The sequence below is a fragment of the Halichoerus grypus genome, chromosome 6, assembly GCF_964656455.1.
Source record: "Halichoerus grypus chromosome 6, mHalGry1.hap1.1, whole genome shotgun sequence".
NCBI classification, from domain to species: Eukaryota; Metazoa; Chordata; class Mammalia; order Carnivora; family Phocidae; genus Halichoerus; species Halichoerus grypus.
Genome location: NC_135717.1, coordinates 42,706,066 through 42,778,154, shown reverse-complemented (window position 1 = coordinate 42,778,154; position 72,089 = coordinate 42,706,066). Strand labels below are relative to the sequence as shown.

Below are 72,089 nucleotides of genomic sequence, written 5' to 3'. Positions count from 1 at the left end.
ACATCAATCATCAGGGAAATGCAAATGAGAACCACAATATTCACCTCATACCAGTGAGAATGCTTAATATCAAGAACATAATGAGTGTTAAAGATATGGAGAAAAAGGACCCCTCGTGTACTGTTGGTGGGAATATAAAGTGGTGCAGCCACTGTGGAAACCAGCGGAAGTTTCTTTCAAAGACAGAATTACCATGTGATTCAGTTATCCCACTACTATTTACGAAAAGGAAACAAACTAGTTCAAGAAAACACATGCACCCCTATGTTTATAGCAGCATTATTTACAGTAGCCAAGATACAGAAACAGCCCAAGTACCCATCAACTGATGAATGATTTATGCATACAATGCAGTATTACTCAGCTTTAAGGAGAGCTTGCCATTTATAACAAAATGGATGGGCCTAGAGAGTATTATGCTAAGTGCAAAGACAAATACCATAATCTCATTTATGTACAATCTAGAAAACAATGAACAAAAACATTCATACAGAGAACTGATGGTTGCCAAAGGGGAGGGGAGTTGCAGAATGGGTGAAATAAGGGGATTAAGAGTATAAACTTCCTGTTATTAAGTCACAGGGATGGGAAGTACAGCATAGGGAATATAGTCAGTAATGCTATACTATACTTTGGTGAGCATTTTGTAAAGTTTACAGTCATTGAATCACTGTTGTATACCTAGAACTAATTACAGATCAGCTACAATTACAAAAAGGGCAGGTAGTATTATACAGACTGTCCTTTCTCTAATACATAGATCAATATATTTCCATGAAAATCAAGGAATCTGTCAGAATCAGACTAGTGCCTGTTAAGTAGGTTTAATGTTCGTTACCAGCAAGGCATTTCCCATGAGAAAGCATGAGAACTTCTAATCCATAAGACATACAGACAGCCAAACACATCAGTATCACTAGTCAGGGAAATGCAAATTAAAACCACAATGAGTTATCTTACAGCTATAAGAATGGCTAGAATAAAAAGGAAACAGCAAGTGTTGGCAAGGATAGAGAAAAGGGAACCCTTGTGCACCCTGGTGGAAATGTAGACTGGTGAGGCCACTGTGGAAAACAGCAGGGAGTTTCCTTGAAAAAGTAAATCTAGAATTACCATAGGATCCAGTTATTCCACTACTGGGCATTTACCCAAAAGGAAGGAAAACATTAATTTGGAAAGGCATACATACCTCTATGTTAACCGCAATGTTTACAATAGCAAAGATATGGAAACACAAGTGTCCACCCATAAGTTAATGGACATTGAAGAAATCCATTCTATGTGGATACATGTGATACATATATTTCAATGGAATATTAGCCATAAGAAAGAATGCCATCTTGGGGCACCTGGGTGGCTCAGTCATTAAGCGTCTGCCTTCGGCTCAGGTCATGATCCCAGGGTCCTGGGATCGAGTCCTGCATCAGGCTCCCTGCTTGGCAGGGAGCCTGCTTCTCCCTCTCCCACTCCCCCTGCTTGTGTTCCTGCTCTCGCTGTCAAATAAAATCTTTAAAAAAAAAAAAAAAAATGCCATCTTACCATTTACAACATGGATAGACCTAGAAGGGATAATGCTAAGTTAAATAAGTTAGAGACAAATACCATATGATTCCATGCATTTGTGGAATTTAAGAAAAAAAAAGGGGGGGGGGGAACAAAAAGACCAGATGCACATACACAGAACTGGTGGTTGCCAGAGGGGAAGTACATGCGAAATGGGGGAAATAACAGGGTTTGAAAGTATACTTAACTTGATGAGCACGGAGAAATGCAGAAAATTGAACACTATGTTAATTATAATTGAATTAGAAGAAAATACAAATGCTCCAGAAAACTGAAAAACCAAAACTAGCCATGACAATGGTCAGCATAGAAAAACTGAAGAATGAAACTGAATAGCTCAGAAACTCCTACATGAGGCCTTAATGTATGCCAAGGGTGTGGAGCTTCATTAGTGAAGGCTGAACGATCATGCTATTGGGATAGGACATTATCTACATGAAAACATTAAAATGAGTGTCAGTTTCCAACCACTGTTATACGCAATGAACCATGGAACACTACATCAAAAACTAATGTACTGTATGGTGACTAAAAAAAATATATATAAAATGGCTGTCAGGTAAATTAAAGACTTATATGAAAGGGAAGTTTTAAATTAAAAAAAAAAGATTTTAACCCATCTTGATACTGTGAAGATCCTCCATTCCCCCAAAGAAACAGGAGAGTGAAACATGAGGTACTAAACCAGGGAAACGATTTTCACTTTTAAACAAATCATACTAACCTGAAGATAGCACATAGATCAGTACAGAAAAAAAGACCAAAAACAGAAGGCAAAAATACCCACTTAAAACACATGAAGGAGCAACAAACAGGAGGCTGTTTAACCTCCTATAATGGCCAGTCCAAAATAAACAGTAATATGCATTTTTAACTCTTTATTTGGCAAAAATAGAAAGCCAATTTATGTTCTTAAAAACTATTGAATGAAATTTTGGGCAGAAGTCTCGAGCACTTGTAATCATCTCAAACTCAAACATGCACACACGGTGTGCCCCAGTAACGTCCCTCCCAGAGAGAAGGTCCCACATGAGCAGAGAAAACGCTCAAGAATGTTCATGGCCACATGACTGGTAACCTTCCAAGACTGTACACAGGGAAAACCTCCATTGACAGAAAACTGATAAAATATGATGTGTTCAAACAGTATTAGCCCTGGAAGTAAATGGAGTACAGCTATATAAGAAAGGAGGATAAATCTTAGAATGTTGTGGAGCAGAAAATAAAATTCAGACTACGCATAGCCTGTCCTTTACATAAGATCAAAGGTGGAAGAACTAAATAGGATGTTTACACCTTGATAAAACTGAGAACAAAGGAAAGAAACAGAATCTGGGAAAGTGACTTCCCCTCCACATCAGACAGAATGGGTTTTGGAAGAAGCACACAGGTATCTTAATGGTCTTGCTATCTTAATTTAGATGTTGAGTTTGTACGTATTTTTTGTTTTGGTTTTTCTTATTTCTGGTTTTATTCTTCCTTCAAATCTTTAGATTCCAGTTAACATAGAGCATAACATTAGTTTTAGGTGTAGAATTTTGTTATTCACTTTGTTAATTTTATGTTTCAGAACTTATATAATGTACATTCTCATAAATGCATTCGTACATATTAGATACATCAAGATTCTGTAAATTTATCAGTAATAATGCTATTACTTAGTTTTACCTTTTACTATTGGAGTAAAAACTAATTAGAGAAGTTGCTAAAAGTACATTTTAGAGTATAAATAGGTGATTGAAAGTAATCCCAACTGTATGTTCATTAAGACAGAGTTCGGATATATTAGTCTTGTTATAAATGATTTAGAAAGATCAAGATGCTAAGAAACACTCTCATGAAAAGAGGTGAACTAATCAAGGCTTCTCAATGACAGGGATTGAAACCTTGACACAAATATGTTTTGACAGTAGTCGAGGGATTCAGAGTAAGTCTATAATTTAATCACGTAATTTCAAAAAAGGAGTCACACCAGAAATACTCTTGCACAACACTGACAAGGTGGCCAGTAAAAATAAGGGGATGAAAATAGCACTGCAAGTGATCTAAGTTTGATTCTGGGAAAGGAAATCAGCCTAACAAATTAAGATAACCCCAAGAAGTGCAGGAAATTCCTTATGTGCTTATGTACATTTTTAATCTTATAATCCCACAGCCCCCTGCAGCAGCTTAACCACCAGATGTTCGTCTGCAGCACACTAAAGCAAAGTACCTAAAATGCTTACCCAAGAACACCACACAATTCCTTTCTAACAATGCAAAACCACAATCTCAGAGGGCATGAGATTGCTGCTACGATCAGGCTACAACCATGGTTTCATTTATCAAAATACCTTATAGATTTGCTTAGGTGAAATTAGAGACTACACTAGGTATTTAAGACAACTGAAATAATTCATATAATTGAAGGACTTTAGTACGTCTGGAATTTTCCAATTCTAGTTGAAAAAATACAGTTTAACATTCCTTAGGATTTTTAAAATTTGTAAGTATTCAAACACCTTTTTCTTACGGCATTTTACCTCTTCAGCCTTACGAGGCAAAGACTAAGAATACCTACAAAGGAATGTTATCCCATTTTACACACAAATGTATTAATATTCATACATGTGGGTACACGTAATTCTTAAATTTGTGTTCATGGATGTAGGTACCTACTTAAAATTCTGTTAAACATCTAAGGTGCACACATAGCATAGTTACCACAACTTGAACACTTAGTACTTTAAACATTAAGTTGTTTATTCAAAGCACACTTTAGGGTTCAGACAGTGGAAAGAAGTGTACTGTAGGAGATCCTCTCCACAAATCTTCAGTACTAAAGACATTTTAAAAATATAAGCCCACAAAAATGGGAACAGGAGAGCAGAAAGCCATCAATATTAAATCTGGAAGATGGACAAATAGAAACTCAGCAGACCTAACAAGGCACCCATCAAACCTGTGATAAGGAAAGCAAACAAAACAAAAAAAATACAGATTTAAAGGCTCAGAACCTAGGGGCTCCATAACACTGGACTGAGGATGAAGGAGGGGGGCTAAATCAAAAGGTGGCTTCTAAAGTTAATTTTGTGTGTTGAACTTGACTGGGTATGGAGTTCCTAAACATTTGGTCCAACAGAATTCGATGTGTGGGAGGGCATTTCTGGATGAAGAAAGCACTTAAACTGTTGGTGGGAATGCAAGCTGGTATAGCCACTCTAGAAAACAGTATGGAGTTTCCTCAAGAAGTTAAAAATAGAGCTACCCTATGACCCAGCAATTGCACTAGGTATTTACCCCAAAGATACAGATGTAGTGAAAAGGGGCACCTGCACCCTAATGTTCATAGCAATGTCCACAATAGCCAAACTGTGGAAAGAGCCTATTCATCAACAGATGAATGGATAAAGATGTCACATGCTCACATACATACACACACGCAGGAATACTACTCAGCCATCAAAAGGATGAAATCTTACCATTTACATCAACATGAATGGAACTGGAGGGTATCAGAGGGTATTATGCTGAATGAAATAAGTCAGAGAAAGAATTATCTTATGGTTTCACTCATAGGTGGAATATAAGAAATAACACAGGATCACAGGGGAAGGGAGGGAAAACAATGGGAAGAAATCTGAGGGAGACAAACCATAAGAAACAAACAGCGTTGCTGGATGGGGAGGTGGGTAGCGGGAAGGGGTAACTGGGTGATGGGCAATAAGGAGGGCATGTGATGGGATGAGCACTGGGTGTTATGCATCTGATCAATTACTGAACTCTACACATCAGAAACTAATGATGTACTATATGTTGGCTAGTTGAATTAAAACAAAAAAAGGTGGCACTTAAAAGTCAGTAATGCTGACTGCATTCCACAGTGTGGGTGATACTCCAAGCATCTGAAGGCCTGAATAGAATAAAGACTGACCCACCCGCACCAAGTAAGAAAATTCCTTCCGCGTTCAAACTGGGACAGGAGGTTTACTTCAATGGGACTCAAACCCAGCTGCTCTTTTTGGGTGTTGAGCTTACCAGCCTTTAGACTGGAAGCCATTGGCTCTCCTGGGTCTGCAATTGATAATGGTAGATCTTGGGACTCTTCAGCCTCCATAATGGTCTGAGCCCATTCCTTAATAAATCCCAGCTTTTTAAATTATTTAAATTCAGTTAACATACTATATTAGTAGTTTCAAGAGAATTTAGTGATTCATCAGTTGTATACAACACCCAGTGCTCATTATGTCAAGTACCCTTAATGCCCATCACCCAATTACCCCTCCCGCCTCCAGCAATCCTCAGTTTGACCTAGAATAGTTCTAATGCACACGTATCTTATTGGTTCTTTCTCTGGAGAACCCTAATATAAGTCAGGGTTATTTCAAATCAAGGAAAACAATCTGAGAAACAAATCATCTCATTCCAGGCTTCTGGTGAACTGTAAGTTCACTGAAGTCTGCAAGTCTATTCCTTGTGAAGAGTAACAGTGTCTCAGGACTGGACAACAGTCAATTCTGTTCTGCCAACAGTAGATCCACCTTGCTCACTGGAGGCTGGTTCCCAGTTTTTCCAAACCTGGTTCACCAAATACTATTAGATGGATCCCTACCTTTCCAAAGATTAGAAAACCATTTTATGAAGAACCTGAGCTCCCCAAGAATATGTAATGATAGGACATTGTGTATTTCACAAAACCAGATGTTTTATCCACCAGATTACTTCATAGTCAAGGTCAAAATTGACAAATCCCATCTCCTGCTCATAACTCCCAATAGCAGGTTATTTCATTATTTTCGTCCACAAACAGTCATGAATGGCCCAATAGCCATAGAAAGTCTAGCACCTGAAATATAATGCTTTTAAAAAACTCAGGCAACTACTAAACTTAAAAGATAAAAAGCATACACAGGGAGGAAAAAAATTCACACACCATGTCATTTAGTTCTTAGAGTAATAATACAAGTAATTGTAGACCAGAGACAACAAGGCACTTCTCATAAAGACAGTTGACAACACTTAATTTATATTGAAACCTCAGTAGAGAAACAGAACATATAGGGACACCTGGGTGGCTCAGTCGGGTGGCATCTGCCTTCGGTTCAGGTCATGATCCCAAGGTCCTGGGATCGAGCCCCATGTCAGGCTCTCTGCTTGGTGGGGAGCCCGCTTCTCCCTCTCCTGCTCTACTTCTGCTGTCAAATAAAATACCTTAAAAAAAATGAATATCTAGATGAACTCTCTCAGAACAGCAGCAAGATAGCAGGAACAGAGGGAACTTGAAGGACTAATCCTACAAGTCTAACGTCTGAGGATCAGGACCTTCAGTGGGTGAGGGAAGTGAACTACATGTATAAGGGGAGCCTCAGAATGAAGAGTGGTTTCCTAGCCAAAAGGGCCCACTCAACAGATAAGACTATGCACTCCCACACTATGACACATCAGTGGTAAAATTTGGGAACACCAAGATCAAAACTTCCAGGGGGAAGAAAAAAATCTAGTCTTACTGAAAAGAACGAGAATTACAACATCTTTAGATTTCTCAGCAGCAACACTAAAATTTAGGAAACTGAAGAAATGATTTCATAACACTGAAGAGTTATTTCTTAGAATTCTATCTCCAAACTATCAGTCAAGTGACATAAGGGCACTACTATTTACGAATTTTGTAACAAAACCTCACTTCCCATAGGTTTCTTTTAGCCAAAATCTACCAGAAGATGGGCTTCACCAAAAAAAAGGGCAGAGACCAAGAAATATAAAAGGATCCCGGAAAATAGGAAGGAGATGGAGAAACCCAAAATGATATGGGAGTTCTGAGGACTAACATGGGCAAAATGTACAGAGCAACTATTCAAAATTGAAGTAAGATTGATAATCCTGAGCTGGGAACACTGCATGATTTGTATCCATAACAGTTTCCTTCCGGGATGCCTGGGTCGCTCAGTTGATTAAGCATCTGCCTTCAGCTCAGGTCATGATCCCAGGGTCCTGGGATTGAGTCCCAAATCAGGCTCCTTGCTCAGTAGAGAGCCTGCTTCTCCCTCTGCCTGATGCTCCCCATGCTTGTGTGCTGACAAAAATCTTAAAAAAAAAAAATACGGTTTCAACAACCGAGAATTAGAGTGAAAAGTAGGACTATTAATCTCATATCTTTGATTGGTATTGACAATTTCAGCTGTTACCATGAGGCTTGGTGTTCTTTTGTTAATCAGCTTCTTAGCTAGAGCATCCTGATCCCCATGGAATGTAGAAAATTCATAAATGCCCAAATAAGCTCCTATATATACATGATTTCTGAAAGGATAGAATAACCTAGTATCATGGGCTAGTCTCTAGAAATTGGGTGACTTCAGGAATAGGTTGAGACTTCTGTTCATGCTATTGTATTTCTTTTGAATTTATCATGACCATACCTCATTCAAATTGAATACATTTCCTAAAGACATTAGCTGCAAACACATACAATTTGAGCCAGAAATTTTACTTCTAGGATTAGGTCTTGTAGGTTTACGTATACCTTGATAAATGTAGAGGGAATGTCATGCAAGATTTTCATTGCAATATTGTGCTAGAAAAATACTGGAAGTGATCCAGATTATTGAAGAGACTAGGAAAAACACTGCAGTTACACAAAAGTAATTAGGTACTGATATAGAACATTTTCCAACATTCACTATAAAGTGAAAATATGTATAATATTCTGCCATTTGTGTGAGAAGTAAAGTTTTATGTATCTTATCAGATATGCATATGTGAAAGGATAAGAGATAATTGAAAATTTCAGTTTTACCCAGTGAAGAGATTTTGGTTAGGAGATATGAATGGTAAGGACTTTCACCCATTTTTTCTGGAGTCTTTTACATTCTGAACATGTGGGAATATAACCCATTCAAAACTTTTTCCTTTATAAGTATAATAAGTGAGAAATTGGAAGATCAAGTGAAGATGAGTGATATAAGAATGGATGGTATACAGAATTTTAAGTGTTCAAAGAAAGTGTTATTTATCTCAATGAAAGGGAGAAACTAGTCAAGATTCAAACTTACAGGCAGAAAAAATAGTTCAGTAAATACCTGGAGGAAAACCACAAAACATACTAACAGTGGATATTCCAGTATGACTGGAGTGCAGGAAGTAACAAAAAGACTGAACACTCATGTCACAGATGGTGTTGAATGCTTGGGATGGCCATCTGAATGGTCTATCCATAAATCAAAGCCTGAGACCAAAAGTAACCCTAATGATAATCTCAGAAATTGCCTTGTTTACAATCACGCATTATTCTCAAATGCAGTTTTAGTTTTTCTGAAAATGATATATTACTTTACTATTATATCTATTTTATCTTTTGTTTCTTCATGAGAGTATTTTGCTTAGTTAGCTAACTGCATGAATTGTCATGTGTGCCCATTTCTTGTATGGATATATTGAATATTTAGAACATGTTTGTCAAAACCTTTGAAATTTTGTTTTGGCAGTGATAGTGTATACAAATGTGTCCTGTGTCCCCACTAAATCCTCCATTTCCTTTGAAAAGTTAAGTTGTAGAACTATTTTTAATTATGACAAGTCTTTTGAAAATGTTAGATTGAATGGATATCTACAATGTTGAGGATGCTAAACCCGTAAGAGAAACACGTCTACAAATAAACCTGCATTAGGCATAGTAGATGATTTACGATGTATGCAGTCCCTAGCAGATTAGTTTCTAAGACAATCTAAATGATCACCATTTAGTGCATTTACCAACAACTATTTTGCAAGGTTATGGGCATAAGAATAAGTAGCTCCTGCCTTTAAAGAGAACAGAGACTGAAAGTGAAGGGTAGGAAAATATTCCATGCAAATGGAAAGCAAAAGCAAGCTGGGGTAGCTATATTTATATCAGAAAATAGACTTTAAAACAAAGACCATAGTAAGGGACAAAGAAGGGCATTATATAATAAAGGGGTTGATACAAGAACATAAGTTTTTATACACCCAACATAGAGGAACCTAAATCAATCAATTGAAGCAAAGGGAGAAATTGACAGTTATATAGTAATAGCAGGGGACTTTAACACCCAACATATGCCAACAGAAAAATCCAATTAACAAGGAAATATTGGCCCTGAATGGCACAGTAGACAAGCTGGACTTTTTGGATAGAATGTTCCATATATAAACAATGCACATTAAGTGCACATGGAACATTCTCCAGGACAGAGGTTAGGCCACAAAACAAGACTATACATAAGATTGAGGTCGTACCAGGAATATTTTCTGAGCACCAAAAAGGTATGAAAGTAGAAACCAATTATATGAAAATTAGAAAATCCACGAACTATGTGGATTAAATATGCTACTGAACCAATGGGTCAAAGAGATCAAGAGTCAAATACCTTAAGTAGAAATACACCAAAACTTATGGGATACGGCAAAAGCAGCTTTAAGAGGTGAAATTCATAGCCATAAGTACTGTTTCAAGGAACAGCAAAAAAAATCTCAACTGAACTTTACATCTCAAGGAACAAGAAAAAATGAAGCCGGTAGTTAGAAGTAAACATCCAAGCAGAAGTAAAACCAGGAATAGAAAAGACCAGTGAAACCAAGAGTATTTTCTTTCCAAAGAAAAGTGACACACCTTTAGCTAAACTCCAAAACCAAAAAGGGTTCAAAATGCGAAAATTTACAACCCACACAAAAATACAAAGGATCATAAGAGGCCACTATGAAAAGTTATACAGCAACAAACTGGACATTCTAGAAGAGAAGGATAAATTCCTAGAAACCTACCCACATTCTAAGACTGAATCAGAATTTGAGTAGGCCAATTACTAGGTAAGGGGATTGAAATCAGTAATCAAAAACCTTCTAACAAAAAATGTCCAGGATCAGAGGTCTTCATTGGTGAATTTTCCCAAACATTCAGAAAATTGATAATGTTTCTTAAACTCTTCCAAAAAAGAGGGGGAACATTTCTAAACTTCTAGGAGGCCAGAATTACCATGACAAAAACCAGACATGGACACAACTACAGTTCAGTATCCCTGATGATCATAGATGCCAAAATCCTCAATAAATTAGTGGCCAAGTCCAACAATGCATTAAAAGGATCATTACAGGGATGCAAGGAACCAGGGTTCTACATCCACAAGTCAGTCTGTGCTAGACCACCAACAAAATTAATAAAAAATTGTATCTCACTAGATGCAGAAAAAGCATTTCACAGAATTCAACATCCGTTTATAAGAACTCAACAAATTGGATATAAAGGGAAAATAAAGCCCATATAACACAAGCATAAAGCAGACCTACTCAGTGTGAAGAGCTGAAAGGGTTTCCTCCAAGAGATCACCAAGACAAGAATCCCATACTCCACTCTTACACAACATAAAATTTTAAGATCTAGCCAGAGCAATAAGAAAAAACATCCAGATTAGGAAGTAAAATTCACTATTTACAGACAATATGGTGTCTTACGTAGAAGACCCTAAGGACTCCGTCCAAAAAAAATGTTCAAGGAAACAAATTCAGTAAAGTTGCAGGATACAATAGCAATATGCAATAACCTGTTGCATTTCTATACACAATCTATCAGCAATTAATCCCACTTACAACTATATAGAAAAACCTAGGAATAAATATAACCAAGGAGATGGAAGACTTGTACACCAAAAGTTTTAAGACTGATGAAATTGGAGTAATGAAAGCTATTACATGCTCATGGGTTGTAAGAATATCATCAATGCTGTCCACCCTATCCAAAGCAGTCTAAGATTCCTAAGATTCAGTGCAATCCCTCTTACAGTGTCAATGGTATTTTTCACAAAATAGATCCTAAAATTTGTACGGAGGCACGAAAGATACTGAATAGTCAAAACAATCTTAAAGCTGGAGGCATCATGCGGACTTCAAACTAGATGACAGAACTATCATAATCAAGACAGTAGAGTATTGGCCTAAAACACACTGCTCAATGGAGGATAGGACCCAGAAATAAGCCCATGCATTTATAGATTAGTTTCCAACAAAGGAGACAAAGTACAATAGGGAAAGGACAGTCTCTTCAATGACTGGTGCTGGAAATACTGGACAGCCATATGCAAAAGAATGCAACTAGCTCACTATGTTAGATAATACACAAAATTAATACCAAGTGGATTAGAGCCCTAAAACCATACAACTCCCTGAAGAATACAGATGGGAAGCTCCTTGATGTTGGTTTGGCAAGGATTTTTTTCTCATTTGATGCCAAAGGGACTACATCAAACAAAAGCGGTTTGCACAAAAGAAACCATCACCATAAAAAGGTAAACCACTGAATGGAATATTTACCAGTCACATCTCCTAGGGGGTTAATAGCGAAAAGATATACAACTCCCAGTATATCAAAAAAATGATTAAAAATAGGCAGAATATCTGAATATTCCCCCCCAAGACTACACATAGATGGCGACAGGTACCCTGGGAAAGTGCTGTCACTAATCAAGAAAATGCAAATCAAAACCACAATGAGCTAGCACACATTTTAGAAAGACCAAAGGGGCAGGAAACGAGTGTTGGAGATTTGTAGAAAAGGGAACTTGTACACCGTTGGTGGAAATGTAAATTGGTGCAGCCACTAGGAAAAATAGTATGGAAGTTCCTCAAAAAAAAAAAAAAAAAATAGAATGACCGTCTCCAGCATTTTCACTTCTAGGTATCTGAAAATGAAAGCATGAATATGAAAAGTATGCACCTCCAAGTTCAGATTTCTAGTAACCAAGATCTAGAAACACCCCGAGTGTCCATTGATGGATAAATGGGTAAAAGTGTATTTGTATACACACAAAATTTTTCAATAAAGGAAAACTTCCCATTTGACACCGAGGGACCTTGAGGGCATTAAGTCAGAACAAGACGGATATAGAATCTAACTTAAAGACTTAACCTAAAAACAAGCTCCTAAATACAGAGCAGATTTGGTGGTCACCAGAAGTGGAAGGTGGGAGAAAGGTAGAGGGGGTCCAAAGGTCCAAACCTCCAGTTCTAGGTCATGGAGATGCAATGTACAGCAGGATTGAATATTTGTATACTGTATTGAATATTTGAAAGTTGCTGAGAATAGACCTTAAAAGCCCTGATCACCGGTAGTTTTTAACTATGTATGGGGATGGACGTTAACGAGACAGACTTTCTCTCTCGATGTAGACAGATACTGATTGTGTTGTACACATACACACCTGTTGCAGGTCAGTTATACCTCAGAAGAGAGTGACAGGAAAATGTAGTTGTTGAAAATCCTTTATTACAGATATATACGAATCCAATGGAATGAGGCACTAATGTTAATCAAGTTTTGGTTTCCGCCTTTGAAAGGTATAGAAGACCACAGGTAAAACATATGAATTTGAGGACATTGGTATCGTCATCTCCCCCCCACCCCAAGAGCAGCAGGAGGGGCAGAGGGCAAAATCCTAAGTAGGCTCCACACCCAGTGCAGAGCTCCATACAGGGCTCAATCCCATGACCCCGAGCTGAAAACAAGAGCTGGACGCTTAGCCAACCCAACAACTGGGAGAGGGGCGCTCCTCTCCCACATGCTTATGTTCTCCTATACATTGTTTCAAGAAGAGTGTACCTAAGTTCAGCATCACCACACATGCACTGCAAGTAAAATCAATACTCCTACTTTAAGCAAAAGAAAGCCAAGAAAAACTTCTTGTAAGGTGTCAAGAGATACAGCCTAATGAGAAAATTAGCAAAGCAATTTGAAACTGTGACCATTTGTGACCCCAACGGAACACAGCCAGGATTACCTCCCAGGGAGGATGGTGGAGCCCATAGTTCTGTTGGGGACCTACTCAGTTTTGTGGTGGTGTTTTTCCAGACTTAGCTTATTCTATCGACAAAACCTCTTGAAAGGCCCGCACAAGACACCAGCAACAGGACCCTGGGAACATGGAGCATTGTTGACTCAGCACCAATTCAAATTACCTGTTCAAAGTATAAAATTACCCCTAATGTGTAGTCAATGAGTATTTGCTAAATGACAACTTACTAAAACCTTGTTTTTCTAAATTTATTTGAAGGGGAATGTTATACCATGAAAATTTACAGTGATCACAGAGAAAATAAGACCGATTTCTTATAAATATTTTAAGTTTGTGTGATGGTTCTGTTGCTTCAAATTCCGAACATATAAAAGCAACTAGCTTACCTACCAATGAAAATTCGCATCTTCAAGATATTAGAAAACAAAGGAAGAAAGTCCTATAGAATTTTATCACTCCAAAGGAAAAAACAGTATCAATATATAATTGCAATACTAGGACAATCTGTACATTCCAGGAGAATAAGACAAAAAAATTCAATAGGACTTGGGGCACCTGGATGGCTCAGGTGGTTAAGCTTCTGCCTTCGGTTCAGGTCATGATCCCAGGGTCCTGGGATCGAGCCCCACATTGGGCTCCCTGCTCAGCAAGAGCCTGCTTCTCCCTCTCCCTGCTGCTCTGCCTACTTGTGCTGTCAAATAAAAAATCTTTAAAAAAAAAAAAAATCCAATAGGACATTTGTGGGACTCAGGTTTTACCCAAGGAAAACATAAATGCAGATTATTTTCCTGCTTTCAAAAAAAAAAAGTCTCCCCTACCCACCCACCCCCATAACCGCCACTTAGTAAAAAAAGCTCCCCCAGGATGTTTAAGATCCTGGTCATGCATTGAACAGTATAGTGTTGTCTGAGTAACATCTGACTATTGCAGATCAGCGGCTATAGGGGAGAGGCTCGGAGTCTTCCTAATACTCAGCAAGTGGAAATCTTGTCAGCATATGGTTTTTCTGCCCTTTGCTGGCAGACTTGTACTTATGTAGCTTCCAGCAGCACATTATTGTTCCCAAGGAAAGAAATGGCACATCTCTTTGACATTGCAAGATCTGACCCACTGCTTTAGTTAGCATTTTTCTACAGGAAAAAAAGGTGAAATGACAGTCAATCTTCCCCCACCTTCTTCACATTCTGGTTTGCAAGTAGCATTCAAAACTGGTTGTAGAGCCAGGCAAAATTAACAAACATTACCTTGGTGACTCTTGGATTACGAGGGTATTTGTAAATGGTAGTATTTTAAGATTCTGACTGAAAGCACGAAGTTGAATTTCCCTGAACACAATATGAAAAGAAACTCTTGACGAGAGAAACTATATTCTTAGTTTGCCAATTTTTAAATACCTCCTAAAATGGTCTATCACTTTACATAATTAACACCATTGCACATGGAATTGGTAAAGCTAGAGCCTGCTCAACACACCTGGCACTAACTTGGAGCCCCGCATCTACCAAGTATGGCCCATGTTACCCTGCTCTTCAATCCAAGGGAGTATCCTACAGCTCTTTGAAAGAGTTGACTCTTAATTTTCATCATTCTGCCAAAACAGTGGTGATCTGATGAGGCAAGAAAAGGGCACATTGCCTTCCAGACAGGATTTGAACCACCAGACTTTCCTTCCTTCAGATCATTTCTAAGTTGGCAAAGGCAAATCACAACAGCCTAAGTTTAGGGGGATCTGTTATTTCATTATCAAGATCATTTAATTTGCAGCAAGTTTCTTATAGCTAACAAATACCTCCTACCCCCCACTTCATAAGATGTAAGAACAGATGAAAGAGAAGTATAACGGCTTCGATCCCATTAGGACATTGGCATTAGTGGGGGAGCAATTACAGAAGTAATTGACTATACTTCACCGGCATCGGGAGGGGGTCATCTTGAAGACCCATCCTGCTCCGGGTTAGTGTCGATATCATTCATCTTCTAGCTGTGTGCCCATGTGTTCAGTTTTCATTCCTTGGAGGCATTTAGCATTTCTGAGACTGAAAGCACAGCAACAGAATAATCTTGGAGGTCGGTTACCACTGCTAACAATTTACTGTTCATTCCCCTGCTCAGGCAGAGAAACCAAGTATGTTGCTTCCATCTTGACATTGTTAGGATTATCTGAAAATCTGCGTATGAAAGGCACATATTCCCTCCAGTGATGTGTAACTTAGTGACCCCAGTGCATCCAGTAAAGCTTTTTATCATTGATATAAATTCACAGGATGTGAATAAGGTTTATAGTATGACTAACATGACTAAGTTTCAGACGTTTTTGGTTAAAAAAACAAAACACGAAAAATACAGAGATCCCATGTACTCTACAACCAGTTACTGAAGAGGTTATAGTACATTTGTCACAAGTATGAAATGAATATTGATAAATTATTCTTTACTAACATCCATAGTTTCTTCCCCTCCAGGATCTCATGAAGGACACATTACACTTAGGTGTCCGGTCTCCTTAGGCTGCTCTTGGGGGTGAGTTTCCCATACTTCCTGGGTTTTGATGACCGAGGCAGTTTTGAGGAGTGCTGCTCAGGTATGCAGTAAATGGTCATTCACATGAAGTTGGAGGTCTCAGACTCCATTAAAGACTTCTGGAAGACCAGAGAAAGGGCCCTTCCCATCACAAGGTGACACGTGGTCACCATGACTTGTCACTGTGTGGACCTTGATCATCTGGCTGCAGTCATGTTTGTCAAGTTCTCCCCTTCATTTCTCTTTCCAAACTCAAGTAATACTCCACCTCCTTGAGGGTAGAATATCCACACAAGTTTCGAATGCTCCACAGATCTTTGCCATTTATGGTTTGTTTATATCCCTTTGAACTCATGGATACTTAGGTTCTACTTTGGTTTCTAATTTAGTTGCTCAAATTATTCCAAATTTGAGCACAGATTTCAGTTGGCTACTTTGCTCCATTAACCTATTCAATGCCTGTTAGCACTTTTCCTGGCGTTACAAGACTCCAGGCATATGTATATTTCCTTCTCCAGGTTTAGGGTCCACCACTTCTCAAAGAATCCCAGGATCCATTGATTAGAGAACAGTATTAAAAACCAAGATCTGGGCACTGAATGTTCTCCCTGCTACTGGGTGTTGCTTCCAGGTCTTGTCAACTGACAGCAATAGATCTATTCTAATCCTGGTATATTCAAATATCTAAGTATTTTTTATGCAGATATAGGAAGCAAAAGGATTTCATACAGAGATCTTCAACTCTGATCTGGTACATGGATCATTCAGGGGTTCTTTGGAGAAGTTTACAGACACACCTGGCCTGTTCCCTGGGGGACTGATCAGCAAGATTCCAGTGCTTACAGGCAGTCCCCTTGCTTCATTGGGCAGAGTCCACTCTTTCTAATAGAATTACTTAAATTGGCACCTCCCCCACAAGCTTTCAGTGAGGTAGATTCAAATAAATATAGCCTACGTTTATGGAAACTTCTGTCCCAGTCTGCATTTCCCCAACCTCCCAGGTTGTTTTTCAGACAGGAAGCATTCCGTGTACCAGGCAGCCGCGAGACCGTGACATACAGGGTACTTTCACAGCCCACAACTTCAAATATGTTCTAAGCTATACTGTTAGAAACTGAACTCATTTGGAGAGGACCCTTTGGTATCAACAACTCACCAGTAATTCAAGTCTCCAATTTTCACTGTGATCCAGTAAGATGGATTCATCAGAATACCTGAATTTTAGTCTAAAATTTCTGGGAAAGTGTAATGAATCTTGTGAATTAATTTGATCCTTTCAGTAGACACTCACTAGACCAGAGGAAGATCTAAAGGGGTCAGATGAGGATTTTGTCTCCTGTACCAGCACTTTGAACAGGTTCTAAGTGGCTCCATATGTTCTAGACAAGAATCACCTTTAAATGGGAGATTTCGTCAGAGCAGTAGAGACCTACGCATGTCCAGTACACAGAGCTAGGACACTAAACTTTCCTGCACCGTTACATGGCCTCATCACACCATTCGAAAGGCAGAGATTCTCAGGGCGAAGAACAAGGCCTGGTCATGTTCTGTCAGTAAAATATAGCAACACCGTAACTGGGAATACCCAAGGAGGTGAAAGACCTGCACACTGAAAGCTACATACAAAAATGGATGACAACACACAGAAAGCAATTCTGTGCTCATGGATTGGAATACTGTTGAGGTATCCATATTACCCAAAGGAATTTATAGATTCAATGGAATCCCTATGCAAAATTCCAACGGCATTTTTCAGAAATAATCCTAGAATTTGTATAAAACTAAAAATGACCCTTAAGGCTATGGGATCTTAAAAACAAAGAGGCATTATGCTGCCTGATATCAACCTGCACTATGAAACTACAGTCAAACCACAGCATAAACCACAGAGCAATGGAACGGAGGCCCCAGAAATAAACCCACATTTGTATTGTCAATTCTTTTATGACAAAGGAGCCGGGAACATACGAGGAGGAAAAGACTCCTCAGTAAATGAAGTTGTGGATTACTGGTCACAAGCAAATGCAAAAGAAACTGGACCATGATTATACCACACACAAAAATTAAGTCAAAATGGGTAACAAGTGGGAGTACATCAAACTATAAAGATTCTGCACAGCAAGGTAAATAATCAACAAAATAAGGCAACCTACAGAATGGGGGAAATATTTGCAGATCTTATCAGAGAAGGGGTTAATATCCAAAATGTATACAAACTCCTACAACTCATTAGCAAAAAATGTCAGATTTAAAACAGGCAGAGGAGGGGCTCCTGGGTGGTTCAGTCAGTTAAGCATCTGCCTTTGGCTCAGGTCATGATCTCAGGGTCCTGGGATCGATCCCAAATTGAGTTCCCTGCTCAGCAGGGGAACACAACAACTCATGTGCTGTTTCTCTCAAGTTAAAAAAATCTAAAATAAGATGGGCAGAGGACCTCAACAGGCATTTTCCCCAAAGCCTACAAATGGCCAACAGGTACATGAAAAGACACACAAAATCACTAATGAGTAAGATGCAAGTCGAAACCACAATGAGTAATCACCTCAGCCTTGTCAGAACAGCTAGAATCAAGAAGTAAAACACAGGCAAGGAAGTAGAGATAAGGGACCCCTGTGCACTGCCACCATGGAAAACCACATGGAGGTTACTCAAAGTTAGTAGTACTGTATGATCCAGCAGTTCCACTCATGGGTGTTCCAAGAAAAATAAAGCTTGACCTATACACCCCCATATTCTTCTCATTTACAGCTGCCAATATACAGAAATAACCTAAGTGCCTACTAGATGAATGGATAAAGATGTGGCATATACACAACAGAATACTCCACCATAAAAATGTTGCCATTGGTGACAGCATGGAGGACCACGAAGACGTTAAGTGAAATGTGTCAAATACCGTATGATCTCAATTACACATGGAACCTAAATTTGGGGGGGGGGGTCAAAACCCAAACAGATTGGTGTTGCCATGGGTGGGCGGTGGGAGTCTAAAGGTATGATTTTAAGTAAGTGTGGCTTTACAGAAGCCGTGGGGATGCAGTGTGCAACATAGCACCTATAGGTAATACTAGGTTATCTGAAATTTGGTAGATCTTAAGTTCTCAAAAAATTTGTCCCAAGTTGGAAAGTTATTACCTAAACTTACTGTGATCATTCTTCAAGCACACAGGTATCAGATCATTGTGTTGAACGCCTGAAACCAGCTTCCAATGTCAGTTATACCTCAAAATTATTTTTCAGACACAAAACGTCAACAGCAAGTATTCTCAATGTAACTTCCTAGTGATTTTCTTCATGCTCTATTTTTACCATTTTTTTTTTTTTTACATCAAAAGCTATTTTAAGATCTTTTAGGTTAAAAGTCCCAAATATAAAGACAGTAACTTAAAAGAGATTAACACTAACTAGTTAAAAAAATGGAACTATCCATACTAAGTTCAGAAGCAGACTTTAAAACCTGGAAAATTAGGGACAAAGTGAGACTTCATAATCATGAAAAGATCAACTAACATTTCCAAATGTTTATGCACCCAATAGAGCTCCAAAATACACAAGGCAAAAACCATTAGAACCAAAAGAAATGGATACATCCACTATCACAGTTGGAGACTTGAATGCCTCTCATAACCAAGATGTTCCACAAAAATTAAGATGGCAGGATGAGTATAAGAACAAGGGAAGGAGTCATTATGATCATCTCAATGGCTCACGATTACTTAAGGGTAACTTGTCCAGTTTAATAGAACCTCAGAGAATTAGTCTTTAATGTTACTCAAAAAGCTAGCATATAAACTATGCATCATTGCTGGGATTTGAGAGCATAATTCCAGACCAACGCTTTCCTGTATAGCAAGTAAACGGACTTCTGGATGTAGCCAATTCTGGGATATTTAACAGTAAACTGTAGGAAGGGATGTGGAGCCCAGATCTTAAAAAATCAGGCCAACATGAAGTCACTGTGGGAACATTTATGGACAATACCTCCTGTAGACTCAACCAGTCACAGGAGCACCCCAGTATTTAACAGAGCCAACGCAGATGGAGAAGGCTTCTCTGAACATCAGTGTGGGGGTCTCAGGCAGTGTGGGGACTAAGCCTGGGCAGGCTACCTGCCTTGGGGGAAGTCCCTCTGAGGATACCCATCGTGATGGGAATCTTCTGGAATTTGAGATAATGGACACATAGCATTGTAAGTTTAAGGGGCACAAGGTGACGGGATATAGGTTTGTGTGTGGTAACTTTATTGTGGCAATCTCTTGACCTATTACTTCATGTAACTTTTTTTTTTTAAACACAGGGAGAATATTAAAGCTCCACTCTTCAGCTTACAAGCACAGTGTGAACTATAGTCCCTATGCCATGCATTAGGTCCCTGAAACTTAGATTTAGACCAACCTCCCCCGCCCCCACAAACCCTCCAGCCCCTGGCAACCAGCATTCTGTTTTCCAGGAGTTCAGTTTTTAGATCCTGCATAGCTGCTCAGTATTTGACCTACATAACCCCAATCAAGCCAATTAAACTACCACTTGGGATCCTAAACTTTTGAGACCATATGTTTACATATATTTATCTAATTTCTATGAAGCAGATTCATCCATGGGGGAAAGGGGTTGGTTTCTGCCAGGGTGTCAGGAGGCCCCAGAGCCTAGTTAAGTTTTCCTGGCAGCTCTAGGAAATAGAAATGAATTGTGTCTTCATGAACTCTTAAAGAGAAAAAAAACTTCCCATCCAGATCCTTCAAGCTCCCTGGAACCTGGTACTGTACGGAAGATTTCCAAGGTCCTCTCAGAATCCTTTCTGTAGATCTTGACTGGAGGTTTTCTGAACCAAACACATCGGTAAAATCCCACATAAGACTAAGACTTTTACACGTAAACCCCACAGGTCTGGCCAGTCCTCCTTTCCCAACCACACTGTAGTGATGGGTGTCATGGTCCCTCCCCACTTAGATTCGGCCTCTGTGCTCCTTTGTGCCATTAAAAGCCAGACCTCAAGGTCCCCAAGAATAACGAATTCCCACCAGACTTCAGAGAACAGCAACAAAAATCATTGTCTCCCTGTTTAGTTTTCAGCCTTGGGAATTTCCCTGTTCACTGCTAGTTTATGAGTGACTTGTTAAACCGATTTTTGACATTCTTACGTGTCTTGCAGTAAGAGTACCTTCTGAGTGTTGCCCCCACCACGATGCGCTTACACAGGATTTTATTTCCAGAGAGCTTAAATTCTGTGACACTAACAAGTTTACCAGACTGCTGCAGGGTCTCCAGTCTCCACCGGCATCTACTCAGGCCCCCGGCCCCAGCTCCTCACGGTGACCCCAAGAACGAGGTGGAGCAGAACCACTCCCACAGGCTCAAGGATCCTCCCACAAGTGATTCTCAGACTTCAGGACACACCTGCCAAGTTCTGAATGGAGAAACCTGGCAGACCCCCACTTAACCAAGCTCAAGTCACCAACGCCGGGATACTCCAACATCCAGGACCTCCTGAGGAGCAGTCCCACCAGGACAGGGGCCTTTCTGAGGAAGATCAGGAGGCAGAGCTCAGCGCGAGCCACTCCAGACAGAACTAGTGGGCAGCTTAGAAAGCAGCACACGGGTGCTCTTCCGAGTGTCCAGCGCAATACATACAAGCCGACCCCTAGTCCAAGCCTGGATTTTTAACCGGGAAGTCTCTCCTAGAAGCTTGAACACAGAGACAAGTGGTGAGAATGGAGCAGGAACCGTTGAATTCTAAATCGATGTTAACTTTGTGTTGGTAATTGTTGTGTTCGTGAAACAATCCCTTCAGACAAAAGATTAAGTGGAGACTGGGGGGGCGGGGGGTGAGGTAATTTCACGCACCTGTGGTTGGTATTTAGCTTTGAGAACACCCCACACACAGCACCAATGGAGACGGACCAGAGAGGGGAGAGTGGGGAACTGGAATCAGAAGTGCTCTAGTTCCCTCTGTTCTCATACTTTTGCAGAGCCTGAAACTAGGTATATTGGAGTTATTAAAGTAAGCACAAGGGTAACGCCCCAGGCTGTGGAGCTCTGGGCCTTCGTCTACCCAGGGGTCCCCCTTTCCCCAGTCTCTCAGACCCTCGGACTGCCAGGTGGTCTGCTCTGAGCCTCGCCAAATTAATCCGTGGTTAAAGGATGAGCTCCTAGGACTCTCCACACCTTTCTCTAGACTCTGGACAGAGTTTTGAGCAGAACTGGTTTTCCTGCTTATATTGGCATTTACATTCTAGTGGAAAAGGACAAGTCAATGGAATAGGGAGTTTATTATAAGGCTTCTGATAGAAGTTTCTAGTAAGTCAAACGCCAAGGGCCTGAGCCTGGAAATGTAATAAATGCAGGGGAGGGGCACGGGTCAGCAGGGTCCTGAGCTCAGGTGGGGCCCTGGTCTTCAGCATCGGCCCCTACTGGAATCACCTGCGGGTGCCCTGATGGCTCAGATTCCCTTCACCTGTGCCTGGGGGTCAGAGGCTCCAGCTGGGGGGTCAGTCCCAGGAGCTCTGGCCTGAGGCTGTCCCTTAACTGAGTGGAAGGGATGGAGCAGGGGTGGGAGGGGAGGGTGGGCACGCAAAAGTGCTTCTAGAAATGCTCCCCAGAAGTAGACCCGAGAGTAAGGGGTGGGAGGGACCCCGGGTGACGGTACACCGCAAACGGGCCTGAGGAGGCTAATGCAGCCAGAGGGGAAGCAATAGGATTGCAGGGGTCTCTGCCTCAGTATCCCTAGGCAGCTGAGGTTCACGACCCAGGGGGAGAGGCGGGGGGTGGGGGGGGTGGGCGCCAGCCTAGATTTTTGAACAGCTCTAAGTGTGTTCTTGCCATTACCTAAGAGAAAGGGGGTACGCAGGGCCAGTAAATCTGGTTCGGGGCATATTCAGTCTGAAATAGCCAAGTTAGCAGTCGAATAACCCAGTGAGAATGAAGGAAAGTACCTATTAACCTAAGCGAATCCATACCTGGGAGTACTTAGAACTAAGGAAGCTTATAAGTTTACCTCCTGATAATTTTTTCTGCCGACAGTTTTGACCGGTAAAGAAAGGTTATGAAATAAGACTCTTAAATCCTTGAAGGTTTTGCGAGTGGACCCCAGTGCGATTCTCGAGGGTGGGGTACACGAAGGGCTCCACGGTGGGTAGCAAGGACCCGGCTGGAAGTTTACCTTCTGGAGAGGAGAGCAGGGAAGCCTCCAGGCTGCCTGGGGAGGCCTAGGGAGCTGGAGGACCTCGGCATACCCCTGTCTTAGTGGCCAGCTCTCCAAACTAGGGCACTCCTGCACCCTGGCCCCCAGCACACCAGCTGTGGAGAGTGCGGACACGGTGCATCAGGCAGGGGACCCACCTGCTCCAGACGGGGACTGAAGCCCAGGCCCATTGGTCCGGCCCCAGCCGGGCTTCCAGGCCACAGATGCTGACCTCAGGCTGTTGTGGCGGCTGGAGAACCAGCAGCAAGGCCCAGCTTGGAGGGGGCCTAGCCAGGGCTGCTTACTTCTCCCGAAGAGGCGTCCTCTCGTCGTCCTCCCTCGTACGTTCTCTCTTCTTGTCCTTCCTGAAAGAAGCAGTGCCTCCGCTGGCTTCTCTTTTATAAGCACTGAGGCACTCACCAGGGCTCCACCCCCACGCCCAATTCACCTCCAGGGGCCCACCTGCGGCCACCATCACCTGGGGGGAGTTAAGATTTCAATGCAGAAATGGGGGCGCACAAATGTTCCATCCGCAGTACCCTGCCCAATTCCAAGACAAGCTTCATCAGGGTCTGAAAGCAGTCTTGATTAAAAGAAAACTGCATCTCTCAAAACCCTAAACAAATTCCACTCTTCAGCACCCATTTTATGAGAATAGCACAAATTGAGATTTTAAAAATCAATCAGGAAAATGGCCAGTGTGTTCCAAGTAAAGTCAGGTTTGACCCAGTGCCCTCGCCCAGAACTGTGGGTGTGAGGGCTCCACCGTCTCCTCGGAAAGTGGGCTGGCTGGAATTCTTGGGAGCTCGTGACATTTTACCTGGCACAGGGAAGTATCAGCACGTTTAATGTCACCTTGTGAACTGAGGACATTTAATTACAGGAGAATATGGGTAAATAATGTTCATAGGATGTCAGATTAAAACCACGGCTTCCTGGTAGGCACTTAAACATATTCACCTATTTCTCATAGTGTTGGTTAATCCTGGTTATTAGTGACTTGTTGATTCCATCATCTGGTACCACTCTGCGGCTTTCCTAGAAGGTACCAAAGAGGAAACATGTGAAAAGTGTATGAAACTTTTTATTCATTAATCTCTTTTTTTACAAACTGGTTTGAAGGTAGTACTATGCAATTTGGTGGTAAACACCTTAATCTAGTTCTTTGGATACCCGCGTTCTACAGAAATAGAGGTAAGACATGGCCATTTCCCACAAAAGTAGTAAACACTGTATAATGTGTTTCCTAAAACACATGACCCTTAGTGGAACATGGCATGAGGCGGCCTGCTCTTGATGGGAGGCGGGCAGGGCCAGGCACCAGAGGACCGGCTCTGCGAAGGGCACATGCTGACTCTCTGTCAGGCTCACTTCCTACATACTCACCTGCAAAATGGGGAAGAAGCTTAGGATCTGAATCCTGGATTTTGTGAGGATTGGATGAGGGACTTTTGAAATGTGTGTGTTTGCCTACCACGAGGTAACTGTTCAATATATGTTAACTTTACATAAAGCCTAAGACAGCATCATAAAGTTGATACATATTTTACCTTTGCAGATAGGAAAATAGTGACTCAGAGGACCTCAGGCAGTTTTCAAGGTCACACAGGAAGGAGATGACAGTTGGCATTCAGCCAGGCATGGGCGCCTCCAAGCCTGGATCTTCCTTACCTCACGGGTGCTTATGACCTTGCACAGATTCTACCCTAGAAGGTCTGCAGAAGTCTACAAGTTCCAAAGTTTTGGGGTACTAATAACATAGCACAAAATTTCCTTCATAAAAAAGAAGACTTTTACTTTGATTTTCTCCTGCTACACAAAATAACTTTTTTTTTCCTCCACAATTACGATTTTAAAAGTGAATATGTGTGGGAGAATAATTTGAAAGATAGTATCAACGTCAGGAAGTTCAAACATAGCAATTATGCATGCAGTACTTTTTAAGAAACTCTCTGAATATGAAAATAATATTGGCAGCAGGTATTTCGCCCTGACATTGCTTTGTAAGTATTGAAAATTGCCCTGCACAGTAGCTTGTGGTACCAAACAGCCCTGGTTGTGTAAGTGCAAATATCTGAAGAGTCAGATGGACAAACCAGGGGTCAGAGTGCTCTGCTCAGCCCTACCCTTGGATGTCGAGATTCTACAAATACCCTTCTGCATAAATATGTCCCAGCCAAAGCTCGTCACCTTGCTGAGCTACCACGATCCCATATCTCTGGTATTTCCCAGGGATTGATAAGCAATTACTGCAGCCTTTGATTAATACAGGTTGTTCTGGTCAAGGGACTTCACTTCTAAAATTCCCACCAGTGAAGAAATATTAAGTCCCTTCAAGGTTATGCTGACAATTCATGTGGTCTTCTGTCCAAATGCAGTTAACAACTTGGCAAAAAGAGAATTATAATTGTGGCCGGGATGTACTGGAATAAACCAAGCTAGCCCTCACTTCTGGGTGCAATGAAGCCATGGGCTAATTTCTACAAAGTGGCCTCTCAAAACTCCATTTTTAAAATATTTTCCATGAAAAGACCAGGCAACAACACCAGGACTTTAAGCTATACCCACTTTCACCCTAAGCAAGCAATTATCTTTTATGATTTTTCAAACACGAGATAAAAATATCTGGATAATCAAAATGTTCAAAAGCCCCAAGCCGATTACCCTCCCCCTTTTTACCCAAATCATGTGCAGCAAACAGAAGTTTCCTATTGGAATTTTCAGTTGGCAACAGTTGCAGTTTACTGATTTGCATTGACTTCGACTCGTACATCACATCTGTGATCATTAAGGACCTCATTACCCCATTGTTTCAGTTGCTAAGTTGAATTACGTAAAACAATTAGAAAAAAACATGTTAAGAGGGATGTTCTGAAATGAATTTTTAATCTTGATTGTATTTCAGTCTCGATTTACTGCAAAAAAAGTGGTGACAACTTCAGATTTTTAAATTTACCAGTGAGTAGTTGGCCGATGAATGTAAAATCGCATCCTTGAAATTCCTGCAAAGATTGGAATTTTTTTTAACTTCTCACCAGTTTGGCTATCATGAACTCTGCTTTCATTATTAACATTTTTGCTTAAATGGCCAGATCTGGATGCTTTTCATGATTCATTTAGATTTGTGGGCGGAGCCTGCGTTACTAGCCTAGCTTCTACTGAGGGCTGCAAGTGGGACAATGTACCAGGGAGACTGCTCGGTGGCCTGAGGCAGTTCTGTACCAATCACCGCCCTGAAGCCACCACACCTGCTTTCCATCCATCCTTATTAACAAGCCCCATACAAAAGCACAAGTGGTAGAAAACAAACTAACCATTACCAGCTGGTACATGCAGATGTCAAAACAAACGAACGTCATCGAGGTGGGAGATCTGAATTCCATATAACCTGCCAACGTGTGTGCCGAGAGTCCAGAACTTTCCTCGGTCCATGAGGTTGGGACCGAGAGGCTCACATTCTCAACATGCACCTGTCTACCATGGTTTCTGAAGGGAGAGACGGAAAAGTTATAAAAGCAAGTTGAACGGTCAAAATAAGTGCTTTTTATATTTCAGGAACTTTTTGTATCCCTAATCCAGTCTCTAGAGATAAACAAGTTTCCGTGTCTCATTTTTGATTAGGGCTTGGAACAGGCCAATTTGCTTTGGAAGAGCGGCGAGGAATGGCACCCATTGTCTCCCCAGCTGTGGGGGCTGGCATTCGTTATCTGAGCAAACAATGACACGGGGAAGCAATGGGGTTGAATTAAAAATACTCACAACCGTATCTGCTGCTCACATTTCAATATTTTCTCAATTGAGAGAGTCCTTCAAAGGGAGAGACAGGAAGGCATGGTATCGACCAGTCTTTTTCTGAAGCTCACAAATTGGGTTCCTTGCCAGGCCAAGGGGCATTCCTTGAAATAAGGTGTTTTGCTCAACAAAATGTGCTCAATAATATCACAGGTCCTATTAGTTAAAGAAATAGTCCCCGTGAACCCAGGGGGAAGAAACAGCAGAGGGTTAAATAAGACCAAACTGATTAATTACAAACTTGTGATTCTTTACAGATTTGATTCCATAAAATAGAAATCTTCCAGAAATAGTTTTGTTAGATTCTGCAGTTCTTCTAGATGAGCGGGAGTACTTTTGCTCATACTTTATTCTGTTCCAGAAAGGAAGGACTGAGGATATTAGAAACTGTGTGTGTGCATGTGTGTGTGTGCGTAAGTGTGCATGAGTGTGCATGTGAGCATATGTGCATGCAGGCACCCATAATTGCATAGTTGTTAGTGAAAAACAAGAAATGTGCTGCTTCCCTAGAAGTCTTTAAAACCACAGTGTCCATACTAGATTATACTGACTCATAGACAACCTACCAAAATTAGTTTTCTTAAATCCACATTTTATAGGAAAAATGAAGAGGAAACAGTATTTAGAAAGTAAAAAAGTGAAGAAAGTGTTCATGGGAAAAATCAGGAAAGTTAAAGACCTTGGGACCAAGAGAAACTGAGAGAATATCTCTATGCTTATGTTATGGTTTTGTGTTGAAGGGCTGCCTCCTCTGGGAAGCCTTCTGGGATTACCTCATTTGAAAGAGCAAACTTCTCACTCACCACTATTTCTTTAATCTCCTTCCTCCCCATCATCACTTTCTGGCTCTAGACAATTGTTTTTGTTTTGTTCTGTTTTTAGGTGGTCGGTGGTGAGTCTTGCCCAAAAGAAGACAAATGGGAATTTGTCTCATCACTCCTTCTCATCACTGCATCTCTAGACTCAAAAGAGCCTGAAACATACTAATTCAGTGAAATGAGGAATGAATAACTGGTACAAGCCACAAAAATCCTTCTACAGATTCATATCTACAAATGAATAAAACTCATTTTCCACATGTGAGCAAACAAAGCATAGAAACTTCCTTTTTCTGCTAAAAATACATCTTTCACTTATAAATGTTGCAAACCTCACACCAATTATTTTTGGTACTTGTCATTGATCAAGGATTAAATTGAAAGCGTGGATTCGCCAGGGTTCCCCATTACTTTTAGGAGAAAAGCAATTTCATTATTTTGGTGGCGGCTTTGCAATGGGAATTTGCATGTCCTTGTTAAAACCCAAAACACACAGAGACCAGCTTTGAGTATTCCCTGAGCAGACAAAACAAGTTTAGTCACACAAAGTTTAATTTAGCTTATTTTGCAAGACTAACTTGACCTGGGTCATTTGTCATTTATGCCACTGGAAATCATAAGCAAAACTGAAGTTGTTTCCGAAGGTGGGTCTAAGGTAACCACTGACCGACTCCCTAGCATTTAAGAACATTGTAATATTGTGACCTGTCACAGAGAAGACGGCCCCATCTCTGCCTGCTCAGCACCTAAGCTGCACGTGGCCATATAGCCTAGAGCCTCGTTCCAGGTGTGGCTGGAGTGCTCCCTGTTCTCCAGCTGCCTGTCTGCTGTGTGCACAACAAACTCTCACAAATTAGCACTGCGGTGAGTCACTGGTTTTACTTCTGTCATCGCTGAACTCTCGCACCTTTTTAAGCTATTTTCAGTTACTGCTTTTTTTTCCTTAAATCTGAACATGCAATCACTACCACTTATACCATTTAAAAAATAGAGAATTAGGCACACCAAGTCCATGATTTTTTAAAAGTATGAGTTGTTGGTAATCAGGATGCCATAACAAAAAGTATGTATACGTAATTTTACCAAAAAAGTCTTAATTTTACTACATTTTACTATAGCTAGAAAGAATTTGGTCTGTTCCTATATTTTGTTTCCATAACATTTGACTTAGCTAACAATCTAAAACTCTTTTAAGATTGAGATCATTAAGGACATCAGTATCTAATGCTGAAAAGTAGTACAGGTATTAAGTTGACTTGAACGTTATAATTAAATGCCTTAAAGAAGGTGTTCACCTACTTTTAACATATAATAAAAATCATGATGATGATGATGATATAACGTAACACACATATTAGGGTCTCTTCCACACACTACCTTTTTCTTATGTTTGTTATAAACCTGTGTGTAAGTGGCTGTGTCCCTGAGTGTGTCCACGTCTGTATGTGTGTGTATGTCACTGTGTGTGTGCACGTGATCTGAGACTGTTTGCTAAGGTTAAATCTTAAAGTCATGGGTTCTAAGGAATCTGGCTTAATAAGGACTTCCAGGACACAGCATTATAGAACGTTGGTTTATATTCTCCTCTACAACATTTATGGTATTCTTTACTGTTCTTGGAATTTAGTTTTGAAAATTGAATTTGGCAAAGATGTCCCAATCTTGCCTAATTGGATGCTCCTAATCTCCTGAATAACCCATCCTTTTCCCAACTGATTAGAAATACTACTTTATCCAATGCTCCTCTCCACTTTAGGATTATTTTGTATCATGGTACAATACATTGTACCATACAATACAATGTACAATACATTCTCACTATGTCATTATTCTCCTCCTGAAACAGGACAGAATCACACAATTAAGAAGACAAAATGAAGCAAGAGAGAAGGAAAAGATGGAGCAAGAGGAGGAAGAGAACCTGCATTTCTTGAGAATTTATTCTCAGCCAGAATTTGTGTGAGCAAAACACAACTCCAGAAAGTTAAGGACCTTACTCCATCCTCACTGAGATCAGCCACTAATTAAAATCATTTTTTTCTTCTCCCACAGAAGATTACTATGTGTTAGGTGGCTGTGGTAGAATAAATGTTAGGTTTATAGTCAGAATACCTGAGTTCAAAGATGGTCTTCCCCAGAGGCAGAGTTTTAGTGAGGAACAGATAAGATGTCTTATGTAAGTATATGTGCCTAGGAGCAGGACATTTCCATATGGGGATTGGTAGTTATGCATTTTTAGTTTTAGAGATGACCGGATATGTTTATTACATTCCCATTTAAAAAGTCGCTACGGATTAATACATTTTTTTAATTTTGTGAACATACTAATGAGTTCAACACATTGAGTTTAAATGCTGTGCATGAGCTGGGCCCCAGTGGCTCTCAATAGGGCACTAGACTGGGCTTCATTGGGGGAGACAGATGTAATGCAGAACAAGATCAAACCAAGCTGAGCAAACAGAGTGATGGCTCCACGGTAGGACTCCCTTTCCCAGTGCATTTGAGCAGGTAGTTAAAAGCTTCAGGATTTGGGAGAGGGATAGCCAAGAAGAGCCATCATCACTCTGTGATGCACAATAAATGTTAAAAATAGAAACCTTAATTCAAAACATGAGTTCAAATTTACATGTAAATACATTCTATAATATAAAATAATCCTATCACATATCTGACATATATTACTCCATCTAAATTATTTATATTTTGCTCACAAACAGTCCATATTCATAAATATCATGTTTGGATTGATTTATTTTTGTCTTTATACACAGTCTGTTCTCCGAGCCCCAGGCTTTTAATTAATCTGGATTTCGGGTATAAATTCTTTGTGCCTTGATTAATACCAAACAGGCTTTATTTAATTAAAGAGACAGACTGGTGAAAGACATTTTAATCAAAAATTTCATATGCATACAGTACATCTGTATTTAATACTTGCAAAGGAAAAAAAAACCTGATTTATTGTATTTATTTTTTAAATGTTTTGAATAAAGCAATAGTTCCTGTGATGAATGCCTTTGTGTACCTACTTCATCTTGAAGCCATCACCACCGAGAAGAGAAAGAACATGGAGGCCCAGAGGAAGTCCCCGACATCATGGCATGCTTGATGAGGCGTTCTGGCATATCTCGAAGGAAGACATGAAAACATAAGAGATTTTCTTTAGGCTTTCTTTGTTGGTACCTGGCACCTCTGTTTAGGCCCCTGGAGGGGCACTGCTCTTCAAAACAGGTAGGTGAGCAAGTGGAAGGTAATCCTAAAACTTGAGAAACTCATGTTTTTTAAATTTGTGATTTATGCTCTCCCGAAAATGGGCATCGTTTTAGAAAGTTCTGTGTGTGTACGCACGGCCCGCTCTACTGGACGTGGCAGACTGTCGTCAGCAAGGCGACATTTAATCTCATGGAAATGCCAGAATCTATGGCTGGTGGAATCTCAGGGCAGAAGGCAGGAACAGTCACAGAATATATGAGCTGTGAGGAGTCAAGGGAACTTCCTGCTAGAAGCTCACAAGTTATGTTCCTGAGAGCTAAAAACAGTGAGTTCCTAATAGCAGTGACCTGCATTCATGGCAGTTGTGTGGAAGGAATTTCTTTTTGACGTTCTATGTTAGAAGATCCTTGGATTTGAGAACTCCAGCCTTGTCCAGCATGGCCATGTTTCTCCGTGGTGGCTCTGTGCCAGGGGAAATGATCACCTAAGACCACAGAGACAGAATTGAGGAAGATCAGATAACAGAAATACACTAGCTTTTTTAAAATGGTTTTCTTGGGGCACCTGGGTGGCTCAGTCTGTTAAGCATTCAACGCAGGTCCTGATCCCGGGGTCTTGGGATCGAGTCCCGTGTTGGGCTCCGTGATCAACAGGGAATCTGCTTCTCCCTCTCTTTCTCCCCCTGCTCCTGTTCTCTCTCTCTGTCTCAAATAAATAAATAAAATCTTTAAAAAAATAGTTTTCTTTCTTAATGCATTTACTCAGATTAGCTGTATGGTAGTTGGGGAGACACCAAAATGAATCAACCTGACATTTAAGAAATGAGAGCTCCAATGGCCAGGTTTAAGACCCCTGTCACTATAAAGGCATGTTATCTTCTGTAAAACAGAACTGAGAACTGTTTATAAAGTATCAAAGCAATATTGCTTTGCAACATGTAGACCTAAGGTTGAAACTACCATATGGACGTCACACTCTACATACTTTGTATAAACATGTATTTTAATGTTTTTAACCAGGGACAGTTCTTGTAACATAGTTTCTCTGTTTCTTTCCTAGTCCTGTTTTATGAGAACCCCAAATTGGGTGGGCGTGGCAGTCCCTCCCCAGCTATTCAGAAAGAAAGACCCAGAAGGGAAGGACCCGGACAGTGTAGATCTGTCACTGTACTTCGTGTACAACATGGGGAGTCGCCAGAAACAAACCCTCCAGGACATTCAGTGTTTCCTAATGTACAAGTTTCTAAAAGGCACTCTAATGTTGAAGTTTGTTACACAATGGAAGGTATGGTTTGGGGAAATAAAATGGCTTTTAGCAGGCTGAAATCTGCAAGTCCTTTCCGATCCGTTCATTGTGTGTGTGTGTGTGTGTGTGTGTGTGTGTTTACATATTCCGTTCCACAGCTGCTTTTGTCTGATTTTGCAAGGTGTTTGAACACTTACCCCCTCTTAGATTAATTCATCCATCGTGGAGATGTAATTATTTCCAAAATCAAAATTCTGAGGGAATGTCAACATTCAAGGGAAAAGAGATCACTTAGGATTCAAATATTTATAAAGCACTGGAAAAGATGGAACCAGTTATGTGAAATTGTAGGAATTAAAATATTTGTGTAAAGCTTCTTTCTTTGTGAATTTAATGTACTCAAAGAATATAAGTGTCTTAGCACTGATATTAAATCAAAAGAAAAGGAAATACAGGTCTTTTGCCATTTTATGTGCATTTTCTATGTGGAAATGTGAATTACTGGGACACAAAATATTAATAAAGTCTTGTTTTTCTGACAAATGTTGAAATAAAGGATATATATATTTTTTTACTTGGTGAAGATTGCATAGTTTCTAACCTACCAATTAAAAGTGTTTTCTCTATTTCTATACTTTCTCTATCACCATATAATAATAGTACTTTGGTTAGTGAATTGAAATATTCACTCTGTTTTATAGGATTTATGCTTATGTTACTTTCTGGCTGGTGTGATTTGGCTTTAAATTTGTTGTCAGAGGAAGGAGGAACTATCTGATTATGTTTTAGGAGCAAGAAGGGCAATAAGCCATGGGAAAATATACATTTCTATATTTGTCTAGCTGAGCCATGTATCGCAAGCAATGCTTTGGACTGGATGTAACAGAAAATCTGACAAATGTTAACTAAAAAAATATTTAATGTTTTCACATAACAACTTTAGGATAAATGACTTCTGTGGTGGGTTCGACACATCAAATCTGGGATTGATTTTTCCAGATGTTTCCCAAGTAGCTGCTGCAGCCCCCAGCATGAGATCCGTGTTTAAAGTGGGAGCGGAGGGATGGGAAGAAATGGTACCCATCCCATCTGTCCGTCTGTCCCTTTGCATCAAATTGAAAGCTTCCCCAGAAACAGCCATCAGACATTTATTTAGCTCACTGCTCTGGGCTGGGTCACAGGGATGGTCATCCAGCTGCAAATGAGGCTGGGGGCGGGGGGGGTGGTCAGCGTCCACCTTCTCTGCCTTTCATCCAGGGATGTGGAGGGGTGGGGGATGAAGGAGAATCCATTGCTCTGAACAACAGGCTCTACCTCGTGAGCACGGATGCAGCAGGGGCAGGGCCTCGGGAACTCCCCACTGAGTAATCTCTGGATTCTCTACTTGCAGATGAGCCTATTTCTCCTGGAAGTCCAGTAGACAGCGGAGACAGAGAACTTCAATTCTTTTGATGATTTCCCCCATACTGGCCAGATCAGTGGGAACTCAGTCAGTATTCATTGTCAGAGGGTGCATTTCCAAACATGTCTGCCCATGCACAATGCGGTCTCCATCTATTTAGCTTGTAATGCTAAAATAACCCCAAGCTAAGGTTTTAAAGAAGTTTTCTTATTATGGCACACTCCCCTTTTATGTTCCAATTCTATGCTCATTGGGGTAAAGAGTTCTGGTTCTCAAAATAAATGACCCCCAGATGCAATTGCACTCCTGGCTGGCATCAGAATCCAATGGGAGCTGGCTGGGCTAGGGAGACCTGCCCCATACCAGGGCTCAGTAACCCAGGTACATTGTGCGTTGTCAATTCACAAAGCACAACGTAATCTTTGGAAGATTCCACTGACCATTTACCTCTATGATCTTTCACCGTATCCACGAGGCTTGGGGCAGGAAGAAAGTCCATACACTATACATCTAAATATTTAAAGTTATAAATCAAAATAACTAACTGTTCAAGGTAATCTTATTCCCCTACCTTGACAAACATACAACTATAATGTTTTAAAGGACATATTTAAATGTAAATTCTCAGACCCCTTACATTTCCATGCCAAAATGTGGTAGCGAATGGAGGACCCGCCCTTGGCCCCAGCACCTGGTCCTTGCCTCTCCACCAGCCCAGTCTCCCCTTCTCTTCCCCTGCCCCTAGATTTGATCAACATCACAAAGAGCCATGTTTGCCCATATGTACACATTCAGGTTTGAGCACACATGCAATCCCCCTCTACCCACCCTGCCAACAGCAATCCCTGATCCCCAAAGACTGGGCTGCAAGTGTGGATGTTGGCCACCTTGTTGTGCCTCCAGGAAACATACTCGAGAAGAGGACACTGCATGTCCTGCAAACTTGCTCAGGAATCGGGGCAGGAAATGCCAGGGCTTTAGCTCCCAGAAGCGACTTTTCTTCACATAGAAGGAGGTAGCCACAAAAGAGCCCGAGCGGGAGCCTTCACAGTCAGGATCCAGGCCCCTGGGGTCTGAGGTGGTTTAGGGAGAACAGACAGGGACACACACAGAGCATGCAGTATCTCTGCGAATCTGGCAGAGAGAGACCTCCGGGCGCATCCACCACTTTCACTTCTGCTTCCGCCATGATTCAGCCACCTGGCGGGGATATAATAAAATAATAGTAATAATGTGTTTTAGTTTAGGTTATATTTTCCAATTTAATGGAGAAGAAAATTTAGATTTTGCAAGGACAATGTCTGTTGATGATATTCCATGAAGAATCTTGCCAGGATTTCAGGGGAGAAGGAAAATTACCAAAATCAATGAAATCCATCTTTACCTACAGTGGAAATCCTGGTGAAAGCTCTCCTTTCGTATTTGTTTCTATTTGTTACTGTGCAGACGTGTGTATCTTGATCTAAACAGAGCTATTCTGCATCAGTGTCCCAGGAACAGCACTGGATGAGGGACTGCAGGTGTTGGTCCCTGCCCATCACTGCCTCTCTTCGGCACTCTGTCCACCGCTTCCCTGCCCAACCTCACAGTCCTGCCTGAAGTATGTGTCGACGTCCCTGAGTTATGCCTCCTGCCCCAACTTCTATGTGGAACTCTGGAATGCACATCCACTTACAGACTCAATATTCCCATCTGCACTTGGACAGAAGCTTCAGATCAACACGTTCCAAAGTGAAGCCCTCTTCTCTTTTCAACTTGCTCTGCCCACCATCTTCAGCACCTCGATTCTTCAGGTTTGGCTTTTAAATTCCTTGAGCCTCCCCAACCCCAAACAAAAATCTGTTCTCTTTCTTTCTGTCACAGTTCAATCTTTCAGGAAAGGCTTTTCTGCTTCATCTTAAACATAAACCCAGAGTCTGGTCACTGATCTAAAGGCCACCATCATATGTCAGTGGGGTTTCTGCATCAGCCTCCTCCTGAATGTCCTTGCTCCTTCCTTCCACCCCTGACCATGTGTTCTCTTCCAGACAGCAGCCAGATTGATCACAATCCTACAGTGACCCCCATTTTATTTGCAGTGGAACCGAGTTTTCAGGATGGACTAACGGCCGCCTGGGTCACCTTGCCATGCCAACTGTCCTCTGAGCCCATTTCCAGTTGCTCTCTACCTTGCATGCCCTGCTCCAGCCTTACAAGCTTCCCTGCTGTTCCTCAAACACACCAAAACCATTCTCTCCTGCCATGGCTGTATAGCTGGGCTGTGTCCTGCTCCAGGAACCTCTCCTTCCAGATCTCCTCCCCTTCATTAAATCTTTCATCAAGTCTCAACTTTCCAAAAGTCCCATGCTAACCATCCTACTTAATATAGAAGACACTCCTTCTCCCAACCCTACATCCCTAATCCTGCTCACTCTGCTCTGCTTTAATTTTTCATGACACTTAGACTGTTCGAACATTGTTTACAAGTGACCTATCTATCATGTTACTCATCTGCCCTCCTATAGTGTAACGTTCTCGGAGAGCTCAGATCTTTTATGATAATTTCACTGATACTGCCCAAATGTTTAAGACAATGTTTAGCACATTGGAGGAACTCAACAAATACGTTTGTAAGTGGGGATTGAATAAATGAATGAATGAGTGGCTTTGTCAAGAATTCCCTGTCTAACTTAGATAACTTCTCTTTCTTCCAAATAAAGAAAAAAATTTAAAAAATATAATTAACTCAAAATATATTTAGGCATAACAAATAAAATAGTTGGGTAAGTGATTGGAAAATTTTAAGGAAAATACAATAAAAATGTAGGGTTTCATGGCTCACTCTCACGTTTGGTATGGTCCCATGTTTGCAAGCTCTAAATTTAGGTGGGGAGACACCATAAGGAAAATTTCAGATGTGCTTAAGGCATCAGGAGGCATCTTGGCTCAATCACACTCAAGGTTTGGATGGCTTGAAGGAGCAGGGCAAACTTAAATGTAACAACCACACAAAGAATTTTAAAATTCTGTTAATGCTCCTAAATCTCCAACCCACAAACATCCATAATTGTGGTCACACCTAACATCAATCTACCATCTTTACTCTTATATTCATTTAGTAGTTTTTAAATAAACTTTTTGTTTTGGAATAGTTTTATATTTCCAGGATTATTATGACTATATTATGTAGTCCTCACACACCCTACACCCAAGTTCCTCTGTTGTTAACATCTTATGTTAACAGGTACACTTGTCAAAATTAGTTAACAAAAATTAATACATTATTATTCAATAAAGTCAGTGATTTATTCAGATTTCCTCTCTTTATCCTTAATTTCCTTTTTCCGTCCCTGGCTCCCACCCAGGACAGCATACAACATTTACAAGTCACATGGCAGTTTCTCAGACTTTCCTTGGTTTGGATGACCTTGACAGTTTTGAGGAGTGCTGGCCAGGTGTTCTGTGGAATGGGCCTCTGTTGGAATTTGTCTGATGTTTTTCCAAGGTTAGACCAGGACAATGTGTTTGGGTAGGTGATTGCAGCGGTAAAGGGCTGATGTCATCATCTCGTCTATTTCCTTCCCCAAGTTGGAGCCATTCCTTCTCAGATCCCTGTTCCTTTTAGTAGAGAATGGTATTAGAAACCAAGATCTGGGAGCTGGGGTGCTCGTTGCTACTGGGTGTCCTTGTTTCTAGACCTTCAGCTGACAAAGCAGGAAGATATGTGTTTCTACAACCCCAGGTATACACATGTATCTAAACGTTTTGATATATAAATATCTGTATCTACACTAAGCTAAACAAGAGTTCATACTGACATCTGCAACTTTCATCCATTGCCACATGGATCATTCTGGCCTCTTCCCCTGTCTTACCTGTAACTTCCTACTCTAACACTGGAAACCTGTCTCCTACCTCCCCCATCCATACACTTCACCCTTCAATTCCAGCATGCATGAATAGTGTTTCCAGAACTGTTGATCACTATCCTCATGGGAAAGAACTTCAGCTCTGTCAAACAGAGTGCAGAATTTATGCATAGCTCCTTTTGCCTTTACTCTTACAAACGCCACACTTTTCCAAAGCTACCAAGGTCACACCCATTTCCTCCCACAAACACAAAGTTGTTTCATACATTGTAATTCATCTAAATTTATGTTACCTTCTACAACTTATCCATCCCTTCCTAAATGATTTTTTATTTGCATTCATTAAGATTCACTCTTTCTGCTCTGAAGTTCTATGAATTTTGGCAAGTGCTCTACATCTTGAATTCATCATTACAGAGAGCTGAAAAATAGTTCACCACCCACAATTTTCCCTTGTGCTTCACCCATTCAACCCTCCATCCCTTCTCAAAACCCTTGCAAACACTGGTATTTTTTACCATCACTATAGTTTTACCTTTTAGAATGACATATAATTGGAAACATCAGTATGTGTCTTTTTAAAGACTGTCTTCTTTCACTTAGAAATAGGCATTTAAGAGTCATCATTTTCTTTTCATGGCTTGCTAGCTCATTTCTTTTTATCACTGAATAATATCCATTGTATAGACATAACACAGCTTGAAATCAAATCACCGATTGAATTTTGTTTGGTTCCTATTTGGGGCTATTATGAATAAAGCTTCGATAAACATTAATGTGCAGGGTTTTGTGTAGACATAAGTTTTCAAATCAGCTGGGTAAATCCCTAAGAGCATGAGTAATGGATCATATAAGACTATGTTTAGTTTTATAAGAAACCACCAGACTCTCTACCAAAGTCACTGCACCATTTTGCATTCCCACAGCACAAGCATTCCACACTCAGGCCAAGAGTCTGCACTGTCAGTTTTTTAGATATTAGCCTTTCTAATATATATGTTAATAGAAATATCTAATGAAATTTCTAATAGATATGCCATTGTTGTTTCAATTTGGTATTTCCCAAGCACAGAGTGTTGTATGGAAATATTGAGTCACTATATTGTACACCTGAAACTAATATAACACTGTTGTTAACTAACTGGAATTAAAATAAAAATGTAAAAAAAAAATTGGTGTTTTCTAATGACAAATAATGAATCTGTTCAGATCTCTTGCCTATTTTTAATTGGTTTGTTTGTCGCATTATAGTTGAAGTTTAATTACCTGTATAATTTGAACTTATGTCCTTTAACAGATTTTTCTTTTGTAAATATTTTCTCCAAGTCTGCTGCAGCCTTTCCATTCTCTGATAATGAGTTCCTCAATGCTGACATTTTTAATTTTTATACATAACAAATTATCAGTGTTTTCTCTCATAGATTGAGTTTTTGATGATATGTCTAAAAAATGTACCACCAGATCCAAACTCACCTAGATCTTCTTCTATATTTTCTTCTAGAAATTTTATAATTTTGTTGTATTTTATATTTTGGTCTTTGGTCTATTTTGAGTTAATTTTTAAGAAGGGTCTATGCCTAGTTTTTTTTTCTTATAGATATTATTTTAGCACCATTTGTTAAAAACCCTGTCTTTTCCCCATTGAATTTCCTTTGCTCCTCTGTAAAGTCAGAGTCCAGTTGACTATCAACTCTATTGTGTGGGTCCATTTCCAGACTTTCTATTTGTACCACTGGTCTAGGTACCCATTCTTTCAGCATTACCCACTGCTCTGATTATGGGAGCTTCATGGTAATTGTCAAAAAACCTGACAATGCAGACTCTGATTATGGTAGCTTCCTGGTACTTGGTGTGAAGCTGTCCAAACTTGGAGTTCCAGAACTTTGTTCTAACATACTGGCTATTCCAGATCACACAGCAACAATGCTTCTAAGTCACATCCTGTGGCTGCTCATAACATTTGGCCTCCTGCAGATTTTCTTCGCTTGGACTGGAGCAGAACATCTGAAATACAAATAAGGAAACAGTTTTTTTTGATTCACCTAAACATTTATTTTGAGTTATTGAAGAAACTCAGTTTTCTCCTTAAAAGTAAGCAAATCAGATCTCTTCCCTTCAATTACACCAGCAAGTAACTAACCTAATTAATCACCAGTTAATTTATCTTATGATCAAACTGATAAAAGTCAACATTTGTCAGGGGGGTGTTTATATGCCAATTACAGTAAAATATTACTAGCCCCTAATTAAGTTGTTTGTTTTGAATAAGCTGGGTTTGGTCTCTGGGCTTCTCTCATAAATTAGTTGCACATTTGAGTTATGGAAAATATAACTGTCACTGTAACACTCAAAGAGTACACTCTCTCAGTACCATAAATACTGAAATATAAACTCTCTTTTTTTCCCCATTAAATTATTACAGTTCCAATAATTAGGCTGTAATGTTTATTTAGTGTATTTCCTTTAATGAAAACTTAGATCCCATTAATAACTTAAATAATGTAATTTTAAGAAACTTGTGTTCACGGGGCACCTGGGTGGCTCAGTCGTTAAGCGTCTGCCTTCGGCTCAGGTCATGATCCCAGGGTCCTGGGATCGAGCCCCGCATCGGGCTCCCTGCTCAGCAGGGATCCTGCTTCTCCGTCTCGCTCTGCCTCTCCCATACGCTTGTTCTCTCTCTCAATAAAAAAAATCTTTAAAAAAAAAAAAAAAAAAAAGAAACTTGTGTTCAGGATGTTATCATAATATTTTAACTAGTATCTCACTGTTACTATACTTATTATTTTGGGGAAACCACATATTCATTATTTGCAGAATAATGAATTATATTGGTATCCCAAAATAATGGCATTCTTGGTTATCATTCCTTGGAAATCTTTATCTAGGACTATTATAACTAGGAATTTGGTACTCCAATAATGGAATCCCCCTTTGACTCATCCATGATAGTATAAATGTATTCTGAACCATGTTCTACACATATGGAAGGTGTAGTGTATATTAAACAAAACTACTTTGTATGTAGGTATGTACTCTATTACTTATGCTCTAAAAACACATTGAATGTGCCCCAAATGAACAAAAGTAATACTTAACAAATTTACAGTCTCATATGTTTTACTTATTTTGGTTTTGTGACTTGGTGAAACTAAGACTCTGGGATTTAATTTTCTAAATTAGAAAAATAAAAAATAATAATGTCACCTATCTCATTGTGTTTCTTTAACATTAGATGTTAGGTAGAGGACCTTGCCTAGTGTCTAGCCAGAGGAAATGCTAAACATATATTCGGTGGTCACCTATTGGTTGTCATTGTTAATACTGAAATTAATACTACCTTTACTTTTTTTTTTTTATTTATGACAATCCTTTCAATATCTTTTTACGGTAAAGCAAATAAGATTTTGAAAGACATGTGCATCATCTTACAAGCTTTTCCCTCCAGAGCAAAACAAGGGAATCTCTATAATAATGGTAAGAGAGCTGAGGAAGTCATCCTTGTGCTGTAGATTTGGGGATGGGGACAACTGCTCACTGAAAAGAGGTCATGAAAACCCACCTGGCACTTTCCTCTCTCTCCTATGTGGAAAAGAATCTATAATCTTTAGGCACGATTATCTACCTAAAAGTTCCCAAAGAATCTTTGAAAAAAAATCTATAATCTATGGATATTAACTTATCACTTTGAGGAGACTGATGAAAACCCATTTTAGCTAGGATAGTGGAACAGGAGAAATGCCCCTCAAGCCCTGAAAAAAAAGCAGACATACATGTGGGGTCAGACCCATACTGGCAAAAGGGTAGGGGCACCAAGGAGGCTGCAGATCTGTAATCCAGGAAGATGTGCTTTCCCAAGATGAGAATTCTCAGGAAAACAGACTCCACAGACAAATGGAAACCAAGAAAAAAAATAAGCCTAAAAACTTGACAGTATAAATCAAACTGACCAAGTCCTTGAAAGACACAACTACCAAAACTTATTCAGAAAGAAACAGATCACCAACATAGTCCTATATCTGTCAAAGAAATTGATTTCCTAGTTAATTCATCAGTTTATTTCTGATAAAGAAAACTCTGGGTCAGATGGTATCACTGGTGAAGTATAACAAATGTTTAAGAATTGTTAGCAAGTCTACACAATCTTTTCCACAACACAGGAAAGAAACAGAGTATAGAAAACTAGACCAACATTGCTCTAATATGGAAACCAGACAAAAGTAATACAAGGTTAGCCAACCAGAGAACAGTATCTGCCATGAATATAAAGACAACTATCCCCAACTAAGTATCAGCAAATTGAATCCAGCAAAGTACAACAAGGATGATCCATTAGTAGAATGTGATGTTTATCCCCTGATTAAATATCAGCATAGCAATCAAAATAATTCACCATATTAATGAGATAAGTCACAGTAGATTCAGGAAAAGTATTTGACAAAAAAAAAGGTAATCTTCATTCATGATATATATTCTCAGTAAATTAGGAATAGATGAAAATCTCCATGATGTGCTGAGTGTTATCGATGGAAAACATTAAACTAGCATTATAGCTAATGATGGAAGCCTGAGTGATTGCCCATCAGACTGAACACCAGGCAAGGACTTCCTCTCTCACAACTATAATTCAACATCATATTGTGCTGTAAATCAGAAGTCTCTCTTTACAGAAGGCATGGTTAGCTACCTAGAAATTCCCAAAGAATCTTTCAAAAAGAGAAATCTAGAAATAGTAGGTAAACTTCACAATATTGCATACTGGGTCTATAAAAGATCATTTGTATTTCTACATGCTAAAAATGAACAATTGGTACAAAAAATCGTATTTGCCATAGCAACCAAAAAATAAAGTGCTTAGGTATAAACCTAAGGAAATATGTGCAAGGTCTGTGTGTTAAAATCTACAAAATGCTGATGAAATAAATCAAAGAGGACCTCAATAAATGGAGATATACACCATGCTCCTTCTCAGAAGTATCAATATTGTTAATATGTCAATTCTCCCCAATTTAACATACATATTTAACATAATATCAATCAAAATGCCAGCAGGCCTTTAGGAATATACTGGCAAGCCTCTCCTAAAATCTAAATAGAAAAACAGATGAACAGCAAGAGCCAAACGATTTTGGAAAACTGTAATACGGTTTTAGGCTGCGAAGACTATATAACCCAAGGGTAGGTGGGACCCTAGATTGGATAATGGGATAGTAGTAGTATTAAGTATTTCACCAATGTCAAATTCTTAGTTTTTAGAATGGTACCAGGTTTACGTAAGACGTGATATTAGTGTAAATTGGGTGAAACACATGTATGAATTCTGTGTACAAATTTTCTAGATAAATTTTACAGTTCTATATGTCTAATACTGTTTCAGAATGAAGGGTTTTAAATGAAAGATGACTCAGACGCAATGCTTCCTTAGGAGATTTCTGTCTGTAAATAGAGAGAGTGGGAAAGCTAAGCCAGTGCTACTAACGTGGTCCGGTGCCATGGTGAGCAGCAAGACCGGGGGGGGGAGGGTCGGATGTCATTCCACTTTCAGAGTTTAACAAGATAAAAAGGCTGCATGTGAAACTTCAGCGTGCCAACTAAAACCATACTGAGGAACTCTATATACCCGCGAGAATGGGCATCATTGAAAAGACAGAGTTCTGTGTGTTGGCGAGGATGTGGATCCATGGGGACTCTCATTCATGGCTGTGGGGATGCAAAATGGTGCAGCCACTTTTGGAAGACAGTTCGGTGGTTTGTCTAAAAATTAAACGTAAACTTAAGATTCAGTCCAGAAATTCCACTCCTGGGTATCTACCTAAGATAAATAGAAATATATGTTCACACAAAGAGGTGTGCAAATATTCAAAGCAGTAATTATTCACAATAGCCAAAAACTAGAAATAACCTAAATGCCCATAAACTGATGAATGGATAAACAAAATATGGTATTTTCTTACAATGGAATGCCGTTAAGTATTTAAGACATGAAATTTTGAGGCGTCTATACCATGATAAACCTCAAAAGCATTATGCTAAGTGAAAGAAGCCAGATACTAAAGGCCACCTATTATATGATTCCTCTTACAGAATATATGCAGAATAGATAATAGATAAATTTATACAACAAGTAGATTAGTGTCTGCCTGGGGCTGGGGACGGTGTGGGGATCTACTGTAAACAGGCTCGAGGGAACTGTTTGCGGTAACAGAAATGTTCTGAAACTGGATGTGGGTGATGGTTGACCAACTGAAAATCTACTTTAAAAAAATCACTGGACTGTACACTGGGCAATGGTAAATTTTGTGGTGTAAAGTACTCCGTATTAAGGCTGTTAAATCAGTTTGCTAAGAGAAGACAATGACCAGAGACAGGCACCGATGGGCGCCTCTGTCACAGGTTTCTGCACCAGGATAGTGCACAGAACACACGGGGACACACAATGCCGCCTGCTCTTTAGGATGGGTTTTCTGAACTCACTATTCAATAATGTTACGGTTTCCTGGAGAAATTCCCATGACGAGCTCGGAAAACATGGAACTGGTACAGTGAGAGAAGCAGGGAGGAGGGGTTTGGAAGACCAGCATCAGCCTGTGTGGTGATGCTTATTTGCTTTTTGATTTGAGTGGAGAAGACCAGAGAGACTTCCCTGAGCTCCTTGTTCAGGCTGCACCTGCAATTTTACCCAGCTCTTCTCGGGTTCCTATCTTGGTAATATGCGATCACCACACACCCTAACCTTTAGAGTAGGAGTTCTCCTGTCTTTTGATCTTAGCTCCAGTCCCAAGACCTTACACTGTTGCATGAAGGAGGTGGATGAACCTGATTTCCTCTGTAAAAGAGAAACAACCATTAAGTCACAGGGATATTGACTGTCATTACTGAGGGTATAACGTGGACTGTGATGCTTGCCTACATTAGATCGGACACCCTCTCATCTCGGTCTTAGAGTGATGCTAAAAAGGAGAGCCTATTTTTAGGCTCATTCCCACCATTGAGAAAATATCCACAGAGGAGTCAAAATAGTCACCAGGGTCATCGGATGGCGGGTGGCAGAGCCAACATCGGAACCAGACAGCCTGATTCCCCATGCATGCTTAACTGCCCCTCTCGACACCAGACCATGGGTGGCCTTCAGTGGCCCTGCAGGATGAAGCCACCAGATGCCAGGAAGTGCTTGAGTATGACTGTCTATTTACCAAGGAAGGGACATGCGCAGTTTCTCTTGATCACCCCAGGCTGATCTTATCCCCCCTCAAAATCTGCCCTTCTGGAGCATAATGTGCACCAGGATGTAGCCATTGGGGACTTTGAAATCACTAAAGGATGGAAACTAACTTTTAAAAAAAGGTTACTTACTGAATGAGTCTTCACAGAAAAAAGAGAGATCAAGAGCTCAAGTATCTGACTTAAATATCTAAGTGACATTTACCAGGTTTGATGCAAACTTTGAATTCTAGAAAATGAAATCTGCACTGGCTCAGCGTGAAAGCTGCATCACCGTGGCCCGTGGGTGGCACACGATTATCATCCACGGCCAAACACGCACCTGGGCTACAGGAAGTCGCAATCAGCTGTCCTCGCAACACTGCTCAGCCTCACTCCCTGAATCCCCTTTCCACATCCTCAGATAGCAAGGGAGATGCTGGGGAGGGGGATGCAGGCGGGGGAATGTCAGCCTCGTAAACCTCTGGGGCTGGAGAGAAGACAGACAAATTATCTGATAACACCAAAGAGCCAGGCGCAGGCAAGCCTGATCATATCAATAAGGGGATTTGATAACTGTGTTCCTCCTCAAAAGAGAAGACAGATACTTTGAAGTCACCTTAACACAGACCTTTCATCCGAGTTTTTACTCACCTAAACCCAAAATTAAAAATCATTTTCAAAATCTCAAGGCTCCCTTTGTGAACAGCATGCTTTGGATTTTTAATTACCAGCCTTTTTTGGGGGGGGGGGGGTTGTTATCTGTAAATATAGAAGTGTTGCTAAGATAAAATTTCTGTCCCTCCCGCAGCCAAAACTGGAGCGGCCGGCCACCCTCCCCGGTTACTCCACGTGCCAGTCCTGTCCCCTCCAGTTCCCGTTTCTCTCTTGTTAAACCACTCTGGTCCTTGAGTTCTGATGCCTACATTCGCCTGTCTCTGTGATGGTCTTGGAAAAGAAATTCATGTCTTTAAGAGTCAGACAAAAAGGACAGAAGCACCCACGCCTCCTGAACCTCCTGGAGCAGAATCCTTTTGGTAAAATCATTAAACACTGTATTCGAATGTCCTAGAATTCAGGGCAGGAGGTTTTTCAAAGTACCATGCTCAGTGCCAGGTATGGACAGGCAACAAAGGAATTGTAATGGTCCGATAAACATTTTTGTTGTTGTTTTTTTCTCTTTAAGGAATGGGTTAAAGATCTTAGGGATGAAAAGACTACATATTTCATGATTCCAACTCTATGACATTCTGGAAAAGGCAAAACTAGGGAGACCATAAAAGAGGAGTGGTTGCCAGGGGTGGGAGGGAGGGAGGGGTGAACAGGTGGAGCACCGGATTTTTAGGGCAGTGAAAATACTCCATATGAAACCATGATGGTAGACACCTGTCATTATACACCTGTCCGAACCCACATAATGTGCAACATCAGGAGTGATCCTAATGTGGACTATGGATTTTAGGTGATGATGACTTGTCAGTGTGGGATCATCAGTTGTAACAAATGTACCATTGAGGGGAGGAAGAGGATAGTCGGGGAAGCTGTGCATGAGGGCGTGCAGAACGCATATGATAAATCTTGTACCTTCCCCTCAATTTTACTGTGAACCTAACACTGCTCTAAAAAAAATAAAGCCTTAATTTAATTTATTAAAGAGTTTATTTATTTTTATTTGTGAGAGAGAGTGAGCAAGAGAGAGAGAGAGAGCATGAGTGGGGGTAGGAGACAGAGGGAGAGGGAGAAGCAGGCTCCCCACTGAGCAGGGAGCCCGGTGCGGGGCTCGATCCCAGGACCCCTGGATCATGACCTGAGCCAAAGGCAGACGCTTAACCAACTGAGCCACCCAGATGACCCAAAGCCTTAATTTTGAAAATAAAGAAAAGAAAAATGAAGAAAGAAGGAAAGTAAGTAAAACCAAATAAAATTGAGGTATAAAACATAAAAAAAGAAAGAAAGAAAGAAAGAAAGAAAATCTAAAGGTTGTGGTCAAAGGTTTTAGCTTTGAGGTTTAGCTTTGGCCCCAAAAGCAATGTTGTGTATCCTTTGATGGCTCCTTTATTCTTGGTACTCCTTCTCCCGTCTTTAACATAGAGCTAGTATGTAATTGTCCTGAAATAGTAAAAGGTTAGGGCATTTTGAGAAGTTCAAGCCTGAAGAAAGCCAAGCTGCCTGGCTGCCTCATTCTGCTGGTGGGCCATCACCTCTGAGCCACACGGAAACCTTCAGGCTGAGGCCCCAGCTTCGGGGTGCAGCCTGGACAGGACTGGAGGCTCAGGCATCCTAACTCGGAGAAGTGAAATAGAGCTGTGTTGCTTTGGATTTGGCACCCACAACTGACCGGGTTCTTCCTCCGACGTTCCCGAGTGAAGCCACCTCCATTCTTCTCAGAGCAGAAGTTCTCACCCGGCTCAGGTGCCCGGGAAACGGGACCCCGAAGCACCCTCAGAACCAGAGAGATTGAAAAAGTGCTGCAAACCACTGATGTCTTTTTTCCCGTTTAGCCACCATTAAGGTATGACCAACACATTCACCCCAAAAAGGTGACCTGTCAAACCAGCAGTTGATAAGGTTTCCTCCAATACAAACTCACTATCTGCTCACCAATTTCGATTTTGGTAAAAGCTCAGTGAAAGAAAGGTGATCGTAGATAACAGAGATTTAAGGGAATTTTACAAAGAGAACAAATATCAAATGAAGAAAATATCACCCATTAAATTTTCTGCAAAATGGGGGGAAAAAGGCTCTTGTACAATTTCCGTAGGAAGACACCCTGGGTCCAGCTCTCGGAAAGCCCGGGTGCACGGGAGCATAATTGGAGAACCTCAGTGGGAGAGTCTGTGCTGGTTTTGTTCAGGTCACTCGGAAACCTCTGGGGGGAATTACAGTAATTCATGAGAAGCAGGGGAAGATGGACAGGTGGCCCTTTGTGTGCTTCGAGCTCCTGGCAGGTCGCCTCTGTCACCTCCCTTTGTCTGTGTTGGGAGGGTGTGGGGTGTTTATAAGCTGTTTCTTCTCAAGCCCATCTTTCTTTGCTTCTTTTCAATAAACTTTAAAAACTTTTCCTAGGGGAAAAAAATTTTGTCCTAGGTATAACAAACATATAGTAAAGGGCACAAATCTAAGTGACCTCTGCAAACATTCAGACCCTCATAACCACTGCTGATGGAGGCAGAGAAGGTCCCAGCAGCCCTGACGTCTCCCTGGGGGACCCTCTTGGCCCCCAGAGCCCTGGCAGCCCCCCTGGGGGCCACCAACAGTTTTCCAGCCCAGGGGCTTACTTCCTTCTGCTTGGAACGCGACATGAGTGGCATCCGACAGCATGTCCTTCACTCACAATGATGCTCAAGGTGTTTTCCCCCCGGGGATGACAAAGGGCAGGCCTTTCCGTACTGAGGAATGCCTCAGGAAGGGTGAACCGTGTGTGCGAGCCGAGCCCAGTGTACAGAGGCCAACGAGCAGATAGGTGCTGGTGAACAGGACTGGCCGCCGCTCACGGCTCACGGCCGATGCTCCCTTCCTGTTGGGCCCTGCCTCAGTCTCGCCGGCCAGCAAAACCCCTTCCGATGTTAGCTGCAGGGTGGGACACCGCGCACCGCAGAGCACGTTCAGATACTCGGGATCAGATCATGACCGGGGGACCCTTGCTTTCACGATTGTTTCGTCGTCACTGTGGCTGTTAGTTCTTCTCACTCTCAGATGCAGCAGAACGGCCTTGACCCCCGGTAAGTCATCTTTTTGGAAATGCTAACTTGAAATTGACTAGGAGGGCTAATTTGAGTTTATTTTAACTTGTGGGGATATAAGCAATAATTTGGGGGAAAAAAAAATAAAAAATAATCCCACGCTGAATGACTTCCTGTGTCGTGCACACGAGGGCCTGCAGGAATATGCCACAGAGCAATTTCTGGGTCAGAATAAATTAGAGTTTGTAATGCATTTGCCTATATTGAGAAAGCATAAAAAGAAATGAGGTAATTTTGTCAGGGTTTGATGCTCATTGTTCACTGAAACATAATGCAAGTTATGTCTGTGGCTATAAAATAAAATAATGAGGCGATAGATTCCAAGTCATTCTCATAGATTATAAGCTCAATATTCCAATTGTGTGTATTTAATGACTCCACAGTGCTGATCACTTATTTTCAAATGGTATTTGGAGATAATAAGCCCTAGTTTTCACAGTGTGCTGTGGAATTTACTTCCCCAAAATGAAGGATGAAAAGAATCTCCTTACACGACCCAACTGGGTGAGCCCCACAGCAGAGTCCTCCTCCCCACGCCAGCTTCCAGAACAGCGAGGAAAACTCCAAAGTCTTTCCAGCTGGGTCATCTCCTCATTAAGTTCATTAATTGCTTTTAATTGTTTAACAGTAGTTGGCTTCTGAACCCCAAGGCAGACAACCAGACTCAGTGATAAGGCCCATGATAAACAAAACCACAATAATGATGATCTCGATGAGTGATAAATATCTTAACATTTAAATACTGTTTGTAACAAAGAAAGGTCAGGAAGAGATTACATTTGAAAGGTCCCCAGTAAATGACGATTGTCTTTGCTTCTCTAAGACTCTGAGCAGGTGGAATTATTTTTCATGCATGCTCATGTTTGTGTCTGTAAGTCATTGTCAAGATGGAGCTGAGTGAGAAGGCTTTTACTTCCCAAAGATTATTTGAAGGGTGGGAAAAAGAATTGATAAGAAAGTCACTCCAGATGGAAAGAGGGAGCAAATGGGAAAGCATGTAAACAGGAGAGGTGGGGCCCCAGGGCCCTGGCCTAGAGGGTTATTTGGGATTACAGCAGGTGTGGTCTTGTGCCATTCACTAATCATGAGGACTTCCCTCTGCAATACAAGAGCACTTGATTTTTAAGGAAGAGAGAAAAATGTTGTTTTTGGAAAATTAATTCTGATGAAGCAAGGACGTGAGGGAATGAGAACGGGAATATTTGTTAGGCTGCTCTGAACAGTCAGTCCCTGCCAGAGAATGGGGCGCAGAAAGGAAGGGGAGAAGGAGGGGCATCCCGTGCCTCTGAGCACACAGGCTTGTGATTGCATGTTCTGCAGGTGAGAGATCTGAGAAGACAGAGCCAATGTCTTCTGTTGGGATCCAGAATCTTCTGCTGGAAGTCATGTTAGTATATAAAAAGGTTTCCATGCATACGATCTTGATTTGTCAACTATGACTCAATAAAGATGGAAAAAAAACACAGGTAGGTCAATGATTTTATCGAATAAAATGAACAGATCTGCTAAACTCTTATTTCCATGTTCTCTCCATGACTGAGAAGCTCTGTGGTCAAGATAGGATAACTCCCCAGCTGGGCATCACCAGCTTCTTGCTGCAGAACGGTCCATCTCCCCCCACGGCTCCGGGGGAGGAGGAGAGGGAGAGCATGGGAGGAAAGCAAACTTGTTATTCTGTCCCTTTTATCCATGTTGACCCAAAAGCCCCATGGAAGATGACTTATTATTTCTCTAGCTTTCATGCTCTGCGTTATTTACTCCTATCTGGGCTTGAAACTTTTATCAATCTTCCCACCTCTCCAAATCCCGGTGCTATCAACCCAGCCATCTTCTAAGTCCAGAATGACATTTTCTACCCCAGCTGCTTTCTGCCAATAACATGTTTCCATTAAAGTAAATGTACTCCAAGTATGAATTGCTTTATTGTGTGCTTAAGGAATGCAGTGTGTGCTTGGTTTTCATGGTACGTTAATGTAAAAAAAGAATTTAATCTTAATATATTACTTTATTGCACCCCCAAAGCCAAGAAACAGATAACTTTCGCCCAGAGGAAAAGAAAGAAAGCACTTAGATCCTTCGGTCAATGGAATTAGATATCTACGTTGATCAAATTTAATGGATGTTGCCACCTTCTTTAAGTGCTGTTTATGTGAAGGCATCATGCCTAAGATAACCTTCGATTTGTCTTCTATTATTTTAACATTTTTTAAGCAACTCTGTTTTTCATTAAAACATATTTTAATTCCCGAAACAAATGTGTTTCTGCTTAATTATTATACGTTCTTTAAAACTAGTGAGGGGATGTCCCCAAGAATCACCATTACTAGGAATTCCTCTTCCAAAATTCTTTCCATGTCTTTTGAAATCATCCCACAAATGCTGTTTAAAACCTGTGAGCCACACGCTCGCGTGGTGCTAGCCATTAGGACAAAGGTACCGGCCCCCAGGTGTCCTGGTCTAGCGCAGAAGAAGGGACTGAAAACAGGTCCTGTCAAGACAGCGTGGGAAGTGCTCCAAAGGGTGAGGTCAGCGTACCTCGGACCTGGACCCACAGTCTGGGGACGTGTTGGAACGGGTAATCCCAAACCCACTCCCACACCCACAGCTTCAGAAGCCTGGGGTGGCGCCCACAGCCTGGGTGATAAGGAGCCCCTAAGGGTGTCACCGTGATGCTAGTTTGGGAATCATGATCTAAATAGACAGGACATTATTCCCAGGCAGAATCCACATCGCAGAGGGGACACATTTGTAAGGGGAAAAATAGCATTGTTCTGACAGGATTCATTGTCAGAGAATGAAGTTGCTCTGGGGGAAAAAAAGTCTCAGACCCATCCTTGCAAAAGCAACACTCCACAGAAGCTTTACCTTACCTTCTCTAGGAAGTGTGACAGATGCCTCTCACCTCAGAAGCAGAATTTTGATCCCAGAGCCAAATGTTACTTTATCTCCTCTTTGGTTTAGAAAATGTCCCCTCTTTATGAGGATAAGTAAAGATACTGAGAGATAACTTTATTATTACTTATTGAGAGGATATTGAGAAACAACTTTAGAGTTTTGGGTTTGTTTTTTATTTGTTTGTTGTTTTTTTTTGCTTTGTTATAAAAAATAACTTAAAAGAGACACCTGGGTGGCTCAGTCCATGAAGCGTCTGCCTTCGGCTCAGGTCATGATCCCGGGGTCCTGGGATCCAGTCCCGTGTCAGGCCCCCTGCTCAGTGGGAAGTCTGCTTCTCCCTCTGCCCCTCCCCCCACTCATGCTCTTTCTCTCTCTCTCGACAAATAAATAAATAAAATCTTTAAAAAGAATAACTTAAAAGTCTTCATATGGGGCACAAAATTGCTAATAAGAATGAAGATGATACAATAATACTTATTATCCTATCATTATTATCCTTACGATATCCTCAAGTAAATATCGTTTATGTGACATATTTTAATGTCTACATTTGGAATATATAATATATAAATTATTCTTCACATTTCTATTCTAGATTTATTTCTTACATAAAAACTCATCTTAATGAAATGCATCACAGTTGCAAATACGCATATACTTAACAGGGATAATTGACTTTAAATGTGGAGTTATACATACAAATAAGTTTTTATAAGAGCAGATGAGTCATTTATTACAAAGAAAAAAAGCTTATCACAGGAGAAAAATATGGCTTCATGATAAAATCACTATAATTTTTGATTTGGCATTTTCGGCCTCAGACAATACATCATTTTCAATCACCCTTATAAGCAGCGTGCTATATATGCTACAGGTTTTGAAATCATGAGCATTACACAGGAAAGAGCAAGTGCAAGAGACATTCAAGTGCTTACCTCTCAAATCAAGTTTAAAGATTCTCTTAAATTATTTGATTAATCACGAAATGAGAATAGTGCCATTGTGAGATAGAACATTTATCATATGGCACAGACAAATGATAAAATGACTTTTTTTCCTGCAGGTTTTTATAGAGGAAAAAAGAGGGAGGATCCTGACATTCGCAAAGAAGGGAAGAATTTTTTATACAATTAGTGTCCCACTCCGCATGTTTCATAAGCTGGCCCTGGACATGCGCTCCCTCAGGAACAGGCATTCAGCCTCTAAAACCAAGGGATGTCTTTCTGGAGTCTGCCCCAACTTGGACACATTCCAACCCAGACTAGACTAAGTCCTTAGGAGGAGGATTCCCTACAATTAGCAGGAGTAAGGAAATGTTACCATTTTATCTACAAGAATCCACTCCAAGTGAAAGTCAATACATCCGTTTGAGACGTAAATAAACGTGAAAGCCGCATCATCCAGCAGGTGGGATAATATAATGTTCTGCGCTTCCTGACTCACACAGTACTCCCTTTTCCTTAAATGCTCTAAAACGTGTATCTCATCTGTCAACCTGAATTCTAGCCACTTCAGTGTTCCTGCCTCACAGAATAACACACCCACAGGTTCTACGTGCAGATTGGAACATTAAGTGTCATTCTCAAAGTCAGCTTACCGAGTGCAAACAGCGCCAGCGTATGAAAGAGCTCAGGGGACCAGCACACTCTCCTGATACCTTAGCTCCCCGGCAATGCCGACGCCGTGGTCCCACGCGCAGGAGAGTGCTAACGCGGCCCGGGCGGTGATCATCTGTTGTTCAGTCTTCCTATGAAGAGCAGATGTTTTCTGAAAAGTCTTACTTGATTCAATATGGCTTTAAGATATGGCTTTGGGATCTGAAAGCTCACATCCCCCACACAACTATGGCTCCCCAGTGTCTCCATACAGCGCAATACTATTCCTCAACAAAATGCATTTCCCGAAACTCACAGAAACGTGTATGAAGAAGGAGGACTTTCCCTGAATGCAAATTATCTCCTAATTTTTAAAAATTCAAGTGTTACTGGGTACAGCTGATAGAAAGTGAGTGGTTAAATTAGTGCCTCTTTAAGAATATTCTCAAATGAGTTGTAGTTCTCTATATAAAGTAATAGCTCAGAACATAGTTTAGTGTGGTAGCCAGTGGTCTTATGCGTCCAATGAAGAGAAGCTACTAGTTTACACCTGTTTTCACATGTTACCTTCTATTTAAAAAGCAGACAGCTGACTAGTTCTGCGTTCAAGAACAAACACACCCAGAGAAGGAAAGCAGAGGGTTTGATAGGGTTGTTAGTGTTACAGTTCTTATTAAGTATTTGAAATGCTACGGTCACTGCTGATTAAGTAGCTTAGGAATTTCAGAGGACATATGTATAATTAATAATATTTACATTAAAAATGTGGAGAGATTTGTCACACCTCATTCAACCCCCTCTTTATTACTATTTCTTGTAACGTCCTTGATGTCCCTGAAAGCCGGACACTTTAAGATTATTCTTGAGAGGGAGACAGTTAGTTGGCATTTGAGCAGTTGTGTGTCTATTATTTTGTCTGAGAAGCAAATATTACACAAAGGACTCAGGCTGCTGGGAACATCAGCAGTAAAGCCTGTCTGTAGATAAACTATGTTACACTTTCTGTTCAAAAAAATGGGCCATGTCTTTCCTACTGGAAAATCTGTCCTAAACCACTGTGAACTTTAAATAAGAATTCCTGGCAATTCTCCTTACGCTGTAATCATAGAAACTAATGCTCAAGCATAAACTTCACAGATGTTCAGCAATTTAAACACAACTTGATCATGAATTCAGCAGGTATCCTAGCAGGATTGCAGTGTTCCAGGTGTGATTCTAATTGTTGGGGGCAACAATAACTTTCCAGCCCACACCTAAAGCAGAGTAGGCTTCTTTGGTACTGCCCCGAAGTTTAACCACCTAAATTTACTACGTTTGGCAACTATGTGATTGGGTCCTTATGAAGAGCTGTAATATCCCTCAGTCTTAGTAAGAATTCACCATCTCAGGGATGCCTGGGTGGCTCAGTCCATTAGGCATCCCACTCTTGGTTTCAGCTCACGTCTTGATCTCGGGCGTGAGATCGAGCCCTGTGTCGGGATCCACGCTCAGCATGGAGTCTGCTTGAGATTCTCTCTCCCCCTCTCCCTCGATGACCCCCGCCCCATGCTCTCTCTCTGAAGTAAATAAATAAATATTTTTTAAAAAAAAGACTTCACCATTTCACTGGAGAGTTTTTGCTTAATTCTGCAACTAATACAAAGGAGAGAGATCCTGAATATCACTGAGTTTCTTTGCTAATGTGGGATATTGTCAATTTTTAGTTAATGGATTTTTTTGTAAGATAAATGCCATATATATATTCATGGAAAAATAAAAAAATAAATAAATGAATAATCTAGTACTTTTTTTTTCCATTCGTGTCTTAACATAGTAAGTACAATTATTGCGTTTATGTTAAATTCTTAGAATAAGCCCTATGTGGATATGCTGTCTTATTTCTCATCTGTATCCTGATTAAAATCCATTGCTAATTTTTCCCCAAAGAACAGAATGCCCCCAAGAGTACTAAAGGAGCAAACTGGGATTCTGAACTGGAGATGAGGTAAAGAGAAAGGCTGGAAATATCTGCTGTTACCCCAGATGTATTTTAATTGTATTTTTGTGTATATGTGTTCAGGACTATTTATCACAAAATACGCATGTTTGAGAAGGAAGAGGACAAATGAATTAATATGCAGTCACACTCTGTTTAAAGTGTTGCTTTAGGATTTATGTATTAACATGGAACTATTTCCTGATACATAATTAGAAGAAGAAAAAAGATAATCACAAAGCAACATGTCAAGAATGGTCTCATTCTGTCCTGAGCTCAGAGTCTATTGAAACTGTGGGATTGACTGAGAGATTCTCCTCCTCGTGTCTTGCCCCCTCCCCGCCCTCACGCATGCACACGGAAGCACCCCCCGTTCCCAGCACTCTTGCTGCTTCACAGACAGGGCTAACCTGCTATCTCCCTCCTGCCAATAGGACCTGAGCACAAGGCCTGATGCCCCGCAGTAAAGAAAACATGCAAAAAATTGACTGTCACAGGCTAGACCTTGTATTCTAGTGTGATAACTGCTATAGAGAAAAAAAAAAAGACCAAGCCGGAGGGGGGGGGGCGACGGGGGACGTAGGCGATGCTGTTAAGTGGGGGGAGGCAGAAAAAGGAAGCGAAGTTGAGCAGGGTCTGCAAGGAGAGAGGGGAGAGAGAGAGAGCATGGCGGGATAGCATGTCTCAGGTGCCAGGAACCCAGGCTGGTCACTTGCAAATGTGGAGGCCCTAACTCTCCCCATGATGGCATTTGGAAACGAGGCCTTTAGGAGGGGTGAGGGCTGGAGGAGGTCATGAGGATGGGGGCCCCAGGATAGGTTGAGTGCCCTTGTAAGAGGACATACCAGAGAGCCCCCTTTCCATCCTCCAAGTGAGGACACAGTGAGGGGGCAGCCGTGCGCGAGCCGGACGGGCACCCTCCCCAGAGCCCGACCCCGCCTGCACCCTGATCTCGGGGCCCCCAGCCTCCGGAGCCGTGAGATGCAAGTGTCTGTGCTATTTTGTTACAGTGACTGGAGCTAAGACAAGGTTTGGAATTAATGGGGTGGAACTGTGTGGAGCTTCAAGGTAAGGTGATTATATGCCCCAGTTTGCTCGGGGTAGCCCCAGCTCACATCTCTTATTCTGATGTCAATATTGATAACTCCCCATTTTTCCTTCGGTAATGAGCCGGTTTGGACCATAAAGCATATGGTCATGTCTTGGCCATCGTAAGAACTGGGCCAGAAAACAAAAACATGAATTCAAAAAGATATCTACAACCCCATGTTCACTGTAGCATTATGCATGAATGTCCGTCAATGGATGAATGGATAAAGAAAACATGAAGTGGAATATTGTATATATAACCTAATGTATAACATATATGTATAACGTATATAACATAGTATTATTCGGCCATAAGAAAGAAAAGATTTGTCATTTGCAACAATGTGGATGGCCTGAAGCATTATGCTAAGTGAAATATGTCAGAGAAAGACAACTACCATATGCTCTCCCTTATACGTGGAATCTAGATTGAAAAAACACAACTAAGCTCACAGATGCAGAGAACAGATTGGTGGGTGCCAGAGATGGGGGTGAGGGGTAGGTAAAATGGGTGAAGGGTCAAACTTCCAGTTTTAAAATAAATAAGTCCTTGGGATGTAATGTACAGCATGGTGACCACGGTTAATACTGTGCTGCATATTTGAAAGCTACTAAGAGAGTAGATCTTATGAGTTCCCATCATAAGAAAAAACTTGTTAATGTGCGTAGACAGATATTAGCTAGACTTACTGCAGTGATCATTTTACAATGTGTACAAATACAGAATCATTATGTTGTACACCTGAAACCAATGCAATGTTTGTCAGTTATACCTCAAGAAAGAAGGAAGGAAGGAAGGAAGGAAGGAAGGGAGAAAGAAAAGAAAACCACAGAAAGAAAAAAGACCTGTCTTTCTTGAGGTGGGGTGACGAATGGTTTTGAGAAGGCAGGTGGCATGATTTGTCTTTTGTTTTGGCAGGATCATTCCATGACAGAACAATAGATAGAAACAGTATCAATGTGGTTAGATACAATACAGAGAGAACAATGCTAGAAACTGGGACAGGAGACAGCAAACTTGTCTCTCTCTGCTCTTTACAGGCGCCAGGGAGTGAATACTTCAGATCTGTCCTTTCTGTCTGTCACGATGCCTCAGGTCTGTTTCGGGGCAGGAAAGACAGCCACCGGCCGTATGTCAACGAATGGGTGTGGCTCCATGCCAGTAAGACTGATTTCTTGACACCACAGCTTAAATTTCATACACATGCATGTGCACAACATAGTCTTCTTTTGATATTTTTCAGCCATTAAAAAAAAAAATCCTGAGCTCAAGGGCCGAACACAAGTGGGCAGGAGGCTGGATTTGGCCCATGGACCATGGATTGTCCTCCTGGATCAGAGCGAAGGGAGCAAGTAGAATCAGAAGGACCAGAGAGAGGCTGTTTCAGTAACGTACATGAGGGTGATGGAGTTTGGGGCTGGGTTAAGAGTAGAAAAGGCTCTCAATTAAAGATATAATCTGAATATGGTTTGAAGATTGAGGATTTTTGTGGGAGTTTGTGGGAGTTTTGTGGGAGTTTGGGTAGAAGGAATGAGAAGAGGAGAGATACAGGGTCTGAGCATCTGGAGCCAGGGAGCTTCCAGTGGCGGCTGTGAGGACAGCTGAATACAGGTTTGGGCATGTTCGTGTGTTGATCACGGTTGGCTATCCAGGGGGAGGTGTGGAGTAGGCAGCTGGAGATCTAGATCAGTAATTAAGAGGTCCAGTCTGGTGACATCAACTTAGAAGTCATCAGCATGGACATGATCTAGCACAGGCCGACCCAACAAGGAGGGAATATAGCCAGAAAGCAGGGCAGACCGAGGATGGAGCCCTGAGACACTCCCACTCCCCAGGGCCGGCTGCAGGAGAACCAGCCAGCCCGCGAGCTCCGGAAAGTGGCCCGAGTCCGACGAGCCCCGTGCTGCTTAAGTTCTGATGCCTCGGAATCCGCAACATGGAAATCACCGGGGTCTGCTACCAGTGCAGTCCGAGTGATGCATTGAGGTGGTGAAGTGGGTTTCGGAAGGAATCGGAGGAGAGTAATTAAGGACAATAATGTGTGTGGACAGCCCTTCAGAAGAAATCTCCTGGGGCTTGAAGGAGAAAGGTGTTGGCTGGAAGATTGCACGGAATGAAGATGTTTTAGATTTATTTGTTATGAGGTCAAGAAAATAGTGCAAAAAAACAAACAAACAAACAAAAACCAAAAACCACCAAAAATCTTATGTGCCTATCACCTAGGCTGAACAATTGTCATCACTTTGCTACATTTATTTCTTTTATCTTGTTTTCAACATTGTCTGAAGTGCTTTAAAGCAAATTCCTGACCTTATTTTACACACAAATATTTCAGAATGTGTATTTAAAAAGTATGGACCTCTGCTTTATAGCCACATTGCTTTACTAGCCTGATGACAGTGAAATGTGTCCCTGGTCCCGTGGACTACTCCATCTACGCAGTTTTCTTTTTTCTTCGGTGTTGGGAGAAAGTCTGGTAGCATGCTGATGAGAAGGAAACCCTACAGAGGGAAAATGGCAGATCCTGGGGGAAGATGTGGCCGAGGGGGTGGAGTCCAGCACACAAGGCAGGAGCTTGGTCTTTGAGAAGAGCACACTTGGGTGTTTTGGTCTTGTTTTTATTTTTTTAAAGATTTTATTTATTTATTTGACAGAGAGAGAGAGCGAGAGAGGGAACACAAGCAGGGGGAGTGGGAGAGGGAGAAGCGATGTGGGGCTTGATCCCAGGACCCTGGGACCATGACCTGAGCTGAAGGCAGACACTTACCAACTGAGCCACCCAGGTGCCCCTGTTTTTGTTTTTAATAATAACAAGAGGGAAAGATTTTTTAAAAATGGCATCTTGAAGGGAATTGGACCCATTTATTTGTCATGCATGACACAGCCATGACTCTCCAACTCTAGCTACAGACTTTCAAATTCTTATTTCAGGAGGAAAGAATTGTCAAGCAAATGCCAAAGATCTCAAAAGCACCATTTTGCTAATTCTTATGCGGAGGACAAACGGTAACATTAATACAGTTTCTTAAAAGTTCAAAACATCTGTCCAGGAGTTGGCTTTTATAGAAAGCTGACACAGTTGTATGATTTCTCAATGATGATGCTATTTTCTTACTTTAGGAGAAGCTGTCAAGTAATGTCAAGTGCAAACTGAAGGAAGTAATTCGATATTTTGTACAGAGTTATTGGTGTCTCTTCATCTTAGCTTGAAATGTGATTTCCTTGTTCAGTTTGATAGATCATTCTGGTGCCTGTCCTTTGTTTCAGTGAGGAGCAGGTTATGGCCAGGATTAAATTTATTAAAAAATTATGATGTCTTTCAGGGCAAACATTATAAAATCGATGTTTCTCTTCCCTTTAGTCTGAGACACAATATTAAAACCAACTTGATAAACTCTTATCTGGCTCAATCTCAGTTAGGCCGGTGGAATGTGATTTCAAGATGGTCTTCCCGAGGATGGACTCAAAGTAGGACTGGCAGCCAATGACATTCTAGGCTCCCCTAACGTATTAAGCATTGTGAATGATCCTTGGTCTGCTATAATTTAGCATGGTGGTGATGAAATCACATTTGTTTTTTTTCGTTTTGAAAATCTTGTGTAAAAAGAATCATGTTTTTATAATATCTGTGAAGGGGGAAAACGTAAAGGGTAAAATAGTAAAGTGCAAGAAAGAGGGGTTAAAATTACATTAAAATCCCACAATCTGGAGGTAATAGTATCAACACTGTGATTAATGAATGTACCCCCCCAACCCTGATAGGAGCCCACACACGTTTCCACAAATGCATAAGGGTCTTGCATAAGTGGAATAAAGCTTACCATGTTTTCTGCAGCCTTTCTTCTTTACTCAGTGATATGTCATGGACATTCTTCCAAATTACCAATTATTTTCCTATTTTTAAAACTGATTTTGATTGTGATTGCTAGGTTTGTTGTTTGCTAATTGTGTCTGTTTCTATACAGCATTTTTTTTTCTTTTTTGTAGTCAAATCTAACTATTTTTCTTCTGTATTTCTGATTGTATAACATAGTTAGAAAGGCCATCCTCTCTGGAAAATTACTGAAATCTTCATCCATATCTTATTTTCGTGATTTTAAGCACTACTCTTCAAAATTGAAGTCCTTAATCCATCTGTAACTTTTTAAGTATGTCAGGAAGCCACTGTAATTTTCCCAAATTACCAGCCCATTATTTAAACTACATTTGTTGCAAATTTTGACTTTATTGCCACTTATTTCAGCTAAATTGTGTAGCATTCATCACATCCCTATCTCTCATGACATGGTAGGAGATGAAAAATATTTGCTCTAAGCCCTTTAGGTTCAATAGCTGGGTCCTGTGAATTAAACTGACAAAATACTGATCAACAGGAGAATTATTTCATACACATACAGGCACCAAGGAAAGAAGGAGCAGGCTTGTTAAATGGTTAAGGGTAAAGGCTTATATACCCAATTTAGCAGCGAAGAGAGAGAGGGGAGAAATAGCTCCTGTGGGAAAAACAATGGTTTTCTTTAGGAAAGACAGATGGAGAACAGACAGGAGATAAGGAAGTTTGGAACGGTGTTTGTGTATACAGATCTGAGTGGTCTTCCGGCTTCTTCAGGGACCCCTGAGGAGCAAGCCCCCAGGGTTTACCTCTGGCTTCTCTTTCCTCCCAAATCTGTGTGTGTGCTGCTGCTAGGACCCCATTCCCTGGTGGCTGAACGGGGCACCGTGGTGTCCTTCGTGAAAGGGATCACCCAGGCTGTTCTTACGCAATCACATCCTGAGCAAATCACTGTCTCCTTGTTAAGTTCTAAATAATCCTAATGATACTAAATAAACTCAATTAATTTGGGGAGATGTAGCTTACCTGAAATATTGTGCCTTCCTGTACAAGGACACATTTTTTGTTTGCTGCTTTTTTGTTCTCCTCTTTCCACTTTTGGTTTTCCATGAAGAATTTCACGTGTGTATTTACATAGATACACCATTTTATGAAAACCTTATTGCTAGGAATTTTAGTGTTTTTATTGCCATTATGAATGGAATCTTATACTTTATTACACTTTTTAATTGCCTATGGGGGGGTCTCTTATAAATTGCTTTATGTTGTTCATAAAAGTTTTCCAGTCATTTATCCTGGGTTTTATGACCAGAACTTTTTCTGTTACTGAAAATGATTGTAATTTGTTCTCCTTTCTGATATTCATATTTTTTTTTTCTCTCTTAAGACCATGTTGCCTAGGGGCGCCTGGGTGGCTCAGGTGTTAAGCATCTGCCTTCGGCTCAGGTCATGATCCCAGGGTCCTGGGATCGAGCCCCACTTCTCCCTCTCCCACTCCCCCTGCTTGTGTTCCCTCTCTCATTGTGTCTCTCTCTGTCAAATAAATAAATAAAATCTTAAAAAAAAAACAGACCATGTTGCCTAAAACTTACCAAATATGGTGGGTCTTAGTAAGCAATACTCTATTCTCATTACAATGGATAAGAATGAGGTTAAGTTTTAGGAACCGTATCAGATTTTGGTTTGGGAAATGTGTTTTTACACGGTACTGTTAGTAAGGAGAAGTCCACTGAATGCCAACTATACACAGGAAACGTACTAGCTTCTTCAAGGACAGATAACGAGAAAGTCATGTTCCATTAACAAAAAGTATAGTGTAGTTCAGAGGATAGAGTGGCCTCTTCTACCAGACCCATAAATACAGAGAACAAACTGATGGTTGCCAGTGGGGAGGGGCGGTCGAGCAAAGTGGGTGAGGGGGAGTGGGTGGCACCGGCTTCCAGTCCTGGAGTGAAGAGTCACAGGAACCCAAGGAAGAGCATCGGGATACAGTCAGTGGGAGCATAATCACATTGTAGTGGGATAGATGCCAGCATCACGTAGAGACTCGTGCGGTCACTGTGGTTTACACCTACACTGTGTGTCAACTCTACTAACAGAATAATGAAACTTAAAAATTAAAAAAACAATTCATCATTATTCTAAAACAAACAACCAAAAGAATGACGGGTGTTCACAGGAATGTGGACCATAAAGGATTCAGGGGCCCAGGGAAACCCCGAGCAAAGGAGGCTTGGGAATTGTGAAATCTCCATCCGATCACAGGAAGAGGAGCATTGAGAAGGTTTCAGGCAGAAGGAGGGCACTCGGTCATCCACAGAGATGTTTGGGACTGTGTTTGGTGATATACACGATCCTGTCTCCTTGGAACAGAGATTGTGTGCGGAGATCGACGGGAAGGGTGGCAGAAGGGGCGAGAATAGCAGTGTGCTGTGTCCTGGGTCTCTGAGACAAGCAGGTGCCACAGCTCCCATCTTGTGGAATTAGGGGGGCGACACCAACAGTTTGAGGGTCCAGCCACCTCCCTGCCACACCACGGAGTCCTCATGATCTCAGCAACAGCTCAGCCCAACAGCAAAGGACAGAACCACGGAAGCATCCCTGCAGCTCTGTGCCCTGTGCATGTGAGGGCTTGAACGTGGTTTAGAAATGTGCAAATATTAGGGTTGGGTTCATCAAGTCATGGTTTTTACTATTATTCTAAAGCCAAAAAAATAAAGTGCTTTTTTTTTTGTGACACTATCCAAATCCATTTTTATGTAACAAAATATTGTATTCGTTTTATCATTCTGTCTTTTAACATTGAACTCTTTGTGGTATTTAATCAGAAAGACACATCTGTTTGGGGAGGATTGCAAAAGGCAGTGATTAGAAAGTAAGAGCAGGGGCGCCTGGGTGGCTCCATCGTTAAGCGTCTGCCTTCAGCTCAGTCATGATCCCACGGTCCTGGGATCGAGTCCCGCATCTGGCTCCCTGCTCGGCAGGAAGCTTGCTTCTCCCTCTCCCACTCCCCCTGCTTGTGTTGTTTCTCTCTCTCTGTCAAATAAATAAATAAAATCTTAAAAAAAAAGAAAGTAAGAGCAATAGACCCTTACTAAAAGAGAAGTCCAATGTTGCAATACTGGGGAGAATAAGAATAAATCTACACCCTTACCAAAAAAAAAAAAAAAAGAGAGAGAGAGAGAGAGACTTTTTCTCTCATTCTTATAGCCTGATATTAATATATACAAACAAATACAAGAAAATTAGTCTGAGAGTCGGCAATTAAGAATTAGCAGTCATAAGGTAGTAACCGATATCATTAATTTTCAAAAACACTTTTATAAGATATTTTGGAAAATTATATTTTAATTCACAAGAGTTCAGATTTTATTACTTCAAGAGGGGAAAAAAAACCTATTGTTGGAAGCACACGCTAACAATTAAAGTGTTATGTATGTATCCTATTCTTGACGGGAATGGTGTATTTATAGGTTTCATAATGGGCTACCTTTTTAGGTTTTTTTTTCCCCTATGTCTTTCTCTTCAGACTTACATTTTAATGTAAATGGAAAAGAAGCAAATGTTTATCTGCCTAATGAATAATATACTTTTCTAAGAAAGGAGAAACAACTAAACATTCCGATCAGACTTAAATCTTTAACTAACAACATAGCTTTAATATTGGCTCTAGAAGTAGTTCAAGACCTAAAAGTCAGTTACAATTTCAAGTACGTTGCCACATAAATTCACTAAGGTTTAGAATAACACTCTACTCTGACAAATTTATTAACTTTTTAAGCAACAATGAGAAACCACCTGAAATCCTTGTGGGGCCAGAAGCCTTAGCGTAGTACTAGGATTTTCTGGCAGTGTGGATGGATTTTTATCAGAAAGCTCTCAAATAACAATGCCTTTATATGATCTTATATTCTAGAACATCATAATAAAAATACACATCATATGTGTATACGTAGGTATATATACACACGGGCATGCGCACACACACACACACAATAGATTTAGCAGAACATTGAAAAGAAATATGATAGAGTGATCATGTTATAGCGCTGCAGGTAATTATATACAAAGATGAATGCTGGAGAACATGGATTTTTCTTATCTCATTGAAACCAGCCTCCAGCTTCTTTAATTTCAGAAATTGGGAAATGCAGGATTCTGTACGATGAACAATATTTTTAGTGAGATAATAAAAACACTGTGTAATTACATACTGTTTTTAAGCTGAGCGCTTGGCAAACGTGGCCTGAAATCTCGCTGCTGAGCTGGCCGTGCTTTTTGTTTGGTTGGGAAATGCTCATTTATATGTGCTGAAAAGAATTATAAATTTTAGAATATATGATAAACGTAGGTAAGCAGAGGGTGAATATAAGTCTTGCCGATTATTTTCTAAGGAAGACCAAATATACAATTAAGGGTTTCTTTATATAAATAGTGGTTCGTATACTCTCCTGTGTTCATTTATTTATATAAACATTCAACAGACTTCAAGTGGGTGTCTACCACATGCTTGAAATGTTATTGATGTATCTGGCAAACAAACAAACAAAAAAAAAACAGAAGGACGGCAGAATCCCCTCCATCTCAGGCTGAACATCATGAAGGTTTGCTCTGCCCTCACGCACTCCAGAGCCCTCTCTGGAAGGTCGGGGGGTCTGTCCCGTCTAGGCACCCTAACATCCCCAAGGCCTCCTAGTTTTCTCTCGGCTCCAGGAGAAGACAGAGAAGGCTTTCTCCAGCCAGAGCCCACCTCTACAGGGAGCCTCCCCCAGGCCGGCGACCGCAGCCAAGCGGGAGCCAGCCTGCACCGGGAAGCGGGGCTGCTCTGGAAGCAAAGGAGCAGTGCCCATGGACCTGGCCCCAAGGATGTGTACCTGCAGCAGGGCGGGGAGAAGCCAGGGCTGGGCTCTGAGCACAGGGTCCATTAGGGCAGACACGGTGTGGGCGGTCTGCCGAGGAGCATTCTTGCAGGACGCAGAGCTGAACGCGCAGACAGGGATCCAGGATGATGCTAACACCTTCCTAGCGCAGTTCCTAGAGCAGCGTACATCGTGACAGCCCACTGTAGGACAAGCAGAAACGCCAGAACCGTCAGTGTAAGAAGGACCCACAGGCACGGTAATGCTGCCGTGGGAATGCTGTGTGCATCAGCTTCCCAGGCTACAGTAACAAAGTATGAGAAACACCTGGCGGCTTAAAACAGCACCAACTCGTGACTGTGCAGTTCTGAAGGCCAGGGATCAGGATTCAGTTTCGCAGGAATGAAACCATGGTGTCCCAGGCCCTGCCCCTCTGCTGGGTGGAAGGGAGGCTTCTTTCTTCACCTTCCCCACGGCCCAGGCCAGCAGCCCTTGCAGCCCCTGGCCGGGGCCCCTGTGCATCTTCAGAGCCTGGGCCCCACATCTCAACTGCTCTGCCCTGCGTCACCTTCTCTTTCTCTGGAGGACGCTCCTGCTTCCTCCCTCTGATAAAGACCCTGGTGCTCACATTTAGGGCCCGTCTGCGTAATACAAGATAATCCCCCATCTCCAGATCCTTAATCACACCTGCAAAGTTCCCCTTGCCATGGGAGGGAACTGTCACCAGTTCCGGGGATTAGGACCTGGCAATCTCTGGGGGCCATGATTCAGACCACCACCCTTTGTATTCCATCCTACGAGGACCGTGCGGACACTGCGCCCATGAAAGCAAGAAACACACAGAAAGGAGAGGGACCTTATTGGCTCCTGTCTCCAAGCCAAGGCCACGTTCGTGAGGCTTGATGATAGCCATGCACGGACAGGGTTCCCAGAGAGTACCCCGTGCGCTCGGTGTGTATGGGATCCGTGCCATAAAGGCAGTTCTGGCCAGGTCCAGCAAACACCAGGGACTGCATGAGCGATGCTTTCCCTGGTCCTGAACTTGTAAAATGATGAACACACTCAGCACCGGGCACCGGCCTGGGGAGTAAGAGCCACCACAGTGGCCGGGTCCAAGCAGAGTGTCTGCATCTGTGTTCCCACCCCCTACCCAGCCAGGACGGTAGATGGAGAACATTCTGGACTGTGGTCAGAACAGCAACACACTCGGAGAGTCACAGTGTGCAGGGTTCAGGCTGCCTTCATATTTTCATTTTCTTCACCAGTCTGGCCCTAGAACAGCCAAACACAGAAGCATAACAGAGGTAGCCCCGACCACCCCTGCCACACCTTGTATGGTACCTATGCGTGGTATGGGCTGTAGCATCATGGCATATACCCATCCATCAGCTCATCCCTACCACATATGAGCGTGTACCCATCCATTAGCCCATCCCTATCACCTATGAGCCTGTACCCATCATCAGTCCATCCCTACCATATACAAGCATGTACCCATTCATCAGTCCATCTCTATCACATACGAGAATGTACCCATCATCAGCCCATCCCTACCACATATGAGCATGTACCCATCATCAGGCCATCCCTACCACATATGAGCATGTACCCATCATCAGCCCATCCCTATCACCAATGAGCATGTACCCATCATCAGTCCATCCCTACCACATATGAGCATGTACCCATCATCAGTCCATCCCTACCACATATGAGCATGTACCCATCATCAGCCCATCCCTACCACATACGAGCGTGTACCCATCATCAGTCTATCCCTATCACATATGAGCGTGTACCCATCATCAGTCCATCCCTATCACATACGAGTGTGCATTCATCCATCAGTCCATCCCTACCACATATGAGCATGTACCCATCCATCAGCCCATCCCTACCACATATGAGCATGTACCTATCATCAGCCCATCCCTACCACATATGAGCATGTACCCATCAACAGCCCATCCCTACCACATATGAGCATGTACCCATCATCAGTCCATCCCTATCACCAATGAGCCTGTACCCATCATCAGTCCATCCCTACCACATATGAGCATGTACCCATCATCAGTCCATCCCTACCACATATGAGCATGTACCCATCATCAGTCCATCCCTACCACATATGAGCATGTACCCATCATCAGTCCATCCCTACCACATATGAGCATGTACCCATCATCAGTCCATCCCTACCACATATGAGCATGTACCCATCATCAGTCCATCCCTACCACATATGAGCATGTACCCATCATCAGTCCATCCCTACCACATATGAGCATGTACCCATCATCAGTCCATCCCTACCACATATGAGCATGTACCCATCATCAGTCCATCCCTACCACATATGAGCGTGTACCCATCCATCAGCCCATCCCTACCACATACGAGCGTGTACCCATCATCAGCCCATCCCTACCACATACGAGCGTGTACCCATCATCAGCCCATCCCTACCACATACGAGCATGTACCCATCATCAGTCCATCCCTATCACATACGAGCATGTACCCAACATCAGTCCATCCCTACCACATACGAGCATGTACCCATCATCAGTCCATACCTATCACATACGAGCATGTACCCATCATCAGTCCATCCCTACCACATACGAGCGTGTACCCATCATCAGTCCATCCCTATCACAAATGAGCGTGTACCCATCATGAGTCCATCCCTACCACATACGAGCGTGTACCCATCATCAGTCCATCCCTATCACATACGAGCATGTACCCAACATCAGTCCATCCCTACCACATACGAGCATGTACCCATCATCAGTCCATACCTATCACATACGAGCATGTACCCATCATCAGTCCATCCCTATCACATATGAGCGTGTACCCAACATCAGTCCATCCCTACCACATACGAGCATGTACCCATCATCAGTCCATACCTATCACATACGAGCATGTACCCATCATCAGTCCATCCCTATCACATATGAGCATGTACCCAACATCAGTCCATCCCTACCACATATGAGCATGTACCCATCATCAGTCCATACCTATCACATACGAGCATGTACCCATCATCAGTCCATCCCTATCACATATGAGCGTGTACCCATCATCAGTCCATCCCTATCACATACGAGTGTGCATTCATCCATCAGTCCATCCCTACCACATATGAGCATGTACCCATCATCAGTCCATCCCTACCACATACAAGCATGTACCCATCATCAGTCCATCCCTATCACATATGAGCATGTACCCATCATCAGTCCATCCCTACCACATCTGAGGGTGTACCCATCCATCAGTCCAGCCCTATCACATACGAGCATGTACCCATCCATCAGTCCATCCCTATCACATATGAGCACTGGAAACATCCCCACTCTACTCCCAGTCCTGCCTAAGGGATGGGTTCGCTCCAACCCAGTATCTGCTAGTACGTTCCAGGGAGAGCTGGGCTGTCTGGCCATCCTAAAGAGCACTGCAATACTCCCCTGTACTTAGGATAGGACATTAACTGAACTAGACAAGTAAGATGCACAGATTCCAGAAGGTGGGAGATAAACCCTACAAATATCTAGGGGAGACATCATAGTGAAGCTTTTAGGAAGTCAGTGGTCTGGGTAGGCTAGGATGCACCTTCCACGTAAAGACAAATTCTATCATCTCTCACATCTCACCAGGAAGCCTGGCAGGTCACTTTGGCTTTGGATGCAGCATATTCCACATAGAAACCTGCTTCAGTCCATATTCCAGGTAGAAGGAAAGGCTCCCAGCTTTCAGTGCAGGGAAATCTGTGTGTGAGGTCCAGGAATCAGTGTAAGGAGCCCCTTAGGCCTTTGGAACTGCAATCCAGCACACTCTGTTTTATGAGAACTATCTGGGAGGGGGGGAGTTATCTATCTTGTGGAGTGTACCACAGGCCCTGACAAAGTCCTCTCCACACACACCCGTGGGTTCTAGAGCAAGGCCATGCCATCTGCATTGGAGAATGATATCTCTTTCAGAAAATGACCTAGGTAGGCCAGAATGCACAAGTAGGTTCTGCAATCAAGTGGCCTGCCTGCCTGTAAGTCACCCGCGTCACCCAGCTCTGTGGTACCCATGCCTCGCTCAGCCCATGCCTGTGGCCACACGGAGGATCCACGGGCATCTGCTGACAAAGAGAAGGAAAGCCTGAGAATGGTGTTTGGTATTTTGTGCAAGCTGAATAAGGACCGTGGCTATACTACACCCCCCCGCCCGAGGGTGACCTTGAGAACAAGAGTGAGGAGAGATCTCCACACCAAGCAGAGTTCGGGGCATCCACCTTTTGTGGGAGGAGACACAGCTGGTGAGGAATACCTACACACTAGTGGTCAGCAGTGGGTGACCCAAGGAATTGATGGGAAGACAGGATGAAGGGGACCGGGCATGCGGACAGATCTGGAGGGTAGGCACTGAGCCTAAAGATGTTCACAATATGACCGACACACAGAGCACATGCCACAGAAGGAGAATCAGCAACCAAGGAGACAAAGGACTCGACCTTTGATTTGAGCTGGGCTGTCCTGGCCCCGTGGGCACAGGGAGCTCCTTCTGGGGCGAGTGATGCAATACTCTCCAAAGGCACAGGTGAGAAGCATATCCATAGAAGGTGTGCACACGGTGAGACCCTCCCTAAATCAGCGAGCTGCCCCGTCAGACACACATAGGAGGAGGGACAAGGGAAGGTGCAGAGCCGCCGGCCCTAAGTCCTAGAGACGCACTTTGGGAATTCATGCTTCCCGCACCCTACAACCCTGGACTCGGAAGATTCAGAAGAGAAGGAATCCTTCTGTCAGGGAGCGAGGGACCCATCGTCCTTGTCAGGGAGCATCTGGTCGCTGAAGTGCACGAGGCCCAGCCCTGTCCCCGCTCTGCAGGGCTGATCCAGCTCCAAAACCTCCCACGGATCTGGCCGAGGCTTTGCTGTTTCTCTGTCGCAGCCCGGCTTCTCCCTCGGGATGATTCTGTGGCAAATACTGTTTCTCACTGTCATTCAGGTCAAAATATTTTCAAGTTCCTATCCACTCACAAGAATATCTAAAAGTGTTTTGCTTGATACCCAAATGTTTAGGCATGTTTTGTTTATCCTACCAGTGGTGATTTCCAGATTAACCCCGCTGCAGTCGGCGAACATATTCTACAGGATTGCAACCCTTAAAATATGCTCGCAAGTACTTTATGGCCCAGCATATGGTCTGTTTTGGTAAATATTTCATGTGCCCACGGAAAGAGTGTGCATTCCACAGTCGGAACGCATGTCAAAAAGTGCATTAGCCAAGTTGCTTAAATCTATGTGTACTAATTGCTTTTTTACTGCTCATTCTAGCACTTACTAGACGGATACGTTAAACCTTGGATTATTGTCATGTGGGAGCCGAGAGCTGACATCCAGGGTTGGAGCGCCAATGTTCCCGCTTAGTATTTGCAAACATAGTTGTGCAAATCTTCTGGAGTTACTTAAAACTCAGTAAAGTATATTTCAGGTGATAAAGATCTCCTAGGATTTTACCACGGATTGAAATATTCAAATAAAACACATCTCCTTTTCTTCCCATGTTACTGAACTCGCTGGCTGAACACGACAAATCTCTGCTTTGTTTTTGGGGACATAAGCTGCAAATGTGAAAGTTTTCTATCAGATGAAAATGGCTGGAAGCCCACCTGCCCTCGCTGAGGCTCTGCATTGCAGGGACGGTGAAGGTCGAAGCTCAAGGACATCTCATATTTCCTTCTGAGGCCCTCGATCCACCGGATGCCTCACAGTGATGTGCTTGTGACCTGGGTCAGGAGACATGGAGCGAGGTACCAACTCTGGTCACGGGTCCCTCACCAGCTTGGGGTCCTGGACAAGTAGCTTGATCCGTCTGGGATCAAAGCTTTTTCTTTATGAAATGGATTGTTTTTATATTGGATCAGTGTTTCTCAATCTGTTTTTTCTTTTTTCCTTTTCCTTTCTCAGAACTACCCAAGAAAAGACTCTAGGACAAAGGTGCTGGATGTCCCATGGGCACTAAGACCACCTGGGGGCCGTGCTGGGGGCAGGAGTTAATGGGCCCATCTCCGAGCTGGCGATTCTCTGACTCTGATCTCTGATAGAGCCGGTAAGGTTCCCCACGTCCAAGGAAACCACTTTAAAAAGAGCAAAACCCTATAATCTGAGAGACCGCCAATTTCTCCCGTGGTCCTGTTTTAACAAGAGCAGTTCTGTTGTCATATTTTCAGAATGTTGGCTTTGGCATAAGCCTTCACTGGAGAATAGAATTCCATTTCATGTATGTGTAGACATCAGTGGGATGGTGAATGCGAGTTTCGTACCCATGTTTGGCATATAAGGAGCACTCCATAATGTATTAGTCATACATTATTTTTGGAAGACAGGTGTGATTAGGTGACTTTAAAAATCTCTAATTTTAAGATGCTCTGATCACCCTACTCCTTCCCATTATATTCCACATATTCAAGGTTACGTTCAAACTTGGGTGTGAACCCATTCTGTTGGAACAAATTGCTTAACGCATTACAACAGTGCACATGTAGCTTTGGGAGTTGTCTGCTGGAGCTGGAGTCTCGCCTGGACTGATGCCGTTGCAAATCCTAGCCACAGTTATATGGAACGAACAAGCCATCGAACCCCTGTGAACCCTAGTCTACACCACAGCAGATGCCTGTGTCGGGGTCAATGTCGGGGTGTGAGTAGTCAGAGGATACGCTGGAGTGGAACCTTCATCCCCAGAGTTCAACCATCAATGACGTGACCCCAGATGCATGTGTTATCTTTCCGGGCCATTTACTTAATTACTTATAAGTATCACATTTATTCTCTTTAACTTCCAGGGTTGATGGATAGACTAGAAATGCAGTAATTGCGTGTTTTGGAGATTTATGAACTATAAATAAGCTAAAAATACTAAAAGAAATTGATACACAGACTTCAAGCAAACGTAAGCTCACACACCTGGAATCTTCAAAGTGCTTGGATCTAATATGCTCAGGCAATAGACCCAGTGAAAATTAGGGATCATTTTAATGGACATTTAGTGTGCTCACCGTTACCATCAATCCCTTTTTCAATAAGCTGTGCAGGGCGTGCGCTAGCTGAGGCGGACGAGCGTGTCTTGCCACAGTGGTCGTGCAAGAGCCGCGAAGCAGTGAGAGATGCCGACAAACTGACCTATGGTCCCAGCAGACGGGGGCTCCCACCCGGCTCAGGCCCAGCGTGGATCCGAAGGCCAAGTCAACTTCCTTCCTCATCTTTTCCGAGCTTTGAGCCATTTTTCTTCACTTTGAACGTTTGTATTGATTTAAGATACCACGCATTCCTCTGATAGGTCTTCAATCATTGGTTGCTTAGCCTTGGAATTATATGTTATTTCCTTTGTAATTCCTCCCTTGGGGCTCAGCAAAACCAAAGTCACACGGTTAATACTGAGCAACTACCTACTGATTTGCATTGAAAGCAACTGAATTCTCATTAGTAGGAATATTTCCTCACCTTCCTGTGAGAGGAGAGGTCGGTAAGTTTATAAT

General features: G+C 41.8%; 2 long non-coding RNA genes across 2 annotated transcripts; both read right to left on the bottom strand.

The window, feature by feature from the left end:
• Positions 1-36,886: 36,886 nt before the first annotated feature.
• LOC144382084 (uncharacterized) lies at positions 36,887-52,927 on the bottom strand. Its single transcript, XR_013448484.1, has 3 exons — positions 52,791-52,927; positions 39,256-39,362; positions 36,887-37,107 (listed from the first exon to the last, which is right to left on the bottom strand). It is a non-coding gene; the product is annotated as an uncharacterized LOC144382084 (long non-coding RNA).
• A 10,982-nt stretch (positions 52,928-63,909) lies between these two features.
• Positions 63,910-64,961, bottom strand: LOC144382083 (uncharacterized). Its single transcript, XR_013448483.1, has 3 exons — positions 64,872-64,961; positions 64,560-64,747; positions 63,910-63,995 (listed from the first exon to the last, which is right to left on the bottom strand). It is a non-coding gene; the product is annotated as an uncharacterized LOC144382083 (long non-coding RNA).
• Positions 64,962-72,089: the final 7,128 nt, after the last annotated feature.